This window comes from Benincasa hispida, chromosome 5 (genome assembly GCF_027475165.1).
Source record: "Benincasa hispida cultivar pf3 chromosome 5, pf3_genome.v1.1, whole genome shotgun sequence".
In the NCBI taxonomy this organism is placed as follows: domain Eukaryota; kingdom Viridiplantae; phylum Streptophyta; class Magnoliopsida; order Cucurbitales; family Cucurbitaceae; genus Benincasa; species Benincasa hispida.
In genome coordinates, this window is record NC_143482.1 from 36,355,086 (window position 1) to 36,427,174 (window position 72,089).

General features: G+C 35.1%; 1 protein-coding gene, 1 long non-coding RNA gene and 1 other non-coding gene across 3 annotated transcripts; all 3 read right to left on the minus strand.

Moving 5' to 3' along the window:
• Window positions 1–33,175: 33,175 nt before the first annotated feature.
• LOC120078739 (uncharacterized) lies at window positions 33,176–36,739 on the minus strand. Its single transcript, XR_016529715.1, has 5 exons — window positions 36,622–36,739; window positions 33,933–34,159; window positions 33,634–33,714; window positions 33,454–33,543; window positions 33,176–33,296 (listed from the first exon to the last, which is right to left on the minus strand). It is a non-coding gene; the product is annotated as an uncharacterized LOC120078739 (long non-coding RNA).
• A 5,802-nt stretch (window positions 36,740–42,541) lies between these two features.
• LOC150036080 (small nucleolar RNA R71) lies at window positions 42,542–42,645 on the minus strand. The gene has a single exon (XR_016529908.1). It is a non-coding gene; the product is annotated as a small nucleolar RNA R71 (small nucleolar RNA).
• Window positions 42,646–49,497: 6,852 nt separating this feature from the next.
• Window positions 49,498–52,343, minus strand: LOC120077460 (Haloacid dehalogenase-like hydrolase (HAD) superfamily protein). Its single transcript, XM_039031340.2, has 4 exons — window positions 51,887–52,343; window positions 50,668–50,839; window positions 50,105–50,221; window positions 49,498–49,943 (listed from the first exon to the last, which is right to left on the minus strand). Exons 1-4 carry the CDS (start codon window positions 51,994–51,996, stop codon window positions 49,776–49,778), a joined length of 567 nt encoding a protein of 188 aa, XP_038887268.2. The 5' UTR covers window positions 51,997–52,343; the 3' UTR covers window positions 49,498–49,775.
• Window positions 52,344–72,089: the final 19,746 nt, after the last annotated feature.

The following is a 72,089-nucleotide window of genomic DNA, read 5'->3' on the forward strand; positions in this document are numbered from 1 at the left end:
CTAATGTGCATTAATTTTAACCTATAGTTTAGATTTAATCAATTTAATTAAATTCAAAATTCAAATTAATTAATCATCCAATTAAATATCCCATATTTAATTTAAATTTCCCATTTGAATCATATTCAAATATATTTCTCTCATTTAACCTATAGTTTAATACACATCCAATGCACATTATTTTTAACCTGTAGTTTTCAATATGAATTTTATTCATATTAAATTAATATTGAACTTCTTTCAAATATATCAATTAATATTTGAACTCCTTTCAAATATATCATTCTCTCATTTATTAATTTTGAATCATATCCAAAATTAATAATAAAGTTTAAAATTAAAGTTTATATTAAAATGTATCGACATATATTAAAAAATTCCCAATTTTAAATTTGAACATTTCAAATTCAATTTAATGACAAATTACCTTGATACTCTTTACAAGCTAAGAAGGGGACCTAATGGACCTACAGATCAAAAGCTCCAACGATGTCAGATTAATTGGCTAAACTCATTAACCAAATTAATCAATATTCGTTAACTGTGGGTACATTCCACTAAAGACTCAAAACTACACTCTTCTCACTACATATATGTTTGTGTCCATGGATATAGACCAATAACAGCAAGTTAGTCCTTCACGAGTGTTTGTAACACCAGTTAGGTAAAATTACCGTTCTACTCCTAGATTACCTCTACATCTTTAAGTACCAGTGCTCCTCTAATGAACAATCTGTTTATGGGCCAACCATTAAACAGAAACCCTCTCAGGCTAGTGAGAGGGTGGGAAGGAAAATCCATCTTATATGATTATGTTCCTAGCTATCCACTCGGTCTTATCCTCAAAATGGTAGGCATATTGAGTGGGTGAACTGGCCACTCTCACCCGTACAAATCAAAGGATAGGAGTTCATAATATACTCAGGAGTAATACTAAGTTCCCTAAGTCATCCTATTGAAATAGAAACCTAACTAGTCAATGGAGTTACATCTAGTGGTTACTATTTCGTGTCCGATCTTGTGCAAATTTATTGCCTAGGATACCCCCACTTGTGTGTCTCCTACATGAATGCGTTGAATCACTGCGTTTGTATGAAATACAAAGCAGGTTATATCCATAGTGTTACCAAGATGAGGTACTCAACCTAACCCCTATTCTATGGACCCTTTAAGTTGTATCTTGAACATTGATCCCTATATGTCTCTACATACAGTTCAAGACTCATAAGACAACCTAGGATGTTAGTTTATTGGATTTTAGGTTTAATAAGAAAAAATCAAATAAAACATCAATAACACTTATTGAGAAAAACATTAATAGCTATTTATTAATGACGGTTATTTAATTACATTCACTTTTAACGTGTTTTAGGGCATAAAACCCAACAAGCCTGACAGTTGCACTCTTCATACTATAGATATATTTCTGTGTCCATTGGATATAACCAATCAACAGAGCGATGACCCTTCACAAATTGCTCGTAAATACAATTTGGAAAAAATTACCGTTTTGCCCCTATAGCTACATCTAACTTCTTAAATACCACTGATCCCTCTAATGAATAATAAGTCATAGTTCAACTACAAGCAAACCCCTCTTGGGCCAGGAGAGGGTGTCACGTCATATTGTTCAAGTCCCAGAATTAGCCCTTAAGGGAGCAATTTATCTTCTTTTCCCGACGTTGAGGAAAGAGTGAATTCCTTCTCGTGTAGCTGTGTTCCCAATTCCCCAATCAAACGAATCCCCAAAATAGTAGGCTTGTTGAGTCAGCGATCTGACCACTCTTACCCATACAAATCAAAGGACTGCCCTCAAAGGCAAGAGTTCACAACTCATTCAGAATTCAGGTCATGTTAACTATGGTCTTCCTGGTGAAATGTAAGTCTCTATTATGAACAGTGTTATATAATGAGACTAGTCATTTTATGGTCCAGTCTTATACAAATTCCTTTGTATAGAATACCCCCGCTCACATGTCTCCACTTGAATGATCAGGATCAGATAATTTGGAGCACTTTACAACAATTGTAACATCTACAAAGCGGGTTGTATTCATAGTGTTACTAGGATAAGGTATCGTCGACTCAATAAACCTACCATATTGGGGATTCGTTTGATTGGGAGTTGGGAACACAACTACACAAGACGAAATTTGCTCATTCCCTAATGTTGGGGTAAGTAGATAAATTACTTCCTTAAGGGCTGATTCCAGGACTTGCACAATGTGACGCCACACTCTTTCTTGGCCCGAGAGGGGTTTGGTCATAGTTGGACTATGACTTATTGTTCATTAGAGGGATCAGTGGTACTTAAGGAGTTAGATGTAACTACAGGGGCAAAACAATAATTTCGGTCTAGTTGTACATACGAGCAATTTGTGAAGGGTCATCACTATGTTGACTGGTTATATCCAATGGACACGGAAATATATCTGTAGTGCGAACAATGCAGCTGTCGGTCTTTAGGGGAGTGATCGGCAGTTAATGGTGTTGGGTTTTATACCCTAAAACTCGTAGACAGTGAATGTAATTAAATAACCATCATTAATAAATAGTTATTAATGTTTTTATCAATAAGTGTTATTGATGTTTTATTTATTTTTTTCTTATTAACTGTAGAGTCCTCGAACACAATCGAGTAACACTCAATCCACGACCCTCGAACAACAACTTGACACTTGCATGAGGCTACCTTGGTATTCTTGGTATGAGAATCCAAGAGGTGTGGGCTTTGTATGAATTTGGGAAAGGGAAAGAGGAATTGAACGATCGGATAGACGATCGAGTAAGTGGAGAAGACAGGAGTCTATCGTGTAGACTTGGGCACTCGATCTTTTAGAAGCGAGTGACTATCGTATAGAAAAGCTCAATGCACGATCGTTTACTCTCTCAAACTATCGTATAGCTTTTTCTTTATGAGCTTTTGATTATTAAAAAATGAAAACGATTTTCATTTTATCCATCAGTTACCATAACTGATTATAACTTCCCACTAAGTTGGTTATTAGGAGAAAAAACCGAAACCAATTATCTCATAATTTATTTAGTTATAAATAAATTGTTACGAAATCGACAATTAAAGAACACAAAAAGGAACGTACAGATAGAGAAGATCGACACACAAATATACGTGGTTCACTAATGGTGTGTAAGCTACGTCCACGAGCAGAGGGAGAACTATATTATTAGGGGGAATGTTTTCAGAAAATTATATCAAATGACGCCTCTAGAGTTAGAGAGTTCATATAGCGCACTACTCTAAACCCTAGGGTCATAATCGTAAATAACTACAAATAAATAAATATGCTAAATACGAATTCAAGGCATTCCAACATAAATATTATATCTGTAACCTATAGTTTTAATATCACATATCATGCAATATATAAACCATAGTTCTTTTTCTCCTATATAGCATTTAAATATAAACCATATTTATATTAATTCCTCCAAATAATGTATCTAATACATCAAATCAATTATATCACATATAATTGAATCAATTTAATTTTATCATATATAATCAAATCACTCTTGTTAATTTTAACACTTCAAATTAACCCAAAAACTGATTCTCAACATGAATCCATTGAGCTACCAAAGGGACCTTATGGACCTTTAGCTGTAAGTTCCAATGGTACGTGAATAACTTACTAAACTCTTTAATCACGATATCCACCATCCGTTAACTGTCGGGTACTCCACTAAAGACTGGCAGTTGCACTCTTTGCACTACAGATATATTTCTAATATAACCAATCAACAGTGCGATGACCCTTCACAAATCGTTCGTAAGTACAGTTGGACCAATTTACCGTTTTTCCCCTATAGCTACATCTAACTCCTTAAGTGCTATTGATTCCTCTAATGAACAATTCATCACAGTCCTACTATGAGTAAACCCTTATCAGGCCAAGAAAAAATGTGGTGCCACATTGTTCATGCCCCAGAATCAGCCCTTAAGGGAAAAATTTATCTACTTACCCCTTCGGGAAAGAAGTGAATTCTGTCCTGTGTAGTTGAGTTCCAAACTCTCCAATCAGACGAATCCCCAAAGTGGTAGGCTTGAGTCGGCGATCTGGACACTTGTACCCATGCAAATCAAAGGACTGCCCTCATAGGCAGGAGTTCACAACTCAATCAGGATTAAGGTCATGTTTCCTATGGTCATCCTAGTGAAATGAAAGTCTCTGTCATGAACGGCGTTATATAAAAATACTAAATATTTCGTGGTCTAATCTTATACAAACTCTTTTGTATAGAGCATTCCGGCTTGCATGTTTAATACATGAATGGTTAGGATCATACCATTTATAGCACTTTACAACACTTGTAACATCTACAAAGTGGGCCATACTTGTAGCGTCACCAGGATAAGGTTTCCCTTCTTTATCCATATACCATAGACCATTTAGGTTATCACTTAAAGCACGATCCACTTATATGTCTCCACATACATGCTTAAGTTACAACGACAACCAGGGATCTTAGTTTATTGGTTTGTGGTTAATGCAACTAAAATATCTCATATTTCATAGACTGTAGTGAATAAAATATCTCATATTATTACATCACAAAGAGTTTGTTCATACAAGTGTTTACAAACTATAGAACCCTACGAGATTTAGGGCATCAACCCTAACAAGATTTACAATTTTGATATGATCAATGTAAAGGCCCTCGTAATCTTTTGGGCATTATTGTTGTAAATCGTTCCAAATCGCAATTCTGCCGACATTCTGCATCCCTGCACAATTCTACAGAGAATTAGGGTTAGCAAAGTTGTTGGTCCGGTTCGGTTGGCTTGGCTTGGTTCGTAGGTTGGTGATCCGATTCAGTTTGGTCTGGTCCGATTCTAGAGTGGCAAAAGAAATTTTAGGATAAAATTATCTAAATTAGTGTAATTTACTGCTTTATTTTATCTTAGGGGCCAAAATTGCAGGTTCATTTGCTATTTAAATGGTTTATGGATGTCATTTAAATAAATCCCACCTTAGGTTAAGCATGTTCATACATTTTTGTATATTATAAGTGTTATATTGTATGGTATGAAATGCATGATTTATAATATCAATATTTATTTAATATATATGATATGTTAAATATATGCAATTGGAGAAGCATGTTGCATGACATTAATTAGAAAATATAATTAGTTATATTTATTAATGTATATGAATATGCTTGATTGATTTTCATAATATTATATAAATGTTATATTTAATTGAAAACCAATATGCATTGAGCATGACACATCCATAACTTAATATAATGGTTATATTAAAGTCATGAAATGCTTGTAATACGGTTTAATTTTTTAATTAGAATATGATTGTTAATTAATTAAAATCATAGCGAGCATGTTATAGGACTAATCATTAAAATTTGTAATAGTTATAAAAATGATTAGCAACCATTAACCTATAACAAAGTGTTACATGCAAACATAGGATCTTAGGAAAAATATATTAATTTTAAATTGTTTAAAATTAATTAGACCTAAGATCACATTTCAAATTAGATTAGAAAAATTAGTTAGTTTCTTTTAAAATAGTCTTAAAATTGACTAAGTAGCACAATTAGGATTAAGGTTATAAGGGAACTCAACCGATAGAGTTCTATCTAGACTAGAGATATTTAAGTTGATGGTTTACATAACACCTCCTACCTGGTAATTGGATTGGGACATAAATTGAATTAATCGAGGTCCTATTAACAAGTAATGTCACTAGGTAAATTAAATGATTTAATACACCTAGAACTTTAGTATAAAGATCTTATTATAAGAGTTATAATAGGCATAGACTTAGATAGATTCATTACCTGGAATTTAGCTAAGTATAACAAAATCCTAAAATAATTAGAACATCTTAGTGGGAGAAAAATGGTATATGAGATTTATCATTTTTACGCTTTCACGTCCCTAAGAGTTCACACCGTGAGATCCATGCTCGGCTTCGTGTCACCCTGGACGCGGTCTCCCTTCGAAAAGTGTTTGCATGGGTCAATTTCAAGGTGAATAGGGAAATGTTCAAAGTAAGTGGAAGAAGGTCACGTGTCAACATTTCCTACGGTCTCCTTCATTAGGTTGCATCATGAGATTCTTATGATCCGCCTGTGTGTCATCCTAGAACGACCATCCCTTCGGAGGGCCTGATCATAGGTTTTGAAACAATGCAAACTCCAAAAATGGATAGGATTTATTAGGTTAATTTTCAACAGTTGTCTTTCCTAACGGTAGACTGTTGAAGCGTACCTTTGAAATTCGAAAATGAAAGGGTCAAACTTACAGGATGAATTAAACAAGTTAATGAATCCTTAACCAAATTAACGGTAGCTAAGAACGATAGGAATAAGATTTATTATGCAATTAATTAGCTAAGATAGTCTCAATTTAGAGGTGGATAGTTGATCACCCTTCGATGGCTGTTGTCCTAAACCTCTGAAGTATCGTTGTAAAATCAAATCAATAGTTTATTTAGGTTTCTATGATTGCTTGATTTTGCTAAACTGATTGTATGTACTATGTGATGGGTTAAGGCAAATATAATTAAAACAATCGTTTGTTTGTTTGTTTTTCAGCATGTCTTCCTCAATTATTGCTTTACTTAAAAACGAAAAATTAACTAGCGAAAATTACACAACGTGGAAATCAAACTTGAATACGATTCTTGTTATTGATGATATGCGGTTTGTCTTAACTGAGGAGTGTCCTCAGGCCCCTACTCGAAATGCACCCCTAAATGTTAGGGATGCATATGATCGTTGGACAAAAGGCTAATGAAAAAGCCCGAGTCTATATCTTGGCGAGTCTATCTGATGTACTCAATAAGAAGCATAAGGCCATGCTCAGTGCTTGTGAGGTCATGGAATCCCTCCAGGGTATGTATGGACAACTGTCCATTTAGATCTGACAAGAGGCCCTCAAATACGTTTATAATGAACGTATGAAGCAAGGCCAATTGGTTAGAGGACATGTTCTCGACCTGATGGACCAATTCAATGTGGTTAAAATGAACGGGGCGGTCATTGATGAGCAAAGTCAGATGTCTTTTATTCTGGAATCTCTTCCGAAGAGTTTCCTTCAATTCTGCAACAATGCAATTATGAATAAAATCTAGTACACCATAGTGACTCTTTTGAATGAGTTGCAGACCTACTAGTCTTTTATGAAAGGTAAGGGACCGATAGAAGAAGAGGAAAATGTTTCCCATTTTAGAAAGTTCCATAAGGGTTCATCCTCACAAACTAAGTTTGTACCCTCATCTTCTAGTCTTAAGAAGGTCTAGAAAAAGAAAGGAGGAAAGAGCAAGTGCTTCCATTGCAATGTAGAAAGTCATTGATAGCTCTTAGACTCCTTAATGGATTTTATGTGTTCATTTTCATATTTTGTAGGAACCGAGCAATCAAAAGGTAGAATTGACGATTTGGTGAAGAATAGGGTTAATTTGGAGCAATTTGGAGTTGATTTGAGCATTTGGGCTTCAAAGGAGTCAAAAATACCAAAATGCCCCTGTTTCAGCATCGCAACGCTCATCTTATACGAAGCACCAACACTCGCCTGACGCTGAAAGGCAATAGCCTAGTGTATAGGAGAGCGTTGCAACGCTTTGGGTTGGCAGCAATGCCAATTTGCAACATTTTCCCTGAAACTTGTGGCTTTTCTGTTGACTGTTGCAATGCTGTTTCTATTGTTGCAATGCTGCGAAGTTTTCTATAAATACCTCCCTTCGTCTTTAGGTCAAAATATGCTAACTTTTTGGGGTTGAATTGATGGAAGCCAAATTTAAATGTCAATCTTCTTCCTTTCCCTTCAGATTTTAGTATCTTTAGGTTAGTTTTTCTTTTTCTTTTGGGTTGTAATTGACGGGATTGGATGTGTATCTTGGTTTTGTCTATGAATTAAGAGGTAACTCCTATCTAATTTCTTTTGAGCAAGAACCCTATGTATATTTTCTTGAAGGTTTTCTAATTAATTTAAATGAATTGTTGTGAAATCTTTAGGATGATTTGATTGAATCTTAATGAAATTTTTATAAATTGATCTGACAAATTAGTTTATTGAAATTCTTGTTTGCAAAATTGTCATAGCCTATGCATATATTGATTGATTTAGTTGCGCATATTAGGATCGCATGTGCAAAGTCTAGACTTTTTCTGACCTAATGCACGTATGCCCTAATATAATCTTTTCCAAATGAATCATGCTATTGAACCCTTTCGTAATGCAATTCAATTTTAACTTGTATGTCGCTAAGAAGGAAGAGTTGTAAATTGAATCAGGGGTAATTTGGTTTAATATCGAATTTGGCTAATTGGACTATTAAATTTTCTAATAGGTTAGGGGTTAACAGATTAAGTGTAATTACACTACAAGAATTTTGGGCTTTAATGTCGGTTGAAAAAAGTAAAATCGGATGTATAATGTCGGTTTTTTTTTTTTAAAAAAGCGGATCTTTAATGTCGGTTTTAAACCGATATTGTAGGTATACATTTAATGTCGGTTTAAAACCGACATTAAAGATCCGATTTTCTTTTTTTTCCTTAAAAAAAAAAAACCATTCCCCCCCCCCCCCATTTTTTTTTTCATTTCCCGCTTCTATCCCTATCTATCCTATCTATCCCTTTTTAAACCCTATTTTCCCCATCAAACACCTCGTCCCTAGTCCCCCCCCCCCCCCCCACCCATTTTTGTTTCTTACGAAAATGATATTAGGTTATATTTTGTTTCTTTCCTCTCTCTCTTAGATTTCAGACAAACCTTCGTAGATGGCGAAGAGAACTGAAATCGAAAGCTATCAAAAATGGTGACCAAAAATGCCAAAAAAGCCAATCTCTTGGATCATCACTCCCTCAAACACCTACTCGATGAATCTGTTTCTAAGGTAGAGAACTAAGAAATATGTGGAACCAACAAGAAATGGAAAAACACGTAGATAGGTCTGCCGGTCCATGTAGTACCAATTTGAAATCGATTTTGCATCTTTTCGTACTCCCGATGCCATTGATAAACAAGCAGCGAGAGTCATAGTCGATGCTTTGAGATGATTCCAACGATGATTGAAAAAATAAATTGAAGAAAGAACAGAGAGATTGGTAGAGATATGAAGGATTTAAATCTGTTTCTGAGGTAATTCAATCTGCAATTTCATTCCCCCTTTTTTTAGATCTTTTTCACGTAAATTTTAATCTAGGTTTGAGCTTTTTCCTTGCAGATTATCACCAGCCGTAATGAAGGATTTGAATCTTTTTCTGAGGTAATATGAAGCATTTGAATATGTTTCTGAGGTAATGCTATTTGACTATATTTTAGTGTTTATGAATATAAACCAGCTAAAAAAGCCACAAAGTTCTACGAGTTTTGGTAATGCGATACATTTTTTGTTTCGTCATTCTCTGTACTTCTTAAGGGAGAGAGGAATACTAGAGCATTAGAGATTTGGAGAAAGAATTTATTGATGTTTGATTCGTTGTTAGTTCCACTCTCTCTGGAAAGTGTCAAGCTGAAGAAAAAGAATAAACACAAGAGAACAGAAAGGCCTAGGTTGGTAATTCTTTTGACATTTTTTTCCAGCACCATTTGTTACATAAGTGTGCCATATTCAGATATTCCAATCCTGCAGATGGTAGTAAAACTGCATGGAATACTGAGACCATTTCTACTTCGGAGAATGAAATCTAATGTCGAGCTAATGCTCCCTCGGAAGAAAGAAATCATAATATATTGGTTATGATTGAAGGTAGCACCGTTTTTAATCTAATTGTTATAGATAGATTTTATAACCTATGCATCATTTTCTCTTGTTTTCATAAATATTATTTATATATTTAGATATATATCTCTGCCCAAATCCTTAGCTCATAAAGTTCATCTGCTCTCGCTCATACCTCCACTCTCGCTACTCTCGCTCTCGCTCATACCTCCGCTCTCACCACTCTCGCTCATACCTCCACTCTCGCTCATACCACCATTCTTGCTCATACCTTCACTCTTCTTGAGCACCCTTTTCTCTCTTAAACACTTATACCCATTACTAAGTGTTCAAGAGAGAGCTTGGCATGACACCGGATAAGGTATATTTACTTGGCTAAACCTGTTTCATATAATCAAATTATGCATTCATTCTGTTGAATGGAGATTACTTTTCCAATCTGACAGAAGCTGGTTATCTTGATTGTGTTACTGTTACATATGAGTTGGCACTTTTGTTTTCAGTATTCTGATCACCTTATAGCACGTTTCAATGTGCGTGACAGGTTGAAGTTTCATTAACATTTGGCCTTTCATATGATTATATAAATGTGGTTATGGTTATAATATTAATTTTTCTCCTTGGATCAGAGTCTGCCTGAGGTTAAATTCTTAATCTCAGGCACATTACTTGTTAAGTTGAAGTTAAATTCTAAATCTTTCCAATTCTTCTGTAGTTGCTGGATGAGCTGAAGAAGAAGAATCATGATAATGAAGTCCATCTCAACAACGTATATTACATCTCTTAATCTCTCAAACCTTCCCAAATTTGTAGACAAATAAAATTGTGTTACCCCTAGACGGAAGATTCAATTGCCCTTGTAAAATCATAATCTTTGTATTACTTGTAATTTTTGTTTTCAAGGCTTGAATTACTGTACGCCTTTTAAATTATAATTCTATAGCAGAATTTGTGAATTAAATGTAATAGATTTACAATCCATACATGAATAATGTCATAGCCATAGTGTTTGATGATGATGTGTCATGTTATACTTTTTTACCGAAAAAATGGATTTGGCAGGGGAACTTCAAAAAACGGACAATAATTGATAAAACGGACAGATTCGGGCTTCAATGTCGGTTAAGAATAAAAAAAAAAAGGCTTTAATGTCGGTTGCAACCGACAAGCTTTAATCACTAAAGACCTTTAATGTCGGTTGCAACCGACATTGAAGGCTGTGTTATTAGTGTTATTGAAGCCCTTTAATGTCAGTTTAAAACCGACATTAAAGGCAACTGTCATTAAAGGGCTTTAATACCACTATCTTTAATGTCGTTTAAAATCGACATTAAAGCCCGAATTTCTTCTAGTGTTAATTGATGCCTAATGAAAGAAATTTCATAGGAAACTCTCTCTTGCTCTAGAAATTAGATAGACTCCTATTCTAGATTACATTTACCTTTTTATTTTAATTTCACACATATATCTCTTCCACACAAAATCCCTCATTTACCGCTCTAGTTAGAAAATTAACTTAACGAAACAAATCGCAATTCCCTAAAGAACGACTCAGACTTACCACTATTGCTACATTTTAGTAGTAATAGGAGTAGTTCGGTATATACAAATTTTCTTTTGATCAAGTTTATTAACGATGTAAGTTTCGGGCTTGTAAAAAATAGTGTCGATGTCGGGGAGGCCATTGAAGTTTCGTTAGTTAAATTTCTAGTTAGAGTTCTTTTTCTTTTGATTTCTTTTCCTTTTTTTATGTCAGTATTCTAAGCATGGACAAATATCAGAAACAATGATGGAAACAATCGAGTGGAACATCTCGAATTAGTGACAAGGTTCATGATCTCCGAGATCAACTTGCTAAGTTAACTTCTTTGGTTAGTCATTTGGTTGCAAGTAACCCGCAGGAGGTGCAAACATGTAGGATTGATATCCCTAAGCAAGTATGCACAAGTTTGTAGTGGAGGCTTATGCCACGAGATTACTTCATGGGAGGGTATCCTAGTTATATGGATGACGATTTCCATCGGCCTAGATGGGAGGAGTCCTATGGCTATGAAAACCTAGGATGGGAACAGTTCCCCTATGATTCATACCCTGCTACATTCGACATGACGATGCATGCTCACACCGCCGACTCAGGTATGTCATTAGAAGATGTGATTAAACAACTTGCTATTAACAATATTGTTTTTAGCGGGACATCCGCGATCTCAAGGAGAGCTTTAGTCTTCAGACAGAGGTTGGAATTAATCTTCAGAGTTTGAGAGACTCAGTCACTCAACCTCTTGATTCAGTTGAAAAAGGATGGGAACCCTTGTTACACACATCTTTCGACATCGCCAAGGCGTGCATCGATGAGGTAATCTATGTCGTCATTGAAGGTGAGTTAGAGGATAGCATGCCATGTTTGGAACCAGTTTTTGAGGATTATGGAGAATCTCAGCCTAAACCCGTCGATTTCCAGGTGATAGAGTTAGAGGTTGAAAAATCTCGTCCTGTTCTACCGTCTCGTATATCGTATATTTTTTTAGTTTTTTCTTCTTGTTTTCAAAAGTTAGTTGAGTCAGTTGAGTTAGAGTCTTTATTTTCAGTTGAGTCAATTCTTGAGTCTTTTGATTTTTCTTTTTCCTTTTTTCAAACAAAATAAAAAAATCTAAAATTTGACCTGTCTAGTTCTCTTTAAAAGATGAAGAGCCTGATAGCCTTACCGAGATATATCGACTCAGCCAAGACGGGACCAGAGAAATAAAAGAATTTCTTTATGCCTTGACAGGGATAGGTCACGTCAAGCAATTGGCATTAAAAATTTGCCCTTCATAGAGAGAGTCAGGTGATAAAAATTTGTTGCTTTCTTTATTTGTTTTCTAGATTAGCTTATTTATTTATTTATTTATTTTGTAGGGACGACCTAGAGGAGAGGAGCATCTTTTTTGAGAGGTTGGCCTACTACCACCACCATCCCATGTGCGACTATGTTTTCAGGGGAGATTTTTTGTTTCTTTGAACCTTTTCTTTTTTTCTTTTTTGAGCTATATTTGAGATACATTGGGGATAATGTATTATTTTAAGTTGGGGTGCGGTACCCGTTGGGTAGTTTTATTAGCTTGGGGTCCTTGAGCGTTGTGCTCAGACAATGTTGTGTGCTTTATTGCCTTATTAGCTTGTTTGCTATGTTGTTATCAAGATAGTTTACAACACACTCTTCTTGTGATGAAATTTGCATGAAAGAATGTTAAGAAAGCATGATCATGATTTTAGCCGAATTTAAAAAAAAAATTCTTGTCCCTCATGCATCTTTAAGTCATTGTTATGTGAAATTAAAATATTGCATGCTTAGAATTGGGTTATTTGGTTTTTACTTCTATTGTCACCCCGAAAGATCCACCTTTGACTTAGGATTAACCATACTTGTTGTAAAGAAAAACTAGACAAAGTGGATAAAATAGGGCCTACTGTGAACTAAAAAAAGAAAAAAAAAGAAAGAAAAGCAAATTAATTACAATTCTGAACAAAAAGAAAAAAACATAAAAAGGAGGCATAAACCGGTGTGCCTGCACAAAAAATAGTGTGTGTGTGTGCATGGATAGAGGTGAAAAGAGCTACCTCCACCGTGTATAGTTAGGACCCCACGAGAAACTAATAGATAGGTTCCCAGTGGTGGGGTATGAAAGCTAGCCCTCTAGGTAAAATAAATGACCTCTATGTTTTGTGTGTGCGTTTTGGCATCCTTGTCTTAGTGTTGCCCTCACTTTGCAAGTTTGGTATGTTTGGGGTTGATAATTGAGCTAGTGTAGGGGAAAACAGGATGAGAACCTTTTAAAAATTTTTTAGGTTGTGCAAGCTCAACTAACAAAACTCTAGTCTCACTCATGCATGAATAGATTAAGAACCATTCTTAATTTGTGCTTCATTGATTGATCATAATTGAATTTCGTTCTTGATTACAAATTTAATTCAAATTGTCTGTTGATGTAACACCCCTGGAGTTTTTTTTTTTCAAGAATGAACTTTCGAGGACGAAAGTTCTTTGAGGAGGGAAGAATGTAATACCCCGCACATTTTTTTTAGTAATAATGTAATTTCAGTAACTTTATTATTCGAAATTTCAGTAATTGTTATTAGTTGGAGGGCATTTTTGGAATTTTGGACTTCAAGTATAAGTGCGGGAATTTAATTGTTGGTGTGAAATTATTCAATTTGAAATTCAAATGGAAAATTAATGGCAAAAATTAATTTTCTTTTGAAACGGAAAGGAATTTAATAGTATAAAATGGAAAGGAATTAAATGTAATTATATTTACTTCCTTTTTTGTTTTATTATTATTATTATTGTTATTGTTTTTCTTATAAAAAGTCAAAACCCATCCCTCTTTTCTTCCTCACGTTCGTGAGCCCGTCCGACGCCTCCAAAGCCGTCACGTCAGTTTCTTCTTCATGACCTACGTCCACCACTGCTCAAACGTCATTCGCTTTTGCCGTCACTAGATCTATCGATTTGGGTAAGATTTCTGTCGTTTGGATTTGTTTTCGGTTGATTCTTGAATACTCATTTACTTTTGGCATCAATTGGTTGATACCCATTGTGTTTCAACTTTGGATTCAAGTTTGTGAAGGTATTGAGGTGTTGTTCAGTGAAGTTGGAGTTTGTTTTAGCTAGTTTTGGTAAGTTTTATGCTTTGATTACCCTCTTGTGGATTAATTTTGGTTGTTGAGAAATTTTGGTAAAGTTATTTGGAAGTGATTTTTGACGAAGCTACATATGGATAATGTATTTGAGACATTGATAGTGAAGTATGTATTTGATTCAAGCTTTAGTCATGTAAGTCTAATTTCAAATATGATTAGGGGGTTGATTCAAGAATTTCATTCAAGATGAAGAAGAGTTTAGTTTGTTAATTATTTGGACTTAAAATTGGAGGCTTGGAAGGTGAATTTGAATTGGACCACACCTTAGGTAAGGTTATCTGGGAATATTTTGTAATATTTGGGTGTTTGGAATTTGGCCTTAACTATTAATTTTAAAGCTTGGTTTATGTTTAGGCTTAATTAAGGATTCAAGAATTTCACAAAGATTCAATTGCTCTTTGGTTCGACCTAATATCAAGGTAAGTAATCTTATTACTGGAGCTGCCCACGGGCCATACATTAGATGTATGCTAGCATGTTAAATGAAGGTTATGGCAGAATGACAGCATGAAAGATTGATAGTATAATATGATTAAAGTATGTTCTGTTACGAGATCCGAATTATTTATTTATGCACATAAACACTTGAATGCTAGTATGGGATGGTATGTGCTTCCATAGTTGTATTTGATCTGATGATGTTGAGGTATACTGTATGTTGTAGAACCATGAAGTTGAGGTATATGTGTATGTTGAAGAGCCATGATGTTGAGGTTTATATGTATGTCATAGATTCGTACTGTGATGATTATGATGTTCAGACTGTGCAAATGTCCTTATGATTAGTTAGATGCCCATTAGATTTTGTGTTTCCTTCGGGATTCATCAGTTTGTGTTTCCTTCGGGATTCACTAGTTTGTGCTTCCTTCGGGATTCACCAGTTTGTGCTTCCTTCGGGATTCACCAGTTTGTGTCTCCTTTGGGATTCACTAGTGTGTGTCTCCTTTGGGATTCACCAGTGTGTGTCTCCTTCGGGATTCACCAGCTTGTGTCTCCTTCGGGATTCATCAGAGGTAGTGGGCATACTTAACTACAATAGGATAGGACTCGGTCTCCTTCTTATTTCATGTGCATATATGTCCCATGAGGACTAGAGCAGTTATATGTTTCACCAGAGGTGGGTATCTAGAGGACATAGATGCCCAGCCTGACCCCAGTAGTGGGGTTACTTACTGAGTATTTTATACTCATTCTTTCTCATGTTGTTGTTTCAGGTAAAGGTAGAGATGCACTGGCGATGGACAAGCGGAATTCGTGATCGAGCCACTGGGACTAGTTTTTACGCTTCCGCATCATGAAATTTAGAGTTCTTTTCATGTTTCTCTTAACTTTTAGTTTTGATGTTTAAAACTTACTTTAAGAATTGTTTTTAAGACTCATTTACTATCCTTTATGATTTATGGGTACCCTACTATTGTTTTAGTATTTGAATTTAATGAAAGTCTTTTGAACTTACCTTATTTAATTAGCATTTATTTCGCCATAACCGAGTGTCATTTTGAGTTCCATGCATGCATGTATTTAGTAACAGCCTAACTTAAGTCCTAGGGGGTCGGGTCATTACAGTTGAGACTGGAGTAATAACCTTACGAATTAAGCTAGTATATCTTTAATTATTTTATATTCTATTTGATTTCATGTTTATACCTTGCTCAAGACGAGCAAGAATGAAGTTGGGGGTGTTTGATAGCTCTCAAAAAGAGCTATTATTCTTAACTTAATTCGGGCTTGTTATTGGATTTTATGTGTTTATTTTCCTATTTTGTAGGTATCGAGCAATCAAGAGGTAGAATTGGCGATTTGGTGAAGAACATGGTTAATTTGGAGCAATTTGGAGTTGATTTGAACATCTGGGGATTAAAGGAGTCAAAAAGACCACAATGCCTCTGTTTTAGCATCGCAACACTTACCTTACATGAAGCCCCGACACTCGCCTGACGCTGAAAGGCAATAGCCTGGTGTGTAGGAGAGCGTTGAAACACTCTAAGTTAGCAACAACACCAACGTTGCAACGTTTTTCCTGACGCTTGTGGCCTTTCTATCGAGCATTGCAACGCTGTTTCTAGCGCTGTGATGCGTTATTTTATGAATGGAAATATGGATGATATGCATTGATGGATTGCATTGTGCACTCAAGTTTCCCCAACGAAATTCAAGTGTAAATTCCTCTGAGTTTTCTGGTAAGTCTAAGATCGAACACAGGGACTTGTGAAAATAGTTGTGTTGGTAATGTTTATGAAAACTTTGTGGTAACCAAGTTAATAAATAAAGTGTGGGTGTGTTGTTGCATTGATGAAAAAGAAGTACATAAAGGCGACAGATTTGAGAAAGATAGTTACGTTTATAGATGCAATGAGTATGCAATGAACGGGTTGAGAAGACCTTTAGCTAGCGTTACTCGGGAATACGTCAAACTTTGCGATCATGTTACAACCATGCACAGCAAGTCACTTCCCAATGTAAATGCGATGCTCCTGAGTCTAGGATGCATGTGTTGAATGCAAAATGTCCATAAATCTTATCCCTAAGTCTCTACTCTTGTCCTATGCGTTGATGCAAAATGCGTGAAAGCAAGGTGACCGCATACAATCATACCTTATTGCTAAGATGCATGCGATGCATTAATAACAAATAGTGCTCATTCCTAAGCGCCTATCTCCCGTTTATGCATTCTAATCTGGTTCTTCCAAACCTAGATTCTGACTTGACCTTTCCAAGTCTAGATCCTGTCCTTAGACTACCCTCCCGAGTATTTCTAATAGACGAATGAAGCGTACATAAACAAGATAATCGCAAAGATGAAGATTCCCTCGTTATGCTAGCTAACTACTTCTCAACCCATTCAATTAATTTAGCTACTCATGCATAAATAACAGAGAATGAACAGATATAGAGAAAGACATACCATTCTTATAACTGAGTTGAGTACAAAATGATAATGGAAAGTAAAGGTAGAGAGCCTGGTAGCAATTCCTAGCTGACCGAGGCTTTTTACACTGAATCTCTATTCTGATCTACAAATATTCCATCATCCACAAGCGTCGGCCCTCTCTCTGTCTTAGAGCTTCCGGTACTTTCCCAAGCTTACCAGAACGATCTACCGGCACACCTTCTTCCTCGTGTCCGCCTTAAAATGAAAGGAAACTATGGACAGAGGCGTGAACTTGTAAAGTGATGAAGTAATCGACTGCTTAACCCCTTCTCTGGAGAATGCACTTGGTATTTATAGAGTTTTCATGGTGAAAGGCGGCTTCTCCCTCCCGGTTGTACAGATGGGACAACTTTAATTCCTGACTGATGTGCCGGATAATTGTCACCGATAAAGCTGAATGTACTTCGTGAACATTATCGGCTATCAACTTAATTTGGAAGCGACTGCCGTCAACTTTCTGTCCCATCACTCTTAATTATCCTTTCACCTGGATGCGCCCACCATGTTGTGCTGACCAAGTTGCGGTGATTCTTCTTGGACGAATATTTGCGAGCACGATCAATGCAAAGTCTTGCGGTGAAGTTGTGCTCGACCAATGTATTCCTATGATCGCAATCTCTGCATTACGTTAACGTATATTCTGCACAAAAATGTAAAGATCAATTGTTGTAATGTGTTGGATGCATGCGACCGCAATATTATAGAATTTATGCCTAATGGACGCAATTTAACATATTTCATCAATGCAATCCAATATTGTTTAAGAACCTAGTACTATGATAACGTGCATTTCTGCCAGTTATCACGTTGCAACGCTGCGAAGATTTCCTTAAATATCTTCTTTCTTCTTTAGGTCAAAATATGCTAACTTTTCGGGGCTGAATTAATGGAAGCCGAACTTAAACTTCAATCTTCTTCCTTTCCCTTTATATTTTAGTATCTTTAGGTTAGTTGTTCTTTTTCTTTTGGGTTGTAATCAATGGGATTGGATGTGTATATCGGATTTATCTATGAATTAAGATGTAACTCCTATCTAATTTCTTTTGAGCTAGAGCCCTATGTTTATTTTCTTGAAGGTTTTCTAATTAATTTAAATGAATTGTTGTGAACTCTTTGGGATGATTTGATTGAATCTTAATGGATTTTTTATAAATTGATCTGACAAATTAGTTTATTGAAATTCTTATTTGCAAAATCGTCATAGCCTGTGCATATAGTGATTGATTTAGTTGCGTATTAGGATCACATGTGTAAAGTCTAGACTTTTTTTTTTTTTTTTTTACCAAATGCATGTATGCCCTAATATAATCTTTTTCAAATAAATCATGCTATAACATATGAGTTTTCCGGCTTATAGTATGTCTCAACAATTGAACCTTTTCGTAATGAAATTCAATTTTAACTTGTTTGTCTCTAAGAAGGAAGAATTGTAAATTGAATTAGGAGTAATTTGGTTTAATATCGAATTTGGCTAATTGGACTATTAGATTTTCTAATAGGTTGAGGGGTTGACAGATTCAGTATAATTAATTGATGCCTAATTAAAGAAATTGCATAGGAAATTCTCTCTTGCTCTAGAAATTAGATAGACTCCTATTCTAGATTACATTTACCTTTTTATTTTAATTTCACGTATATATTTCTTCTACACAAAACCCCCCATTTATCGTTCTAGTAAGAAAATTAACTTAATGAAATAAATCGCACTTTCCTGCGGATTGACTCGGACTTACTACTGTTGCTATGTTTCAGTAGTAATAGGAGTATTTCGGTATATACAAATTTTCTTTTGATCAAGTTTGTAATTATCAACAATGTAAGTTTCGGGTCTGTAAAAAACGGCGCCGTTGCCGGGGAAGCCATTGACGTTTCGTTAGTTAAATTTCTAGTTAGAGTATTATTTTTCTTTTGATTTGTTTTCCTTTTTTTGTGTTAGTATTCAAAGCATGGACAAATATCATCAACAAGGATGAGAACAATGGAGTGGAGCATCTCGAATTAGTGACGAGGTTCGTGACCTCTGAGATCAACGTGCTAAGTTAACTTCTTTGGTTAGTCAATTGGTTACAAATAACCTGCAGTAGGTGCAAGCATGTAGGATTGATCACCCTGAGCAAGCATGCCTAAGTTTTTCGTGGAGCCCTATGCGACGAGATTACTCCATGGGAGGTATCCTAGTTATATGGATGACGATTTCCATCGGCCTAGATGGGAGGAGTCCTATGTCTATGGAAACCTAGGATGGGACCAGTTCCACTATGATTCACACCCTGCCACATCTGACAAGATGATGCATGCTCATACCGTCGACTCATGTGAAGGAACTCTAACAGGGAGAACCTTGAGCGGAAGCAGATCGACCAAATTCCATTTTTATTGAATACAAAGTCTATAGTAAACAAACAACAAGATATGCATTTAATTCTAAATTACAACATGCTTTAGAAAGAAAGGGTTTCAAGAAACCTCACCTTTGAAGATCTTTTCTTCACGTTTTTCCCTCGAACAAATCATGAACTTCTTGAAGACCTTCTTCAAGATAAACCTCGAACAGAACTGGACACTACCACAAACATTACCTTGGTATTCTCAGGATGAGAACCCAGGAGTGGTGGGCTCTGACTATTTTGGTTTAGAGGGAAAACTTAATGTGTAGGAGGAAAGATTGAGAACTTTGAAAACTCAAGGTAAAACATAGAACTCTTATGTATTTTTCTCCACTATCTCACAACAGCCTCACGAAGAAGAAAAAACATTTTTCTTTTTATTCTCCTTGCCATAAATAACCACCACCCACTAATGTGGGTGGAGAGAAAAGATGGGGAAGAAAGTTGTAACTTTCTTCCTTATTATTAAAATAATAATAATAATAATATAAATATAAATATGATAACTAATTTATCATATTATATATATTAAATTATATGTTATATCAAATATAACATATAACCTATAGTTTTAATATTGTATCACATACAATATAAACTATAGTTTCTTTTCTCTTTTATATGGCATTTAATATAAATCTTATTTATATTAAATTAAACAACTATGAATCTAATTCATAGAAATTATATTTGAATCTCATTCAAATATTTTTTCCTTCCATTAAAGCTATAATGTATCAAATACATTATAACAATTATATCACATATAATTGAAGCAACTTAATTATATCATACATAATTAAATCTCTCTATTAATTTGAACAATTCAAGTTAATCCAAAAACTAATTCTCAAGTAAATCCTATTGAGCTACCAAGGGGATCTCATGGATCTGTAGCTTGAAACTCCAACGGTACATGAATAATCAATTAAACTCTTTAATTACATTATTCACCATCCATTATTTGTCGGGCACTCCACTAAAGACTGACAACTGCACTCTTTGCACTATAGATATATTTCTGTGTCCATTGAATACAACTAATCAACAGTACGATGACCCTTCATAAATTGCTCATTAGTATAGCTAGGCCAAATTACCATTTTGCCCATGTAGTTACATCTAACTCCTTAACTACCATTGATCCCTCTAATGAACAATAGATCATAGTCCAACTATAACTAAACCCCTCTCGGGCTAGGATAAGGCGTGACGCCACATTGTTCAAGACCTGGAATTAGCCTTTAAGGGAGAAATTTATCTACTTACCGCTACCTCGGGGAAGCAGTGAATTCCATCTTGTATAGCTGTGTTCCCAGCTCCCCAATCAGACGAATCCCCAAAATGGTAGGCTTGTTGAGTGGTTGATTTGGCCACTCTCACCCATACAAATCAAAGAACCGCCCTCATAGACAGAAGTTCACAACTCACTCATGATTAAGGTCATGTTACCTATGGTCATTCTGAAAGTCTCTATTATGAACGATGTTTTATAATGAGACTAAACATTTCGTGGTCCGATTTTATACAAACTCCTTTGTATAGAATATCCCCGCTAGCATGTCTAATACATGAATGATCAGGATCAGATCATTTGTAGCACTTTACAATATTTGTAACACCAACAAAGTGGGTCATACTCGTAGTGTCACCAGGATAAGGTATCCAACCTTATCCACATACAATGTTTACAAACTATAGGACCCTACGAGATTTAGGGCATCAACCCCAACATCAGGTATGTCATTAGAAGATGTGATTAGACAACTTGCTATTAACAATATTGTTTTTGAGTAGAAGATCCGCAACCTCAAGAAGAGCTTTAGTCTTCAGTATGAGGTCGAAACTGATCTTTAGAGTTTGAGAGACTCAGTCGCTCAACCTTCTGATTCAGTTGAAAGAGGATGGGACCCCTGTTACACACATCCTTGGTAAGCTACCAGATTCACCGTCGTCCATGAACTCGTGCTACACAAATAATATTTATATGCACCGAACTAACTACTTATACTAACTAGTAGTACAAGCGACAAGTCCGGGGTCGAACCACAGAGAGCCGATTTGGATTCCTAAAAAATTGATACTTGTAGAAAGTAACCGGGGGGGTTTGTAAAAATTGTGAATAAAAATTGCAAGAAAATGGAAAGTGCACGATGTGAAAGAATGCGGAAATTTATCAATTGAACAAAATACTTAGCTTGGGTAATTCTAGTTTAATTCATTCTTTTTCAATTCTATCATGGACTATTCAAAAGATGCGTGAGAAATCGAATTGTAACTTAGCCTACTCGATTAGAAGCCTAACCAACAGTCCTCAACTAATCTATCAATCAACAGGCATTAAGAGTCAAGAAAAAGCTAAGCCAAATAATTGATTTCCATTGTCTAACCAATTAATTGAGCGAGAATTATCCATTGCTTCCTAACCGGCAGTCCTCAACTAAGTTAGAAAGTAAATGCTTACTAAATCGAATCCCAATTTAACACAACAAACTTACTTATCCATTGCTTCTAGGTGGCAACTACCTAAAGACTACAAATTAGGGCCAATCAAAGCAATCAATTATACATGCATAGCTAATTTGTCAAACTATCCTATACAAGACAATTGAAGAATAAGTACAAGATAAATTCTCATAAATTTAGAATAAATTCACAGAATTACACAAAAAAGTCTCAAGAATCGAATTGGAACTAAATTAAACTACAAAACCCAAGCTAAGTTCTTTACCCTTTAGCCACGAAACATCTTCAAAGTCGATACATTGTTCAAAGGGGAAGAAATTATTACAAAATTATGGCAAAAAGGTAGGCTAAAATCGAGCTAGAATAGGATGGCGGCACTCAAAATCGAGTGTAAAAATCATGATGTCATCGGTTGAACCCCTAACGATCCTTTTATAGATTTGTCGTAGCGTCGCAACGTTGCAGCGTAATTATGCTAAGCGTCAGGTGAGCATCACAGCACTGCCTTGACGCTCGGTTGCGCGCACGCTGAGGCTGATCGTTTGTCAAACTACGTAGCATCACAATGCTGCCTATTCTGTCCAAGAGCGTTGAAGTGTAGCGTTGAGTGAGCGGTGCGATGGTGGCATTATGACATTTCCCGAGCGTTGCAATGCTTGAAGCAGTGTTGCAACGCTCCCTACATCCGAGCATTCTTCCTTCTAGCGTTGAGCTAACATTGGAAGTAAGCATATGAAGAGCGTTGTGATGCTCGATAGGGCAAAATTCTTCATTCCTTTTTAATTTGTTCAATTTGGCTCTTAACTTCATAATTTTAACGCCTTTTGGTCCCAAACGCTTAATTCGACTGCTATACGCTCAAATCCTACAAAATAATCAATTTAACTAAATTAAGTAGCTAAAAAACCCCGAGTTAAGTCGAAGAAGATAACATATTTTCGGTGCTATCAAACACCTTCAACTTAATTCTTGATCATCCTCGAGCAAGTTAAAACAAGCAATCATGCAAAAATAATCAGTTTGTTAAACTAGAATGTTCCTTACTCAAGCCTTAACAGTCAACTAGAATCAAATTTACAATCGATTAGTTAATAAAAAAAACATTCCATCATTTCAAGAACGGTTTGAAAATTCATTTTAAGATTTGTTATGCATGTTCAAGCTCAAAGTCATTTATCTTGAACAAGAGTGAGCCCAGAATGGCCTTATGAATCTTCCATTTATTTTCCCCTACACTACCTCGAAGGATCCGGAATTAGCTTTCCTAAATTCAAAGTGGTAATGACATCAAATTGGATCGGAAAAAATCTAATCATCCATCGCCTTTACTGCACGCTTTTCCTTCTCCTTTTTTTTTTCTTTCTTTTGGTTTTTTTTTCCAAACAAAGGGGAAACTTAATCTAGGAAACTGACTTTCGTTTTGGCTTGCTCACACGGGTGTCATGTGAGTCATCCAACTACGCGCCAATTTCCCTTCAAAAGTGCCTAAGTTTATTCATTCCTCTTGGATACTTTAGCTCAGAGGGAAACCACGGGTCTCATGGCCGCCCCAGGTTAATCATACCTTTGAAAAAGAGAAGTAGACCCCGATACATGCATATATGAAAATTCTCCTCTTTTTTTTAGGCAGCAGTGATATCAATTGACTACATCTCAATGCATGCATTACTAAATTAAACTGTGGAAAGACTAATATCTATCACCAAGGCCTATCGGAGCGACAACAAACTTATGGTCTCATAATTCAATTCTAAGTAAGCATACAGGGTTAAGATAAATATGCAAAGGGCTTGGAAATGTAATAAAAAATATTAAGCAGAATTTTAAAAACACTCATGAAAATTATGAATCCTTTTATCCAACCTATTCTAATGCAAAAACAATTTATACGAGTGTGTCATAGACTAGTCATCGCAAGGAACAAAATAGTAAGATAAACTACAATCAAGCAAACACATATGAAAACAAATCAACCTAAAAATCGCCTAAAAATTAAAACACCCCACTGCAAACTTTTAAAGCATACGTTGTTTTCAATGTGATTAAAATAAAGCACGAGGGATAAGAATACTTCCCTGAACAATGGAGTGAAGGAAGGATGTCAGACACTTGAATCAACTCCTTTTCACCAAAAATCCTAGCAAAACAAGAATGATAGAAAGAATTAGGTTCAACACAAATAAAAAATTACTAAATTGAAATCTAAACTAAGAAAGCAAGTAAATTTAAAGTCTGGCTGCCTCCAGGAAGCAAATATTTATGGTTGGTTGCTCAACCATGATGGCTCGTTTTCATATGTAGATCGATGAGTCCAACCGATAAACGATGTCAAAACAATCCAAAGATTCGCCATCATGGAAGACCTTCAACCTATGCTCATTTACTTTCAGAACTTTTCCTGTCTCAAGATTAACAATGTCTACTGCACCATAAGGATAAATGTGAGAACACCAAATGGGCCAAACCATTTGGATCAGAGTTTACCAGGCATAAACTTCAATCGAGAGTTGTATAGGAGTACCTTTTTCCCTACTTGAAACTCCTTGGGTGCAATCATTCTGTCATGAAAATCTTTCGCCCTTTTTTTTATAAATTAGAGAATTGTCAAAACATTCTAACCTGAGCTCCTCCAACTTCTGAAGCTGTAAAAGTCTAGCCTCTCTAGTTTCCTTTAAATCCCAGTTTCACTTCTTAACTGCACAATATGTCTTATGCTAGATCTAAACTGGAAGATGGCAAGCTTTTTCATAGACTATCCTATAGGGAGACATCCCAATAGAAATCTTGAAGGTCATCCTGTAAGCCCATAAAGCGTCGTCAAGTCCAAGGCTCCAATCCTTCCTTCCTGGGTTGACCACCTTTTCCAAAATAGTTTTCACTTCCCTATTGGACACCTCTGTCTACCCATTAGTCCGAGGGTGATATGGGGTGGCAATATGATGTTGTACACCGTACTTCTTCAACAACGAAGCAATTACTCGATTGTAAAAGTGTGATTCTGGGTCACTGATTATCATCATCAGTAATAGTGGCCTTTGCTTCCACCCATTTGGAAACATAGTCCACTACCAATAAAATGTACTTGAACCCACAAAAAGAAGAAAAAGGTCCCATAAAGTCAATCCCCCATACATCAAATATCTCATAGAAAAGAATAGGGACTTGTGGCATTTCGTTCCTATGGAATAAACCTCTTGACTTTTGACAACGTTCGTAAGTCTTACAAACAAAGTATGCATCCCTAAATAAAATGTCCCAATATAAACCTAAATCTAAAACTTTTCTTACCAGTTCTCTTGGGACTGAAGTGTCCACCACATGCATGCTTAAGACAGAATTCTAAAACAGAAAAGAATTCTTCATTAGGAAACATCTTCTAACTACTTGATCAACATAAAATTTTAAAAGAAAAGGGTCCTCCAAGACATAATACTTTCACTCACTTTTTATTTTATCTTGTTTATTCCTATTCATTCCATAAGGGAACTCACAAGTGGTCAAGTAATTAACAATGTCAGCATACCAGGGAGTCAAAAAAATACAGTCTACCTGTATCAGTGCGTGGCCAGGGAAGTCACAATCAGAACTGAGACAACCTCCATCAGCTGCAATCCTGCTCAGGTGATCGGCATCAACATTCTCACATCCCTTCCTATCCTGAATTTTCGAGTTAAACTTTTGGAGGAGAAGAACCCACCTCAGCAATCTGGGCATGGACTTCTTCTTGGACATCAAATAGTGCAAAGCTGCATGATCATAAACAACAACTACTTCAAATCCAATAATATAAGAGCGCAATTTCTCAAGAGCAAAAAAAACAGCTAAAAACTCCTTTTCTATCGTGGTGTAGCTACATTGATTTGGGTTGAGGGTCTTCAAAGCATAGTAGATCACGTGATGTTTCTTATTAATCTTCTGCCCCAATACCGCTTCTACAGCATGGTCGCTCGCGTCGCACATGATCTTGAAGAGAAGATTCCAACGAGGAGCCTAAATGACCAGAGCACACGATAGGGTGCTTTTTAGCACACCAAAACTTTTCCTGTATTCATCATTAAAATCAAAGGCCACGTCCTTTGAAGAAGAGAGGTCATCGGCTGAGCAATCTTACTAAAGTCTCTGATAAACCTGCGATAGAAACCTGCATGACCAAGAAACGAATGAACCTCCCTCACATTTGTGGGGTAAGGGAGCTTAGCAATAACATGAATCTTGGTAGGATCTACCTCTATGCCATGCTCAGATACAATATACACTAATGCAATGCCACATGAGGCCATGAAATGACACTTTTCAAAATTCAGTACTAGGTTAGACTCAATTCATCTGTCTAGCACCCTAGATAAATTAGACAAGCAATCAACAAATGAGTCTCCATACACAGTAAAGTCATCCATGAATACCTCCATGCATTTCTCAATAAATTCAGAAAATATGCTCCCCATGCATCACTGAAAGGTGTCAGGGGCATTACATAGTCCAAGTGGCATTCTTCTGAAAGTGAAGGTGCCATAGGGACATGTAAAGGTCATTTTCTATTGATCCTCCTGGTTAATCGGGATTTAATAGAAACTCGAAAAACCATCAAGGAAATAGAAGAAAGGCTTACCGGCCAATCTTTCAAGCATCTGGTCAATAAAGGGAAGAAAGGCTTACCTCGTTGGGGGACTTAACACTGACTGCAACTCTAGTTCTAAATTGTTGAGAATTTACTGCCATAGTAGCTATCAGGTTCATTGCCTCAGACGAGGTTTTATTGACTAAGGCTCTTCCTACAGCTGCATCTATGCTGCTTTTATCGGTCTACACCAGACCCTCATAAAAGTACTAGATCAACAACTGGTCTGAGATCTAATGGTGAGGAAACTTGGCATAAGTCTTTTTGAACCATTCCCAATACTCTTGAAGTGTCTCCCCATCAAACTGCTTAATGTTGTATATCTTTTTTCTGATACTGGCAGCTCAAGATGCTGGGAAGAACATTTCCATGAATTGCCTCTGCAACTCATCCCAAGATGTGATGCTACCAAGCAGAAGAATGTAGAGCCACTCCTTGGCATCTCCCTTCAACTAAAAGGGGAATGCTCACATGTTTATCTACTCCTGGTTCACCCTGTTTGGTCTCATCCCATTACACACCACATAGAATTCCTTCAAGTGTTTGTGCGATTCCTCACCCTGTTAACCAGAAAATGCAGGAAGTAAGTGAATTAAGCCAGATTTAAGCTCGAAATTACCTATTGTTTCAGGATAGGCAATGCACAGTGGCCGCTGAGTGAAATTTGGTGTTGTGAGCTCCTTGAGAGTCTTTTCTCGTTCAACCATTACTGGTAAATTCTCAAGAACGCTCTCTTCTCCGGATGTGTCTTCAACACTAATATCTCTATCAATCGTAGCTTGTTGTCTCATCTCTCTTCTAATTCTTCACTCCTTCATGGAAAGTTCTACAAAATACAACTGTTTATAGCCTTTGGGAGTGTGGGTCATGCACCAAAAGAGAAAATCGATTAGCATGAAATGATTTTGTATTTTGGCTTCCGCTATGCCTTAGGGTTTTCATCCCTTCAAATGAATGTTGGATACTTTAATTAAAGGAGTTTAAGTAATTATTCAAGTATCATTGGAGCTTCAATCTATATGTTCATAAGGTCTCCTTTGTAGCTCAACTAGGATTATTGAGAATTAATTTTGGATTAATTTGAATTGTTCAAATTAATTGAGTGAATTAATTATATGTGATATAATTAATATAATGTATTTGGTATATTATAATATAAAGTTTATTCAGAGAAGAATTAAATATTTGTATATGATTCAAATATTAATTATATAGATTTGATTCATATAATTAAATTTAGTATAAATGTGACTTATATTAAATACCACAAATGATTGAGAGAATTAAATACTATAGGTTATATTGTATTTGATATAAAATAAAAATTATAGGCTATGTGTTATATTTGATATAGCATATAGTTATATATATACCTATAATAAGTTAATTATTATATCTATCCATCTATCTATCTATATCTATATCCATCTATCTATCTATATCTATATCTATCTATCTATATCTATATCTATATATATATATATATATAATTATTATTATTATTTAAATTTAATTTTATTTATTTTAATTTAATTTTGAATTTAAAGGGAGGGAACTTCCCTCCCATTAATTCTCTCTCAGTTTTTACGTGATGAGTGGGAAGTTAGTTCTATTATCCAATTCATCTTCTTCATACAGAGGGTCTCTGTGATTTCTAGGTTTTGATTTCCCTGAAAAATTACCTTCTCAATACTTTCCCTCTCCCAAAAGAACACAGAGCTCACACCTCTTGTGATTCTCATCCCCTACAGAGAATACAGAGGTCTCACTTGGGTGGTGTCTTGGTTTTGGTTTGTTTTTCGAAGAAGGTTTGTGATTGGATCTAGGAGGGAATTTGAGAAGAAGATTTTGGTTCTTCAAGGGTATGTAACCTTCTCCCCTTTTCCTCTTTTTTGCATGCTGCAATTTATGTTGATGCATAATTTTTTTTTTATTTTGTAAAATTTGCATTTATGTGAAAATTGTGAATTGGGAACGATCCCTGCTTCTACTGTGGACCTTGGGGTTCCTTCAGAAGTGTACTAATTGTATGCGTAATGGTCATAATAAAAGAACATGTAAAAATCCACCTATTTGAATGATCATATTATGGGCATCAAAGGTAGCTTTATTATTTGTTTTCATTTGAGTATATTTTTTCTCATTTAAGTAAGAATAGTGTGTTGTTTTAATAGGTTCAGTATAACAGTGTATTGTTTTAGTGGTTTTTTAGTATATTAGTATATTGATTTTGCATCTTGTTTTAGTATATGAACGATGTTGCTATTATCCTTTGAATGAAACTCAAATTCTCTACACCATATTAAAGTTATATATATGCAAGTCAGGTACTCTTGAATACATTTATATCAAAGGTAATCATATGACAATATGACAAAGATTAAAAAGCAATTATATGACAATCAGAATGCAATCAAAATGAAATCATATAACTATCAGAAACTATTAACTGGTTGAAAAAAAATTAGAGACAATCAGAACGCAATCAGATAACTATCAGAAATTAACTAATTGACAAAGAATAAAAGGCAATCATATGACAATCTGCTGCTAAGCATTGCTAATAAGTGGCAAATTAAAGCGAAAGACTAACATCAAAATCTAATATTTTTCCTTTCTGAAGGCTTTACAATTCATGTCATTATCAATCAAAACATATGTCCTAACATCGAAGACTAGCATTAAATTCTAAATTAGGTGACAACATTGTTTAACTAGGTATCAACAAAAGACATAACATGTATCAACAAAAGAAACTGTAACATCAAAGTCTACAAATGTAACGATCGGATCCTTACATATTATGGTCCGACCACTACGACATGCATGCTTAGACTTTTCTATTATGAGATGAAATTTTGGTAAAAATCTCCAAATATCATATCTAAGATTTTATTAATTAGGTAGTAAACTACATAAAAAGTTTATTTTACAAAACACCAGAACCCATAAAACACTAGCGTGGTGATACAAAAATGCATATGCCTATAATAGTGAGTTTGATAGTTGGCCATTTGAGCGACGTCCAGTTTTGCCACCTACGCTGTGTCCTTACCTACAAAGTCTGTAAAAATAGGATGAGCATATAATATACCCAATAAGTAGTTCTCACATAGAGTAGTGACCAAATGCACAATCACATGCAACATGTTCTGAAAACATATGATTGAGACCGAAAACATATAATAACATGTGGTGGTCGGTTATGCTTCTAACGTAAATTTCTCCTCCCTGATAGGAAAATGAGAACTTAGGCGGAAACTAACCCATCTGATGATTAGTGGGTCATGCAGTCAGTAGGGCCAGAGTCGCATCCAACATCACTAATGTAAATTTCCCCGCCCTGATAGAAAGATGAGGACTTAGGCGAAAACTAGCTCATCTGATGATTAGCAGGTTATGCAGTCAGTAGGGCCAGCGTCGCATCCAACATCAACCATTAACATAAACGTAAGATTGGACTAGAGGGGTGCAACCATACGTACCATGTTAGTCCCTAGCATAATCTTGATATAGAATTGGGTCTAGAGGGGTGCAATCATACATGCCCTGCTAGCCCTAGAAGCATAACCTTTATCTAATTAAAATTTAATCTTATGAACAAACATAATGCATGAGGTCCCTTGTCGATAAACATATTTTAAACGTGTAATGCAACATAACAATAACATAATTATGCAACATATTAAAGGTACACTACCATGAAACTAACTAATTGACAAACAATTAACTAATTGACAAAAAATAAAAGGCAATCATATGACAACCTGCTGCTAAGCATTGCTAATAAGTGGCAAATTAAAGCGAAAGACTAACATCAAAATCTAATATTTTTTCTTTTCTGAAGGCTTTACAATTCATGTCACTATCAATCAAAACATATTCCTAACATCGAAGACTAACATTAAATTCTAAATTAGGTGACAACATTGTTTAACTAGGTATCAACAAAAGACATAACATGTATCAACAAAAGACAAACTGTAACATCAAAGTCTACAAATGTAACGACCGGGTCCTTACATATTATGGTCCGACCACTACGACATGCATGCTTAGACTTTTCTATTATGAGATGAAATTTTGGTAAAAATCTCAAAAGATCATATCTAAGATTTTATTAATTAGGTAGTAAACTATATAAAAAGTTTATTTTACAAAACACCATGACCCATAAAACACTAGTGTGGTGATACAAAAATGCATATGCCTATAATAGTGAGTTTGATGGTTGGCCATTTGAGCGACGTCCAGTTTTGCCACCTACGCTGTGTCCTTACCTACAAAGTCTGTAAAAATAGGATGAGTATATAATATACCCAGTAAGTAGTTCTCACATAGGGTAGTGACCAAATGCACAATCACATGCAACATGTTCTGAAAACATATGATTGGGACCGAAAACATATAATAACATGTGGTGGTCAGTTATGCTTCTAACGTAAATTTCTCCGCCCTGATAGGAAAATGAAGACTTAGGCGGAAACTAACCCATCTGATGATTAGCGGGTCATGCAGTCAGTAGGGCCAGAGTCGCATCCAACATCACTAACGTAAATTTCCCCACCCTGATAGGAAGATGAGAACTTAGGCGAAAACTAGCTCATCTGATGATTAGCGGGTTATGCAGTCAGTAGGGCCAGCGTCGCATCCAACATCAACCATTAACATAAACGTAAGATTGGACTAGAGGGGTGCAACCATAAGTACCATGTTAGTCCCTAGCATAATCTTGATATAGAATTTGGTCTAGAAGGGTGCAATCATACATGCCCTGCTAGCCCTAGAAGCATAACCTTTATCTAATTAAAATTTAATCTTATGAACAAATATAATGCATGAGGTCCCTTGTCGATAAACGTATTTTAAACATATAATGCAACATAACAATAACATAATTATGCAACATATTAAAGGTACACTACCATGAAACATTGGTGAGATAACTACTTACCTTGACTGCGATCCTAATTATTCCTTATTATTGCTTATGATTTGATCAGTAGAGCTTTTCCTCTTAAACTAGAAGGAAATTTGGGCAGCACCTCACCCGAGCTTTATCTCTTCTAACCTCACAGAACTTCCTCACTCACACATACTCTTTCATACGATTCTTTGTTACTGAGATTTGTTTGAGAATTGGTTAAATCTTCAGGCAAAGGGTCCTATTTATAGTGGTTTTTCAGCTCTTCTCAGTGTGACAACTCATCCTACAAATGTCTTCTTTAAAATTACTTAGGTTTAAGAATTTCTCTTAATAATACACCTAATTTTGGCTAACATTTGCCCTTACGTCTTCAACCTTTGTTTGTATTCAATTTTAGGGTTCTCCATGTATAATCTATAAGATCGTGGCCAAATTCAACGTATAATCCACGCTTCTGTCCAAATCTCGCTCTCTTTGTTCTTAGAATCTCGCTCTCTCGAGCTTTCTCGTTGGTTTGGCTCTCGTGACTCTCGCTCTCGCTGCTCTCTCTCTCGCTCCTGCTCTCGCTCTCGCTCCCACTCCCGCTCCTGCTCTCTCCCATTGTCTCGCTGAGAATCTCGCTCTCTTTACTCTTGCTCTTTCCAATTTTCTCTTCAATCTCGCTCTCTCCACTCTCGCTCTCTCTAATTTTCTCTCCAATCTCGTTAGTTTCACGCGTGGTTGCCTTCATTGCTTGTGGATTCCACTTCCCCTTTTTAACTCTTTCAAATTTTAAGTATATGGGCAATTAATTCACCTCTAATTCTTCCAATGAGCAGTGTCCAAACAAAAAGTTATCTACTACCCTTTGTCTCCTGAATTAGCTAGCGTCCAACTTCTAACTAATCCTTCCTGATTCTGCCCCTTTATTCATTCTTTTTGGATAATTAATAAATTTCTTATTTTTTTTCCAATTCTAAATTTTCACCCAATTTTCCTATTAAATTTATATATTTTTAATTCTTAATTATATATTTTATTTGTTTTTCCTGCTTTCTAAATTAGGGTTAGGGTGTTACATTTATCACCCCTTTAAATAAAATTTCGTCCTGAACATTTGACATTAATTTCCTGTAGTGTATGCGTACAAATTTGGGTTGTTACAACAAAGTTCCTAAAGGAGAAAAAAGTCTCATTTTGGTTGTGAAATATTCAGTTCAAAGCTAGGCACTTCAATAATAGTGTATGTATTTTGTTTCTTTTTTGGAGATTTGTGTTTCTTTGCCATTTCCAAATCGGCAGTCCTGAAAGAGTTTCAATTTTCTTTTTGGTCGTTCATTCTCTACTTTAGGATTATCTTGGGAATATTTTCTCGTTTGCACTCTATTCTTAACAACTAAAGAAAGAATTAATTTGAAATAAGTATATGAATAGTAATCGAATAGCAATCTGATAGCAATCACATGATAATCAATGACAATTATATTGAAAATAATGTTACCAGTTTTTTGCCTGTCATGTTTTTCTTTGTCCTTTTGTCTTCATTTCCTTCTTTTGTTGTTTCTAATTCTTGGGTTTCATGTTCTCCAATCTATTATCAAAACACACACAAAAAAAAAATGTATAACTATGTGCCAAAAAAATAAAGAAAATCATATGGTTATCATATCAAAACCAAATCTAACTATGTGACAAAAAATAGATGATGAGACAGCTAATGAAAATGATCATGAAGAAAATAGTGTTACCGGGTTTTTGCCTTTGTCATGATTTTTCTTTGTCCTTTTCTCGCTATCTTCTTCTCTTCTTTCTTCTTCTTGGGTTTTATGTCTTTAAGCCTATTATCAAAACACACACACATCATTTTTATTCCAAAAAAACCAAAAAACCAAAATTTCATACAAACATGTTAATTATTACTATACAACCCCAGTCTTCTTCTCTTCTATCTTCCTTTTCATTAATTTTATCTTCTTGTTCATTTATTGTTCTTCAAAGGCTTCGTCAAACTATTATATACAAACCAAAGTTTATCAAGTGACAATCAAAAAACTCATATGACTATTTAGTAACAATTAACAATTAGATGACTATCAAAAGAGAAATAGATGGTAACTACATATAAAATAATAGAAGTAATCAGATGTCAATTAAAGTCAATCGGATCAAAATCATATATCAATTAGAAGATAGTCAGAAACAACTTAATTTGGAAAAACAATATCACCTAGTTAATTTTGATAAGTTTGATTTCAAAAGTTCTTTCAATTCTTCTCATTTTCCTTTCTTTTTTCATTCTTCTTGTTCTTTTTTATTTTGTCCTTCATTTTCTTCTTGTTCTTCTCTTTATTGTATTCCCATTTCTTCTTCTTGCTCATTCTCTTCTTGTTCGTGTCCATGTTCTCTTTCTTCTTCTTGGTGTTCTTCTCCCTTTTATCCTTCTTCTTCAGGAATCTAAACATAATTGAAATGTATAAATAAGTTAATAAACTTAGTTTCAAAATGTATTAGCAAGAAAAATTACCTCTTTATCTTCTAAGCGATGTACATTCATCTCATTTTAAATTATTTCAAGACTTTTTGTAGGAGGATTATTTGGATAGATTGAATCTTGAGACTGCTTGTCCAAGTTTTTCTTTGGAAGTAATCTTTCATTGATAATTTGTACGATGGAGGTTGGCAATCCCAACACTTCATTTATAACTTTTGTCAATCTAGTAGCTTCCTCCTTTAAAAAGGCAAAATCCTCTTTTACTTGCCTCATTTTGACTCTAAGAGAGACTTCTTTTCTTGAACTCTCCCTTGATGTTCATTCAAGCCTTCTTCATCATCATCCAGGTTTATTGTCCTTTTATATGTCCATCTTTCTTCAATTACGTCCAATGGTTCCTTCTTAAAATATTGGTAGTAATTTGAATGTAATCCAAAATCATATGGATTTAGAGGAACAATGGTAAACTGTACAAAATGAATAATTTATAATCAGATGGTAATCTATAGTTGATAAACATATAATCAGATGGTAATCTATAACTAATATACTTACATCTCTTGATTTGAAGATGCACTCCTGAAGATAGATCCAATCGAGCTTTTTTGTTAGTTTCCATCTCAACAACTTTGGATATTTTTTATAATTTGTGTTACAATCCCAACATTTTGTTCAGAGAGCTTTAGGATGATTTCATATGTCCAACACATCAAAACTTGTGGGAAACATTGTAATATAAAGTTTAAGCTTTCACATCGTGTAAGCTTTCAAAAGAATTTCGCTTTCAAATTGAAAACTAACCTATCCCAAGAAAAGTTATTAAAAGTTTCCTCATCCTTTAACATCTAACCTTCTTTCCATTCAACTTTATTATGCATTTCTTACAATATAGATAACATTTTAAAATGAATAAGTTTGCAAGCTTAATCCTTAACTCATCATCTAAATAACCTACTTGAAAAAAAGCTCCTATGCTACTTCTATTTACTGAATTTGTGTTCTTGAAAATAGAATTTCTCATAAAATGTGGTTTATCTTCTTCATTGGACATTTCTAAGGATTTTAGAAATGGACTACAATTAAGACCAGTTATCAAATAAAATTCTTTCATCGAAAATCTAACTTTGAATCCTTCTAAATGAAATGCCAATTATTCATTTATGCTATCTTTTTCAGATGATCTTGATATGAGATGAACCAATAATTGCCCTTGGAACTTCCCGAGTCCAAAGTCTACAAAGAATCGAAATGGGCTTCTTTTAAATATTTCCATTTTTGTTGGTGTTTGGTTCTTAATCAGAGTTTCAATAATTTCAATTTTAGAATAATACTAAACTTGGAGTCCATGTGATTGAATTTCCTATTAAAGCATATCAAACGGGTGAATGCAATCAAAGAGTAATCAACATGCAACCAAATACAATATACTACTTAAGCTCATTTTTCCTTTATTTTTTTTGTATCGAACATTCTCCCTTCTCAAAAAAATTGGGTCATTTTTTCTCTTTTTTTCATCTTTCTTGTTCTTCCTATTATTTGAGGAAAAAAAATATATGACTATTAGTAGACAATCAGATGGTAATCAACAGATAATCAAATGACTTCTAGAAACTATTAAATAATTGATCAAAAAAATATAAGGCAATCAGATGGTAATTAGTACACAATCAAATGACTTCCAGAAGCTACTAAATAACTAAGAAATATATAAGCAAATTAAACTAAATTAGAGACTATTATTTGTAGTTTTCTGCAAATCATAGAGACAAAATTTGTAATTTAAACCAAAAAATATATATAAGAGAGTCTATATAACATTGATTCCACCACGTACAAGGAAAACCAAAACAATATCGGTTCACTATATTGCAAACTCAACCCCAATTTGTTCAAAATAAACAACAATTAACTCAGGCATCAATTTATTTCAATCAAACCATACAATGGAGTACCGATTCTCCTTCTTCCTTCTTTTCATCAATTCATTTCAATTAGTTGACAAAGAAGAGAAGGAAATCTATGCTCGATTGTAGCAGTTCCAAGCTTCCAAATTGGTTATAGAAATTCGAAGAACTATTTAGGAAAAAACATATATCTAAACTTAATTTAACTTCCAGCTAATGCAGTCAAAGAATCACTTAGTAAGAACAAATTTAAATTCATGCAAGAAATAAACAACTGTCAAGTAACCGACTAAGAAAAGAAGGAAATATTTGCCCGATTGTAGCAGTTCCAAGCTTCCAAATTGGTTCTAGAAAATGGAAGAACTATTTGGAGAAAAACATATATCCTAACTTAATCTAACTTCCCGCAAATGTAATAAAAAAAATTACGAAGAATCTTACGAACAAATTTAAATGCATGCTGGAAATGAGAAGAATGAAGTTTCTAATAGAAATTTAAAAAAAAAATGTAAAAATCGCACCTCATTCTTCTTTGTAACTTCAAGCAAGAAGAAATTGAAGAAGAATCCGATGAAGAAGAAAGAGCCAGTTGAGGAAACCCAAATGTTTTGTGAAGGCGAAGAAATCAGACGCGAAGATTTTCAATGGGGGTATTTTAGACTTTTTCTTAATAATCTATTAGTGAAATTGGGCTATGTATTTTACCATTTTTGAGAAGTCCATATAATTGAGACTATGAGTCTAATTTTAATAATTTTTTTGAATAATCAGATATATAGCAATGATTACACTATCATTTGGAAAAATAGAAAAATGTGGAGTACTTTTGAATTATAGCAAAACGTATGGATATCATATGAGTCCAACTTTTTGAAATCCTAAAATGCCAATGAGATTATAATTAATTGGTCAACTATATATCCAATGCCAACTAACACAATTATTTCAAGCGGAATTAAATCTCGTGATTTAACTGTTGTTTTGAATTTATATATCAAATTTAATATTTAGTTTGAATATTCAATCTTCTACAACAACTAATTTTAAATCTTGGTTTGAATTTAAAATATCATATTATCTTATTTTTAAATTATTTTTATGATTATCTTATTTTAGATTTTTAAATCTTATATTAAATTTGTTTTCCTAACTAACTTTTTATATTTATAGTATATTTTCTCTTAATCATAATTAAATCATACGTTTTTAAATTGTTTTTATGATTATCTTTATTATAAATTTGTTTTAAAACGTGGAATATAAAAAAAAAAATACTCATTTTTATTAATTACTCTTTTTTATTTTGAATCATATTAATTTTTGTTTTAAAGATTCCATTTGGAAGAATAGCATAGCAGAAATTTATCAAATTTATAGCAAATTCGTATCACATGTGTTCCCATTTTTTTTAACCCTAAAATGTCTTCATCTAGATTTATAGTTACACTGCAACTAATTATGTTATTTGCAGATTTTTTAACATAAATCTTGATTTTCTCCTACATTATCTCCCTACACTTTTCGAATTTTAAAAATCGAATGTAATCTTTTTAAAAATCAAATGTATTTTTAATTATCATATTTGATCTTATCTTCAATTTCAAATTTTATTTTATCTAATTTTTCAATTTTCATCTTTTTCTTACTAATTTTATTTTTTGTTCTCAATCGACGACAAGTCTACTTTTGAGGCTTGACTTAACTGATCAAATCCATTGGTGAAGGTAGGTCAAGCATATAGACGGTGTTGGTATTAACCTATATAATTTTTATCAATCCAGCCCTCACTTTCTAAACTTATATTTTGGTCTAGAACAAAAAAAAGTATTGTTACAGAATTTTGGGTAAGTTCAAAAACTTATTTATTTTTAAGTTTATTGTATTTGTTGGCCGTAGATTGGAAACTAATTACATGTAGGTCACATAAATATCTGATCATATTTGTAGGTCGCGTAAATATCTTAAAAATTCATTCTTCTTCATTCTAATCAAAATCAAAATCCATTCTTCTTCATTCTAACATATAACCTAATCAAAATCTTAAGTATCGCCAAAAACTTTTAGAAGATATTTGATGACTACAAAATCCTCATCAAGATTATAGTGTAATTAATTTTTAAGTTACGCTGCAACTAATTTTGCCATTTGTAGATTTTTAACATAAATCTTAATTTTCTCCTAAATTATCTCTCTACACTTTCGAATTTTAAAAATTGAATGTAATATTTTTTAAAAAAATGAAGATAATTTTTTTTTTCAAATATATGTTTGATCTTATCTTCAGTTTTAAATTTTGTATTTTATCTAATTTTTCAATTTTCATTTATTTCTTACTAATTTTATTTTTTGTTCTCAATCAACAACAAGTCTAATTTAGAGGTTTGACTTAACCAATCAAATCCATTGGCTCAATCATGGGCAAGAGTTCAAGTCCCAAAGTATCTTTCTTTCCAGAGTGATTCCTATCGAGCCATTATGAAAAGATATGCCAAAGTTGTTGGTCCATGACCACACCATTATTGGTGGAGGAGTCGATTTCGGGGAGGAAAATGACGGCAACTTGGTTGGAAAAGAGGTCGGTGTAGTGCTGGAATTTACAATTTCATTTGTATGACGGGGGTAGTTTCGACTTTTATAAATTCGTTTATATTTTATTTTAAATTTTTTTTCCTATTTTTATGAATGAAATGTTGATTTGCTATTTTTACAAATGAAAAGTTAAAATCTGCTATTCTTCTCATTGGCCCTAATTTTTTTTTTTTTTTTTTGACCGGACTCAACTGGCCATAAAATCTTGGTGGTAAAAAACCAATATTTGATGTGAATGTTTTTTTTTCAAGTGTGAACAATAGTCTCATTTTTTTCAAAAAAAAATGTTGAGCAATGGTCATTTGTTTAATTATCTTGCATTGCACATGGTCTATTAAACAATGGTCTATCCGTGAATTATTATTAGTAGCAGTAGGAGGAGGTTAAAAATCATTTTTAGTCCCTAAACTTTCATAGAAGTAAGGACTTGGTTCCTAAACTTTGATTTGTAACAATTTAATCTCTATACTCTAAGTTTTGTAACAATTTAGTTCATGAACTAACAATTTAGTCCAATTGCTTTAAAGTTTGTAACAATTTAGTCCCTATCATAGAAATTAATGAACAATTCAATGATATTTCATGCATAAATAAACCGTTAAACTAATTAGAGATTCAATATTTTTGCAAAATATAAAGTCTACATCATTAAATATTAAAATTTGACATCTAATTTTGATGAAATTTTTTACGTGAGGGACTAAATTGTTACAATTTTGAAAGTACAAGGACTAGATTGTTATTTACTAAAGTTCAGGGATCAAATTGTTATAAAATTGAAAGTACAAAGACTAAATCGTTACAAACCAAAGTTCATAAAATAAAGTTCCCTCTGATGGCTTCGGTTTTGATTCCTTCGACCAATTAGTTACCATTTCTTTAGAGTTCTCCCATTCTTAGATAGGTGGGAGACATTAGAGGTAATTTAAGGTCCGTTTAAATTGACTTGAGAAAAAAATGTTTTTCAAAAAATTCATTTTTATTTAAACACTTTTGATAAAGACTTATTAAAGGGCACCTGAAAAGATGTTTTGAGTGCTTGACAAATACTCCAATTTCTTAAAAAATGACTTGTTTTTTAAATTAAATACTTGAAAATGTATTCCAAACATACACTTATTCTAATTGACCAATGATGACATGCAAAAATGCATGTCATCTTAGGCCTTTTACTTAGAATTATGAAGTTTGTTAAGCAGAATATGCGGCAATTGTGCTAGGAATTCATGAGAAAATGAGCTTGCGTGGATTATCATGTTGAATCTCAGCTAACCCGTTATTTTGCGTTATTATGCGTTCAATGTTTTATTTTTGTAGCTAAAATAGGAAATGAACGCAAACGCGAAAACTGGACCACCACATAGACGACCGCATGCGGAGAAACACTCCATCGCAAGGTCGAACACATGGATGTTGCGGTAATCAGCCGTATGCGTCCATCACATAGGAGTTGCGCTCGCCTAGTGATTGTGGTCATCATGTAGAGTTGCGGTATTAAGCGAATGCGGTCATTAAATGATTGCGGCTACACGACAATGCATACTAATGGGATCAACGCAAGGTTGGTGGAATGAACGCATCAACGTATATACCTCGAGAAAAACCAAAAGATGATGCTGACATTTCACCTACCATGCCATTAATGGCAAAGGTTCAGAAAGGACTAATGCGTCGAATGTCAGACTCAGAGTAGTCCAATTAATGTTGTCGACGACCCAAACTCTATAAATAGAAGCCAATGAGTAGAAATTCAAGTTATCCGGGGATGATCCTTATGATTCAGGGATTTTCCCCGTGATCCAGACAAACTGCGTGAGAAGATGTTTGAGAGTTCTTCACCTCCTTCATTCATTCCGAGTGACGAATGGAGCCCTCGACCGGAGCTAGATCTCGAGAGAGTCAGCTCCTCCGCCCATCCATGGCACAACCGGCAGTCTTGACGCACATCTGCTGGAAGCAAGTCTTTGCTTCCAGCCGGTCACTTCATTTTCCTTTCTTTTCTTATATTGTATTGTATGACATTTTGTGATTAAGGAATAAACAAATTTGTTTTCAATGCATTTCTCTGTTTCCTTCGACTCCATCTCCATCTTCTTTGCTTAGTATTTTTACTTTCATTGCAATACTTAGTGGGATTGCTAGGGTATCGCATACTTAGTCATGTGAATTAGGGATATGAAGCATGTAGCAACCCACTGAGAGGTGTGTGTTGCACGAGTGTATGAGTAATCTTATTTGCTTAGTGTAAAACTACTGCAATGCCTGTCTATAGGCTAACGCATTACTTGTCTATGAATAAAGTCAGCAACAATCAACTGCTCGGGAGGGTAAGTGATTGGTCGCATTAAGCAATGTATGCATTGTTCACTAGGGATAGTAACAATCTTAGATCAGCAAAGTTCATACGGTTACCTTGTCCTATGAGCGCTTCATTCATCATTTAGGTATACTTGGGAGAGTAGTCTAAAACACAAATTTAAGACTCGGGAGAGCGGATTGGAATGCATAGGCAAGAATGGGGATCTTAGAGATAAGCTCTATTTGCTTCACACAGCGTATGCACCCTACAGAATGGATTTGCATGCGTCCAGGAAGTAGGATAAGGGGTTATGTGGCAGCCATGCTCATGCAGCGGGAGCTAGTGAGCTAGTTATGGAGGTCTAGGCAGGCATAGGCTTCTCGGCAATATCGCAGATACACCGCATACGTCCTAAAGTTAGGTTCACGTGTGTGTAGCATGATTGCATGGTTTGCGTTGACTAAGGTTGCGCTTGCGGTCACTCTTAAGAGTTACAATGAAAACATCTCCGCATTTTATCTATTTTCCCATTCATTTATTTCATGTCAAATGTTGTCTATCTCTACCTCTCATGCACATTCTCATTGCGTTGTCTGTTAGATAGGAGTAGGAGTAGGAGTAGGATTGACTTAGCAACCCCTCCAACATTCTTTTATTTAACCGCCGCATGCACATCACCGCATTCATATAGCTACAAGTCCCTGTGTTCGACCTCGGATTACCCGAGAAACTTGCGTTCGCGTTATACTTGGCGTGAGCGCAAGAAAACTTGTGACAGGACGCATGGTCATCGCATACATTTATCAACGCATATTCATTCCAACGCATGACCATCGATTCATGACTATCAACGCATATCTTAAGAACATGCATCGCATACCGCATCGAAGGGATTTTAGTTGTCGAGTAAAATTGACTTCTAATTTTCCATCATCAAGTTTTTGGTGCCGTTTCCGGGGACTTCGGCAAAATAGAGTGCTAACGGTAATTTTTTTTTTTTCTTTGCAGACTCTCAATCTCTGGCGAATTACGACCCGGAGATTGATAGAACGTTTAGACGGAGATCAAGAGACCGCCAACAAAAACAAGAGAGAACACCAAGAATGGCAAAGCAACCGGACGCAAGGGCCGCTAACGCGAATAATATAATGGCCAACCCCATCCTTCTAGCGAATGACCGCAATAGACCCATATAGAACTATGCGTCGCCTAACCTCTATGATTTCTCTCCAGGAATCATGAGGCTGGCGTTAGATGGATTGAGGTTTGAAATGAAGCCGGTAATGTTGTAGATGATCCAAGCTGCTGGGCAGTTTGGAAGAAGGCGTGACGAAGACCTGCATGCCTACCTTCGGAGCTTTATAGAAATCTGCAATACTTTTGTGTTCCCGAATATCTCAACCGAGGAAGTTCGACTAACTCTGTTTCCATTCTCTTTATGTGATCAGGTGAGGAAATGGGCCTATTCTCTCGAACCGGGAGAGATAACTTCGTGGGAACAGGTGGTGGAAAAGTTTATGAAGAAGTATTTCCCACCAACCGAGAATGCCATGAGACAAAAATTAATAACAAATTTTGAACAAGAAGATGACGAATCGCTCAATGATGCCTGGGCGAGGTTCAAGCGGCTGGTAAGAGACTGTCCACATAATGGCTTACCAGACTGCCTATAAATGGAGATTTTTTACCAAGGACTGAATCCCTCTTCGCAGACCGCTGCCAATGCGGCAGCCGCTAGTGGTCTACTTGACAAAACATATGAGGAGGCAAAGAGTATACTTGATCGCATTTCCAAAAATCACGAGGATTGGCGGGAAAACGATCAAAGATTAAGAATAAAAGATAATGACGCAAACAATGGGGTCATCGCATCCTTGCAAAATCAAATGACTGCGATGATGAGTTTGATACAAGGCATCGCAATTAATAACACGGGAGCGAAGAAAGGGCGGTCAGCGCAATTACTCAAATGACCGCAAGTTGTGTCATTTGCGGAGATGCTCACCCGATGCAAGAATGCCCAACAAACCCGCAGTCGATATGCTTCATGAGAAATAATCCCTATTCCAACACATATAACCCCGGGTGGCAAAACCACCCAAATTTTGCGTGGAAAAATCAACAACAAAGCTTTCAACCTATGGCACAAAAAGGAGGGCCACCCGGGTTTTTTCTGCAAAACAACGATCCAGCGCATAGCCAAGCTAGCAGCTCACAATCACCGCAATCTTCGTCCTTAGAGAGCTTGTTGAAGCAGTACATTGAGAAAAATGAAACAGTGCTTCAGAATCAAGTTACATCCATTAGAAATCTCGAAATTCAAATGGGACAAATTACGGGCGAGCTGAAAAATAGACTGCAAGGAGCGTTGCCGAGCTCAACTGAGCTCCCTCGCAATGCTGGGGGTAACAGGGAAGGAACAATGCTTAGCAATCTCCTTGCTGAGCAACAACATGATTGCAGAAGTGGGGGAGAAGCCCATTGCGACCAACTTAAATGCAGTGACAACCGAGGACCCATTGACCTATGGTTTAGAGAAGCCCGAGAAAATAGACCCTGGAGTTGCATCCTCCTTAAGCCTCTAGATTTTAAGACAGAAGAAGTCCAACCACCAGTAGCTTCGCAAAGATTGAAAGAGGGAAAAAATGAGGAAGAAAAGATCGCAATAATGGCTGCAGCGCAAAATGCTATGATCCCACCTAAAATAGGCGACCCAGGAATCTTCACAATACCATGCTCTATCGGAGGGACCTACAGTGGCCAAGCACTATGCGATCTTGGGGCAAGTATAAACATAATGTTGCTATCAATCTTCAAACAATTGAATGCCGGCACACTTATGCCCACAAAGGAAACTCTCCTGCTCGCGGACAGATCTTGAATACATCCTGAAGGAGAGTAGAAAAATGTCGCAATCTCAATTGATAAATTCATCTTGCTGGTAGAATTCCTCGTTTTGGACTACAAGGCAGACAAAGATGCACCCATCATATTGGGACGACCTATCCTTTCAACCGGTCGCGCTCAAATTGATGTGCGCAAGGGGGAAATTGTAATGAGCATTCATGGGGAAAAACTCCAGATTAAGGCAGTAAAGATCCCAAAGGACAAAGAAAAGAGAGAAAAGCCACCATGGACGTGAACAAACCAGCCTGGAATAAGTGGTCCCTGAGTATTATATTATTCAACCTCATCAGGGATGCAATCCTTTTGAATATCCTTTTCCTGCATCAATTACTTCATGAACTTTTATCTTACTCGTTATTATCTATTATCGCAATTACTTTGTTATACTGACTATCTATTTACACTATTCTATTTCTAAAAAAAAAAAAAAAGTGAAGCGAGCTTTTGAGAATAATAACTCCACTGTCAACGCAATGGGGAAACCCTTGTTAATAAGAGTTAAATTGTGAAAGGCAACACTTGCTCGTAGTTGGATGTCCGCATGACACACGTGGGACAAGCCAAAACGAAGGCAAGTCATCAGAATCAACGCATTAGCGCAACTCCTCTGTCCGACGCAAGCCAAATCAAACGAGACAAGAGTTGAGTTGAAGATGGAACGCAACCGAAGTTGGATGCCTGCATGACACACGTGGAGGTAAACCAAAACGAAGGGCGTAACCAGGTTCAACACCGCATTTGAATAAGTCATCGCAAATTTTTGAACTTTGAACGTACGCATTCTCAAAAGCTAAACACAAAATTGCGGTGGATGAATAAAAAGTTTTTGAGCAAAGGCTTGCCGGATTTAAACTTAGAAAAGATCCTTTTGAAGAAGCAGCCAAAATGGAGGAGAGCATTGCAATGATGGTCAAAGGCATGTGTAAATTATATTCTGAGAAGCTGGTTATCGCAAAGGAAAGCATGAAGGTGAGTTAGAATTTCTTAAGTATAACGCATGCTTAAGGACAATCGTGATTTTAAGTTTGGGGGTGTGATGACATACAGAAATGCATGTCATCTTAGGCCTTTTACTTAGAATTATGAAGGATGTTAAGCAGCATATGCGGCAATTGTGCTAGAAATTCACGAGAAAATGAGCTTGCGTCGATTAGTATGTTGAATCTCAGCTAACTCGTTATTTTGCGTTATTATGCATTCAATGTTTTATTTTTGTAGCTAAAAAAGGAAATGGACGCAAACGCGGAAACCGGACCACTGCATAGACGACCGCATGCGGAGAAACACTCCATCGCAAGGGCGAACGCATCGATCAACGCATGGATGTTGCGGTAATCAGCCGTATGCGTCCATCGCATGGGAGTTGCGCTCGCCTAGTGATTGCGGTCATCGTGTAGAGTTGTGGTATTAAGCGAATGCGGTCATTAAATGGTTGTGGCTACGCGACAACGCATACTAATGGAATCAACACAAGGTTGGTGGAATGAACGCATCAACGCATCTACCTTGACAAAAACAAAAAGATGATGCTTACATTTCACCTACCACGCCGTTAGTGGCAGAGGTTCAGAAAGGACTAACACGCCGAATGTCAGACTTAGAGCAGTCCAATTAATGCTATCGGCGACCCAAGCTTTATAAATAGAAGCCGATAAGCAGAAATTCAAGTTATCCGGGGATGATCCTTGTGATTCGGGGATTTTCCCCGTGATCTAGACAAATTGCGTGAGAAGATGTTTGAGAGTTCTTCACCTCCTTCATCCATTCCGAGTGACGACCGGAGCTAGATCTCGAGAGGGTCAGCTCCTCCGCCCATCCATGGCACCACCGGAAGCCTTGACGCACATCCGCTGGAAGCAAGTCTTTGCTTCCAACCGGTCACTTCATTTTTCTTTCTTTTCTTATATTGTATTATATGACATTAAGGAATTAATACAATTTGTTTTCAATGCATTTCTCTGTTTCCTTCGACTCCATCTCCATCTTCTTTGCTTAGCATCTTTACTTTCATTGCAACACTTAGTGGGATTGCTTGGGTATCGCATACTTAGTCATGTGGATTAGGGATATGAAGCATGTAGCAACCCACCGAAAGGTATGCGTTGCGCGAGTGTGTGAGTAATCTTATTTGCTTAGTGTGAAGCTGCTGCAACGTCTGTCTATAGGCTAACACATTACTTGTCTATGAGTAAAGTCAACAACAATCAACTGCCCGGGAGGGTAAGTGGTTGGTCGCATTAAGCAATGTATGCATTGTTCACTAGGGATAGTAACAATCTTAGATCAGCAAAGTTCATGCGGTTACCTTGTCCTATGAGCGCTTCATTCATCATTTAGGTATACTTGGGAGAGTAGTCTAAAACACAAATTTAAGACTCGGGAGAGCGGATTGGAACGCATAGGCAAGAATGGGGATCTTAGAGATAAGCTCTATTTGCTTCACACAGCGTATGCACCCTACAGAATGGATTTGCATGCATCTAGGAAGTAGGATAAGGGGTCATGTGGCAGCCATGCTCATGCGGCGGGAGCTAGTGAGCTAGTTATGGAGGTCTAGGCAGGCATAGGCTTCTCAGCAATATCGCAGATACATCGTATACGTCCTAAAGTTAGGTTCACGTGTGTGTAGCATGATTGCATGGTTTGCGTTGACTAAGGTTGCCCTTGCTGTCACTCTTAAGGGTTGGAATGAAAACATCTCCGCATTTTATCTATTTTCCCATTCATTTATTTCATGTCAAGTGTTGTCATATCTCTACCTCTCATGCACATTCTCATTGCGTTGTCTGTTAGATAGGAGTAGGAGTAGGAGTAGGATTAACTTAGCAACCCTTCCAACATTCTTTTATTTAATCGCCGCATGCACATCACCGCATTCATATAGCTACAAGTCCCTGTGTTCGACCTCGGATTACCAGAGAAACTTGCGTTCGCGTTATACTTGGCGTGAGCTCAAGAAAACTTGTGACAGGACGCATGGTCATCGCATACATTTATCAACGCATATTCATTCCAACACATGACCATCGACGCATGACTATCAACGCATATCTTAGGAACATGCATCGCATACCGCGTCCAAGGGATTTTAGTTGTCGAGTAAAATTGACTTCTAATTTCTCATCATCAAGTTTTTTATTTTATTGAGTGGAAATGTGGATGATATGCGATGGTGAAATTGCATTGTGCACTCAAGTTTCCTCAGTGGAATCCAAATGTAAATTCCACAAAGTTTCCTGGTAAGTCCAGGGTCGAACTCAGGGACTTGTGAAAACAGGTTGCGTTGGTAATTTTTATGGAAACTTTGCGGTAACCGAATAAATAAATTGTTGGTTTGTTGTTGATTGCGTTAATGAGAAAATAAACAAATGCGGCAGATTTGAGAAAAGTCAATTGTGTGAGAGATGCACTGAGTATGCGATGAACGAGTTGAGAAGATCTTTAGCGAGCGTTACTTGGGAATGCGTCAGATTAGGCGATCATGCTACAACCATGCATAGCAAGTCATTTTCCAATGCAAATGCGATGCTCCTAAGTCTAGGACGCATGTGTTGAATGCAAAAGTGTCCATAGAGCTTATCCCTAAGTCTTTACTCTTGTCCTATGCGATGATGCAAAATGCATAAAAGCAAGGTGACCGCATACAATCATATCCTATTTCTAGGATGCATGCGATGCGTTAATAGCAAACAGTGCTTATTCCTAAGCTCCTATCTCTTGCTTATGCGTTCTAATCTGACTCTCTCGAGCCTAGATTCTAACCTGACCTTCCGAAGCCTAGATCCTGTCCTTAGACTACCCTCCCGAGTATCCCTAATGGACGAATGAAGCACTCATAATACAAGATAATCACATAGAGTGAAGATTCCCTAGTTGTGCTAGCTAAATGCTTCTCAACCCATTCAACTAATTTAGCTACTCATGCGTAAATAACAGAGAGTGAACAGATATAGAGAAGTAGATTCTATTTCAATAAATGAGCGGAGTACAAAATAACAATGGAAGTTAAAGGTAGAGACCCTAGTAGCAATTCCTTGCTAACCGAGGCTTTTACACTGTAATCTCTATTCGGTTCTAAAGATGTTCTCGCTTCCGCAGGCGTTAGCCCTCTCTCTATCCTTGAAGCTTCTGGCGCTCTCCCAAGCTTACCGGAACGATCTATCGGCACAACCTCCTCTCTCGCGTCCACCTTAAAATGAAAGAAAACTATGAATAAGGATGTGCGAACTTATTAACTCGTTGGAACTGCTCAACCCTTTTCTGAATGTTGCTCTTGGTATTTATAGAACATCCAAGGTGAACGGCGACTTCCCTCTCATGATTGCACGGATGGGATGGCTTTAATTCTTCTGACTAATGCGCCAAATAATTGTCACCAAAATGTTGAATGTACTTGTGATCGTTATCGGCTTGTCAACTTAATTCGGATTCGACTGTCATCAGTTTTCTGTCCCATCGCGATTAATTAGCCTTTCTCCCAGATGCGCCCACTATGTTGCACTGACCAAGTTGCGGCGATCCTTCTCGGGCGAATGTTTGCGAACACAATCATTACAAAGCCTTGCGGTAAAGTTGCACTCGACCAATGATTTCCTATGATCGCAATTCTTGCATTACGTCAACGCATATTCTGCATAAAAACACTAAAATCAACTGTTCCTATGCAATAAACGCATGCGACCGCAATATTATGAAATTGATGCTTGATGGACGCAATTTAACATGTTTTATCAACACAATCCAACATTGTTTAAGAACTTAGCACTATGATAACGTGCATTTCTGCCCGTTATCAACCAAGAAAAAAGAGATTCTCAATTTTTGCTCCCCAATCGTTTAGGAGACAGCCCCCAACTTTGCCTTGAGTGGAGTGAGCTATTATAGACCACTCAATGTTTAGGTCTTTCATTATAATAGTTGAAGTTTACAATTATTATAACTCACTCAATGTTTAGGTCTCTCATTATAATAATTGAAGTTTACAACTATTATAACTCACTCAATGTTTGGGTTTCTCATTTTCAAATAGTTTCACTGTAACTTTTATAGTAAAACTATTTGAAAATCTCCACTGTCTATAGTATTTATTAAATAGTAAACACTATTTTGTAACTATACTCTCTTCTCATTTATAATCCAACTAAAATAGTTTACACCTCGATAAACTATTATAATACTCAGACTATAATTATATTGACTATAATAATTATCTCAATGCCCCATGTAGCCCCAAAGTTCTTTCTTCTAGTCTTTATTTCTTCCCCCTTTATTAGAAGCCCCTTTGTTCTCCTCTCTCACTTTTAGAAGTCTCTTTTGTCCTCCAGGTTGAATTTCCAAAAATGTCATAGTTTTCATTTGACAGCTTTTGCATGGACAAGTCTTTAACACTTTGGATAATAAGCAAGCATATTATTTTACTTCCTCCTTCAAAAGTTCGCTATAGGAAGTTGGAATGTGATAAAGAAAGCTTCCAATTTTAGGATTTCAACAAGTCCAGACTTGAGAAAATTTTACCAATACCCACCCAACTTAAAAGAACAAGACATGCAAATAGGCACACACAATTTCTTTCAAAGAAAAAAAAATGCATAAACCAGTCTGATTTCAATAATTTGTTGTTAGATATAACCAACAAACACCATTACTGTTTTTCTCCTATCACAGGTTCTAGATATACTGTTGACCTCGATAGATACGAATCCGAGTCAACGAGGTTACAAACGGTATGAATGAGTTGAACAACCAAAATGCTACTTCAACTATGTTCTTTTGAGCATCAAACTCATAAATATAGGGTAAATGTTCTTAAGGCAGTTGACAAAGTGCATCTGAAAGTATATAATATTCCCTCTCGCAGTTTATAATCACTTTCCTGTTTTTTTACTCACTTTTCTCTGATGAAGTTGAGTTCTGACTGTACTTTGTCCATCTTTTCTTGTTCTTCTCGATTTTATTCACATTCTGGGAGTAATTTGTGAGTCCCTGCCTCAGTGCCCCAAGATTAACTCCATTGCCAACCAGAATACTAGTTACTCCCATTTTGGAAACCTGTATTTGCCATACAAAAAAAAAAAAAACTTTGTTAAGATGGCAATACATAGATATGGCATCCTAAGAATGTTTTCTCATGCCAGTCAATTCAACCTCAAAGCACTATCTTAGAATACAAAGAAAAAACACAGAAAAGTTATGAGAAAAATGAGTTTTACAGTTTCAATGTTCCGATCCTCGTCATCAAAGAATAACATAGACTTGAATGGTACACCAGTCCTTGAATGAATTCTCTGAAAATGATCTGTTTTGTGTGTCCAACTGGAAAATATCTCCTGTAAATGATCATCGAGCATGAAAAACCGGATAGAGCTAACAAGCAAAAATTTCTCACTATAAGCTGATTATTTAAAATAACAAGGGCAAGATATACTCGTAAGACCCTTGCTAGAATATTGGAAGATTTTTAGAAGTAAAGTGCATTTCTAGTGCTATTAGGGAAGTAATTTTCTTGCCCTAAGATCCTTGTTAGAATATAGGAAGATTGTTAGAAGTGCATTTCTAGTGCTTTTAGGGAAGTAATTACAATTCTCCTGATTGAAGTATTCTTTTAGCTACAATATTTCAAGGTATATCCGTGGCAGGAACATTGAGAATACCACATAATTTCTCTAGGAGAAATGGAGATTTCTCATTCCACAAAGTAACAGAAGATAGGCCAAAACTTCAAAGCTGATAAATAAACAAGAAATGTAAAATGAGAAATCATTCGTATTCTCACCTGAGCTACGAACATTGACCCAATTCCCAATTTATCAATAAACGTCTTGGCAATATCAGGTGTGGGTGATCTAGAAGCAATGGCAAGGTCAATTCCCTTGTCTTTAAGTGCATATAATATGCCTTTGGCATGAGGATACAGAGATGGCATTTCACGTTTGGAGCGACATTCACTGTCATAAAAGGAAGATGGGGAAGGTCAACCTGGATGCATGACTTAACAATTGCAATAACAACCATATTAAGCATGACTAACAAATCATTCTCAACTAACCCCAAGATGTAAGAGATAGTTAAGAGATATTCTAAGTCTTGGGTTTAACGGCAGGTTAAAAACTTAAGTCTCATTCGATAACTATTTGACTTTTAGTTTTTAGTTTTTGAAAGTTAAGCTTATAATCACTGCTTCCAAATTTCACCTATAAGTTATTTTGTTTTGTTTTTGATGTTCGACCAAGAATTCAATGTTCTTTGTTAGAAATGTGAAAACCATAATGAAGAAATTGGAAGAAAACGATCCTAAATTCCAAAAAGAGAAAACTAAAAACAAAATCGTTATGAAATGGGGCCTTATAACTTAGAGCCTGTGTTTTCTCTTGCAGCGGGTAATGGGATGGTTGAAACCTCCTCGAGGATTAGTGTCTGTACTCGTGTATAATTTGGATGAAATTCTAATAAACACTTCAAAATAACTACAGATTTAGAAGCGACAGACACCATAAGCTTGCATATTGACAAAGGAGATAACTACAGATTGATCTTAATAACTATAAAGACCGTCTTTCTTATGAACTGATCTATAAGTCAATTGCTGCAAGCTAGAAAATCTGAATATCATACACAACTCCATTCTACTTCTAATTCTCTCAAGTCGCACGAACATCAGTTCAGATACAAAAAAACCTAATAATCTCGTTGACAAATAACGGAAGAAGGCACGGAGCTTAGGGAATGAGTTTCATCAATAACATGTTGTACTTCAATTTCATTTCTTAGAAAAGATCATCTCGTTCGAATCAACAAATTATAAGACGAACAAGGTGAAACCGAACAGTTTCATGAAAATTGCCCCAACTACAAAAGGAAGTATAGCAGCACTGAATCGGCTCAGAAATGAAACCGATAAAACAGTTATAGAACAGAATCAATCGACATGCGCTTTTCTGAGTCAACAAACGGGAAAGAGAAATAGAAGATGAAAAAAGAGAGCGAGAAATTACCAATAGAATGGCCAGAGAGTGTAATCGAGGTCGAAGACTACCAATTTGGGAAGAACTTGAAACATTCCAATAATCTGCAGAGCCTCCGTCTTGACGCTCTCGTCGGCCATCTCTGTTCCTCCACTCCGACGATGAGGAACGCTTTGGATTCACGCTACGTCGAGAAATTGATTGGTTGATGGCGTTCAACGGTTGAAAAGTTGGATTGTTTGTTTTTGAAAACTTTCACGAGAGGTTTTGGAAGTATCTTGGAAATTACAAATGTGAATAAAAAGAGAGGTCAAAGAAAATTATTAATGGTAAATTTAGTTCATACCTCGGGACAAAGTTAGAATGGGTGATGATAGGCTGCATCCTGGTTTATTTAGATTTGGGGGAGAGTTTTGAAAGTTAATTAAGACGGGGTTTCAAACTTATTTAGGGAAAATGGATATTTTTTTTTTTTGTCCCCATCGTCTCTTCGGGAATATTTTATAATTTTTTTTTTAATTTTATAGATTGTATTAAAAAATAATAATAAAATAAAATGATCAAAATGCGTCGGTTGAACAGCCGCATTCTGACCGCGTAGCGCGTGTCAGAGTGACGCGCGCGGTCAACAGACACATTTGACTTATTTTGTCGTCTTCCCCCTCGTTTTACCATAAAAAATCTACTTTCCTTCATTCCTTCCACCGTTTTCATTTCTCTTTCACAGATTTCATACTCCTTCACCAATTTCATCTTCTCCTTCACTGAAACCCTCATTTCATCTTCCCCTTCATCACCAAAGCCCTCATTTCATCTTCATCCAAAACAAAATTTCCTTCATTTCTTCCACCTTCTTCATTTATTTTCAAATACCGATCATTTTCAACCTTCATTCCCACCTTCATTTCATTAATTTGTTTCAGTGTAGTATTTTATTTGGTAAATTGATATATTTTTGTTATTTAACTCTAAATTAAGTTTTTAATAATTTTTACTGAATTTTTTTTAATGTTTATTTTGTTTACCGTGGATATTATTCAAAGTTTTTTTGGTAAGTTGCAATATTTGGTAAGGTGCAAAGTTTTTTTTTTTTTTTTGTAATGTGCAATATTTTTCTTTTAATAAATTGATATATTTTTTTTATAATGGATTATCATAAGGGAGAATTAAATGTAATTAACATTATGTTATATATGTAGTCCACTTTATGTGGTATTTAGTTGGTACTCTGTCGATGCTTGTCTGATTGGTATTTGGTTGATTTTTAACTATCAAAATGAGTATGTCTTCTTTGGTTAAATATAATAAATGGTAAGTATGTCTTCTTTGGTTTTTATCTATTTCTTTAAAAATAATTACCTTGCAATTTTATTGCTACTTTGGTAGTTTTTTTTTAAGATGAACAATTTTATTTAGATGATTTTAAATGGAATCAAACAACTCACACTTTGTTCAAAAAGAAGTATAAATTTTCTAATCTATTTCTTATGCATATTTCTAAACAACTCACACTTTGTTCTAAAACACCCCACACTTTGTTCAAAATAAACCTAACTATTTCTTATGCATACCATATTATGATAATTATTTTTAAAATATAGTTTAGAATGTTCAATGATTTTTAAAATATCATAGTGTCTAATTATTTATGTTTAAACATATAAAAAAGTCATTAATAAAAAAAATATTGCATAGTAAAAATAATGTTTTTTTCATACTTTTAGTAAAAATAATGTAACTCAAAATTTTAAAAATAAAAAATTATCTTTAATTCACGTTGAAAGAAAATTTTAACGAAATCTAAAAATAGATATTTAAATATGTTCTTAATGGGAAAAAATCTTTTTAAATGAAATTTATATTTAAATCTTTTTTCATTTTGCCAAAATTTTAAAATTTATTAGTAGTTTTAATATAAAATTAAGAATATGTTCCTAATGGAAAAAAATAGTGATATTACTTTATTTGGTGGAGAAAAGAAAAAAAAAAAACTAAAACGAATTAAAGAAAGAATTTAAGGTTAATTGTGGTATTGGATTTAAACTAAAACGTTCAATTATTTAGGTTTAAACATATAAAAAAGTCATTAATAAAAAAATATTACATAGTAAAAATAATTTTTTTTTCATACTTTTAGTAAAAATAATCTAACAGAAATTTTTAAAAATAAAAAATTGTCCTTAATTCATGTTAAAAGAAAATTTTAACGAAATCAAATAGGTATTTAAATATGTTTTTAATGGAAAAAATAAATCTTTTTAAATGTAAAAGTTATATTTAAATCTTTTTTCATTTTGCCAAAATTTTAAAATTTAATAGTAGATTTTAATGTAAAATTAAGATTATGTTCCTAATGGAAAAAAATAGTGATATTACTTTATTTTGTGGAGAAAAGAAAAAAAAAACTAAAACGAATTAAAGAAAAATCTAAAGTTAATAGTGGTATTGGATTTAAATTAAAACGTTCAATTATTTATATTTAAACATATAAAAAATTCATTAATAAAAAAAATATTACATAGTAAAAATAATGTTTTTTTTTCATACTTTTAGTAAAAATAACGTAACTCAAAATTTTAAAAATAAAGAATTATCTTTGATTCACGTTGAAAGAAAATTTTAACGAAATCTAAAAATAGGTATTTAAATATGTTCTTAATGAAAAAAAAAATAAATCTTTTTAAATGTAAAATTTATATTTTTTTTTTCATTTGCCAAAATTTCAAAATTTATTAGTAGTTTTTAATGTAAAATTAAGAATATGTTCCTAATGGAAAAAAATAGTGATATTACTAAAACGTTGTATTTTATAATGGATTAATTGGAGAAACAAAAATGTAAAATATCAATAATTTTGTAATGACTTTTTTTTTTTTTTTTTTACGGTGGCTATTATTTCCGAGAAAACTTTATAATCAAGTCATTCAAAGGGTATGTATATAGTTATTTACTATTATTTGGAATGATGTATTGATTATTGAATATTTAATGTTTGAATGTTAATGTTAATGCTATTGTTAGTAATATTGTGTTGTTGTTGTTGTTGTTGTTATGTTTATTGTTTATCTAGTCAATTTATTTTGGATTATTCACCTTAATATTGTAAATTTTATGATGATTAAAGAACAAAGATTCATGTCAATATAAAATAATATTTATCATTGATTTATGGTAAAATGATGATGCATGTCATTAGTAACAATATTTATCGTGATTTTGTACCTATTTTTTTATTATTATTTTGTTTGATGGTAGATATTATTTTAAAAAAACATTCCTTTATTTTTACATACTTTAAAAAAATAGTAATAACACATTAATATAGTTGGCCTAATATATACTTACAAATATTATGATAAATATCAAATTGCATTTGTCAAACTATGATGGACGTTGTGGAATTTTTATGTTATATGCATGGAAACATTGTTAATGGGCCAAACGAGATAGAATATGATAGGCAACCATCATTCGACATTCTCAAGAACTACAGTATTGATGACTATTAAGAATAAAGTTGTAGGGAACTACAGTATCCATTTCCCAGGATTGATGACTTGTTCAACCAGGCAGGAGACTACAGTATTCTCCAAGATTGACCTTCGGTCAAGTTATCATCAGTTGAGGATAAAGAAAAGTGATATACCCAAAACAACTTTTCATTCGAGGTATGGGCACTACGAGTTCATTGTAATGTCTTTTGGTTTGACGAATGCTTCGGCAATATTTATGGACCTAATTAATAGGGTGTTCAAAGAATTCCTTGACACTTTTGTGATAGTTTTTATAGACGATATCTTGGTTTACTCCAAGGCAGAGGCAGGACATGAAGAGCATTTACGAAAAGTTTTAGAGACTTATGTGAGTTTTGGTTCAGGTAGGTGTCCTTTCTAAGACATGTGGTGTCGAAGGAAAGAGTATCCATTGATCTCGCAAAGATTGAGGCATTTACAAGTTGGCCTCGTGATAGGCCTTGTAAAAGACTATCTTTTCTATGATAAAACCCTAAATTCTATCATAATTGTTTGCTTAAAATGGCTATTTTTGTAGGAAAACTCCAATCCCGACTCAAAAAAGATATTTCAGAAGATTTGGAGCTAATTCGAGCCAAATGACACCAAAAGATCACTTAACAAGAAGATCCTTGATCAACTACCACTTTGCTCCTCAAGAGGAACAATTCAAACTCTTTAACAATGGTTGCAATGTCGCGACGCTCCTTACAACACTGAGCCTGATGCTAGCTCGACGCTTGAAGACAGAATGCATCAATTTGATACAAAACAGGGCAACATCGCAACGTTTGACCCAAGGTCGCAACGGTCCGAATATTCAAGGAATAGTCCTCGCACACATGCGTGCCTTTCTCAACCAAGTGTCAGTGCAGTTTGCAACGTTAGCCCAACGCTTCTTAGCTTTTTTACGATTTAGTGTTGCAACGCTGGCTCTAGCGTCGCGACGCTATGCTTGTTGATATAAATTTTTTCATTTCATTTTCAGCGAGGGAGGGAAGAAGAACTTAAACTTTTAAAGAGAGACTTCGACTTTACAGAGCTATTATTGTAAATTTTGGAGAGATTCAATCAATTTGTATTCAATCCTTGTACCAAATATGCATCTATCAATGGATTTCTTGGAGAATTTCATCATCCATGAGTAGGTAATCCTTTTTCTTGGAGAATTATGTAGATTGGCACCTTCTTGAGACTTTTCCTTGAATTTCCTTCATGTAATTACTTTCTTTTGAATGTTCTTGCTGAGATTTAGAATAAAATTGATTAAGATTGAATTGATAACTCAAGATTAATCAATTAATAGAGGTTTTCTTGGGATCGACCTCTTATTCCACTATTGCTACGAGCTAGTTCTAGTTGTAGTTAGAGTATTATAAATTTCATTTGTTTTGGGTAAATAGAATTTATGACACCTATTTTAGTCCAAACAAATTAGCACCGTTGCCAGGGAACCGTGTAATTGGCCTTTAAAAATCTTTGAATTTCTTTCTTTTAGAAAAATAAATTAAAAAAAAAAACAACACAAAAAAATAGTTAGTTTCATTGAACTATCCTTTTGTGCATGACCTGCTCCTCCCGGAGTATACTTTGTGATTTTGTTCTAGATATCGACCGTGAGGAGAGGAGACTACAAAAGGAAAGAATAAGAAGAGAAGAAGGAGAATTTGAAGAATCGAGTCAAGAAGAGGAACTAATACAAACAAACACTATGGGTGAAGCAAGGGAACAAACGTTAAGAGAGCTTATCGAACTAGATTACACTCAACAACCATTATGTATAGTGTACCCGAATACTATGATACCATTTGAATTGAAACCCAATTTAGTTCATCTTTTACCCACTTTTCGAGGTAATCCAGGTGAGGACCCATACAAACATATGAAAGAATTCCATTTGGTATGTGACGGTATGCACCCACATGAGGTAACACAATAACAACTTAATCTTAGGGCCTTCCCCTTCTCCTTGAAGGATGTGGCTAAGGATTGGTTATACTACTTGTCGACCAGATCAATCACCACGTGGAATGGTCTTAAGAAAAAGTTTTTAGAAAAAATTTTTCCCAGCATGTAAAGCTAATAATATTAGAAAAGAAACATATGTTATAAAGCAATTGGTAGGAGAGTCCTTATATAAGTATTGGGAAAGGTATAAGCAACTTTGTGCTTCCTTTCCCCATCATCAAATTTCTGACCAATATCTTATTCAATATTTCTATTCATGATTGCTTCCATCTGACAGGAGCAATATTGATGCAGTCGCCGGTAGAGCTTTAGCTAACAAAACGTCCATTGAAGCTAGTTAGCTAATATCAACCATGGCAGAGAATTCACAAAACTTTGGATCAAGGACTCTAGAATATGATGTTGTTCAAGCTAAAGAGGTTAGTAAGTTGAGAACTCAAGTATTTAATCTAGTTTCCCATTTCATTCAGGTTGCTCAAGGAGAACTTCCTCAAATTAAAACATGTGGAGCATGTGGAGTGGTTGGACATGCTTCCGAAGCTTGCCCTCAAGGTTAACCTCAAGTTAATGCAATAGAAGGTTTCCAAAGGAAGTACGACCCCCATGGGCAAACTTATAACCAAGATATTGGGTTTTATGTCCTAACTCGTGGTTTGTAAACAATAAACTATTTCTGTAAATCGATAAAGTTGTTATTAAATATACGAATTGCTTATTTCGTTTTAGAAATAAATCCAATAACTAAAAGATCCATGACTATTACATGAGTACTTGAACTTTATGTTGAGACAAGAGTGGATCAGGTTCGAGTAAATAGTCAAAATGATCTATAATATATGAATGAGTTTGCATAAGATCGGACCAAGAAATAAGTCACTCTTACTTTTATAACGCTTTTTACTATTTAAGACTGACTATTACATAGCGATGACTTAGGTAACTTAACCTTAATCCTGAGCTAACTATGAACTTCTATTTATTAGGGATTATCCTTAGATCTACATAGGTGGGGATTGGCTCAACAACAACAACTCAATAAGCCTGACCCACTGGATCGTTTACCTTTCTCTTTCCTCCCGATGGGTTCTTTCTAACCTCCGGGCCTCTAGCGGTAGGGTCAGTATTCCTGTCTCTTGTCTGCTTACTTTGTCTGCCACTTTGCCTCGGCAATCCACCTATTGCAATGTACACATGTTAGGGACTCACACTTTAAGGACTTAAACTTATGCATGGACTTTCCCTCTCATTCCCAAAACTTTATGCTCTGATACCAACTTGTCACACCCCCTCCCAGATTACCCTTTTAATCTGGAAGAAGATGTGACAGTAGTAGTTACTAGCCCTATTGGCAGCACTTACCACCTTAGCCCTCTAACTTGAATACCAACCTGTTAAACATTATTAATGTACACATATTGCATGCCTCCATAAGGCTCTACATAAGTTTATATAATCACATGCAAACAGTCAAGACATAACATCTACAGGTAAAATATTTACAGTTGGGCCCAAACTTCACTAGCAAATCCCTAATACCTCTCAAAACATGTGTACATAGATAAACCATCAACCTAAATTCTTCTTAACAAGCCGGGCCTTTCAGTGGCAAGCAGCAGCAGAGTCAACCTTGTGGAATCTGACCACTACTTGGAAAAGGAAAACATAGAAAATCTGTGAGCTGGTAGCCCAGTGAGTGACTATAAAATCATATTACACCATACCTTATATTATTATAAACATGTAAATATATAGAAGAGCATCTCAAGCAACTTACTCTAAACATAAACATTGATAAACATTCTTAAACATCATTAAACATCATTACTCCTTAGTTAAGAATGAGCATACATCGCTCTAGCTCCCAACATCTGTCACCGACCAAGAGACCCATACTTCGGCCTTTCTTTGCTGGTATATGGCCTAGGAGACCCATATTTTGGCCTCTCATTCAGAACTAGCTACGTGCACGTGGAGTTTTCTAAGTACCGTCAACACCTTAGGTACTATTACCCAGATACATTCTCCATGTCCTTCAGTGCCGGGTTATTTCCTAGCATTAAATCAAGCTCAATTGCTTACCATTTACACAAAGACTTATACTATCATAGCCTTCCTCCAAAAACGCATGCTTCATCATAGGAACTTAACTTTTGTAATGAATTCACAATATACCTTGGCATGCGTTTAAACATATACAAGCTGGAGAAGAAACGCTATGCAATTCATTAAATATTTGTCGCTTGAGAAAGTATAAATTCATCATCAACTTCACTGTAACTTACATGGGGCTCTTAACGGGTTATATGCCTCTCCTAGCTCCTCTTGGCCTAAAAGGACATAATTCCTGGTTATATTCCTTAGAATTCTCATCAAAATGCTTCAAATAGTTTGCTTACTAATGAAACTTTCATCAACAAAATCAGCATTACTAGGGAGATGGTCATCATGAGTGAGATCATCCTCATGAGCGAGATCCTCATGAGTGAGATCCTTATGAGCGAGATCATTCATTTCGCTAGCAAGACTTCATCATAGCAAGATTTACCACTTCTAGCGAGATTTTTCATTTCTAGCGAGACTTAGTCCAACATTTCCAGCGAGATTCTCTTCTTGAGCGAAATTCAACACAAAACTAGCAAGATTTTCATCCTTAGCGAGATCCACCTCTTCCTTATCTCACTCTCGCTCTCGCTCACTTCCTTATCTCGCTCCCGCTCACTATGGTAAACTGCTTGCTTAATCTTCCCAAACAGCTGCCTGTTTACGCACTAATTTCTTGTTTCAACTTCAAAAATTCATAACTCAAAATCTAGAACTCTTTTCAAGAAACTTTCTTCTACAAACTTGTTTAGAATTTAAATTTCTTACCTTAAAATCTCAGCCCCAAATTCCTTGTAATTTGGCTTGAAGCTTCCAATCTTCACCTTGAGCCTTGATTAATCCGAGAATATGCCCTTTCTGCAAATTCTTCACTTTTTGTTCTTCTCCTTGTGAGATCTTTCTCCGGCAAAACAACCTCAAAAACTAGATTATCCTAATTTTCAAATGGCACCGATCTCACTTATTTTCTCGAGTCATTTGCCAAAATCGAGCTTTTGAAGTTCCTCTTTCCTTTGTACTTCCTATCGCCTCCCATGTTCAAAGGTCAAATTGTCACCTCATCTAGCACTAACTTAATGCTTCTGGCCAAACTCAGCTACTTCCTCTTTAGTCTTTTCTTTCTTCTTCTTTCTTTTTTTCCCTTCACTTGTAATTCTCTATAACTACATCGCAAGTTTTCCACTTATTAAATAATTAATATAACATTATCATGGCTAAACATGCTTATATAGTAAACGTAGAATTCGGGGTTTACAGGTGGGGACATAGGGTGCAAGATGGAAATCACTCCTACCCGCTTTTAGGGATAGTAGAAAGGTTGTTTCCTTAAGTGCTGATTCCGGATCTTAAACAAGGGGCCCCACCCTCTCATCGGCTTGAGAAGGACTCGGTTTGATGATCATATCACAAACCAGTTGTTCATTAGAGGACTAGTGGGACTTAAGAAACAAGAGGTAATCTCGAGGGTAAAACAGCCTTTTGACCCAATCGTTATTACGAACAACCTACAAAGAGTTAACTTACTAATTATGGTTATATCGAGTGGATACAATATATCTACAGTGAGGGGAGTGCAACTACTGGACTTTAGTATAGTGACCCGATAGTTAATGAATGAAGGTTAGTTCAGTGTAAAGAGTTTAGCTAATTAATCTCGAATCGTTGGAGCCCATGATCTGTAGGTCCATTAGGTACCCAACTAGCTCACAAATGGATTAGCCTTAGAATAGCGTGATAATCTGATTTGAAACGTTCAAATTATAAGGGAATTAGTAATTATATATGATATAGTTACACGTTAAATTTTGGAATTAAATGTAATTGGAGAATCGATTAATATATAAATATGATTTAAATATTAATTTCATATATAGGGGATTCATGGTGATGGATTTGGTGACAAATTAATTTAATATTTGATATTAAATTAATAGAATTAATTAAATTATACAATTAATTAATAATTATTCATTTTATTAAAAAATTTATTATTGAATTAATTTTTGTAAAATTAATAAAGTTTCGATTTTAATCAAAGAATTAAAATTGAAAAATGTTTTGTTTTTGAAAATCAATTGTAAAACCAAAAGGGAAATTAAAAACTAGGAAAATCCAAACCCATTTTCAAGTAAGAAGGTTAGTCACCTTCTTACACATAATTCCACCACTAAATTCAAGGTGTAGCTAGAATCACTTGAAGTGATCAGTTTTACATGAGAGTCATGTAATAAAACCACTCTTGATTGAGTAGAAAAGGATATGCAATTGCTAAATTGCTGAGTTTTTTTAAGGTTGAAGAAGTTGTTCTTCAACAAGCTGAAAAACTAGAAAACCCTCATTCAATTCCCTAAGTTCAAGCTTGTGAGTCCCACAACTCAATCTAAGGCTCCTAAAGAATAGTAGGGAAGCTCTAATGGTAGTCCACAACAAGAATTGGAGAAGATTGCAGCTAAATTTTGCGTTTGAAGAGGATCTTCAAAGTTATATAATGAAACCCTCTTAATATCCTATGAACATGCTTAATTTGATGTCAAAATTGAGGAATTAGAATGCTTAAAGTTCTTGTTTTCTTCTGTTGCATGTTTCTGTAAACCAACACAAGCGTGGCGAGATCACCCAAATTTCAAGTGGGGATCCCAAGGGAAATTTGAGAATCGAAATCAATCATCTTCAAGCTCCTCAAGTATGTCTCTCGAGGATGTAGTTAAATCTCTTGCTGACCATTCGTTAAAATTTGAACAGGAACTACATAATTTGCAAAAGGACAATATACAATTTCAACAAGAAACAAAACAACTTCAACAAGACAAAATTTTTCAACAAGAAACTAGACAAGACTTTTTGAACTTAAGTACACAAAGCACGCAACTAGCAACTGTGATAAGCAAGCTTGAGAATAAGCCATCAGGAAAGCTCCCCGCCCAACCGGAGCATGCAAATATAAGCGTAATCACTCTAAGAAGCAGTAAAGAAATTTCTTCTTCTTCCCAAGTAGCTAGCCCAGTTCAACCAACTCCCAATAAGCTTGGAAAGGTAATTGATCATGATAATAAGATAAATGGATTTGAGGAATTTTCCATCTTCCCTGAGGTACGTAACTACTCTCCCCCTAATGTTGAGTTGTATGTACTCAAGGCACCATTCCCTAGCGGATTAGCAAAACCTAAGGTAGAAGATATTGACCATGAGCTAATTGAAATGTTTAAAAAGGTACAAATTAATATTCCTTTGCTTAATGCCATTCAACAAATACCTAGTTATGCTAAATTCTTAAAAGAATTATGTACTAAGAAAAGAAAAGGGAAAGAAGATGAAAAAGTAATTGTTAGCCAAAACGTGTCTGCTTTTGTTAAAAAAGGACATGCCTCAGAAATGTAGAGACCCTGGAATGTTTACTCTACCTTGTAAGATAGGAGATAGAATTATCACTCATGCCATGTTAGACCTAGGCGCATCAATAAATGTCATGCCTTTTCATGTCTATGAAGATCTTAAACTGAATGGCCTACAAAAACAAATGTTTGCATACAACTAGTGGATAGGTCATATATTCAACCCCTAGGCATTGTAGAAGATATTTTGTTGAGAGTTGGAGAATTAATCTTTCCCGTTGATTGTTACATTTTAAAAATGGATGAACCATACTCTACCTCTTCCTCTAATATTTTATTTGGTAGACCCTTCATGAAAACTGCAAAAATTATAATTGATGTAGATAAAGGGTCTTTATTAGTAGAATTTGATGGAGAGGTAAAATCCTTCAACATTTATGACGCCATGAGATTTCCAGAGGAATATTATTCTCTTTGCTCCATAGACACATATGATGAAACTGATCACATTATTGATTCCATGTTATACAAAAGTTCTCATTGTTTGGTAGCCCCTTCCATTCATTATGGTTTGGATTGGATTACTCATGATTCTTCTCATGTATCTTTTAACTTTTATGACCATGATAGTTCAAATAAAAAGCATGTTTCTAATTCTTCACTTCAAATTTTTTAAAAGAGTGAATCTTCTTCAAAAGATGATAATTTGAATTCTTTCAACAACGGATTTTGCCAAAATGTAAATACTTCAAAAGTATATTCAAATTTTCTAAACAAAATTTGTATAAATGAAAAACCTTTAACTAATAATTCAAATTCAAAATTTGTTTGTAATAACAAAAATAAAAACAAAGCTTCTAAACTTTGCTCTGTTTTTAATGAAAGTAAAAGGGATTGAGCCCAAGACTTTTCCATCTCCAAAGAAGAGCAAAAACTTAGGAAGTTGTTTCAAAAACCCCAACAAGCAAAAACCTAGAAAAACAAAAAATTTTGGTGTTCCCTGAAAAACAGGAAAAACCTTCAAGGTGAATGGGCACAGACTCAAAATCTACAATGAAGGACATGTAAACCAAATCAAATTGGGCTTGCGTTTAGCTAATCCCTCATATACTTAACACCTCTCTTCACCAACATCGAGCAAATGATGCAAAAAATTTGCAATAGGACAAAATTTTCTCTTTCTTTCTTTCTTTTCATTTTGATTTGTTTTTCTTTTCTAATTTTTCATTTTTTTCCTTTCTTATTTTAGCATTTCAAATAAATAGAATAATTTATTCTTCTCTTTTTCTTTGTAGGTAATTTGCTAAATAAAAAGAAGAAAAATGAGCTCTAAAAGAAAAAAAAAACAAAAGCAAGGAAATTCTCTCTCAAGCAAATAAATGATCAACAACAAAACCAAAAAAGTTTCTCTCTACATCCCTTCTCTTTTGTTTCTTGAATTCATTTTCTTATTCTAAACATTGAGGATAATGTTCCATTTTTAAGTTGGGGTGGGTAAACATTGCATGTTTTTTGTATTCTTTTGAGTATCCTTTGATTAGCTTTAAAAATGAGCCTAACTGAAAATTTTTGCATGTCTAGAACTGTAATGACCCAACCTTTTGAGTACTCTCACAAGGGCCGTTACGACTAAATACACATTTAATTCAAAACATTTTAACCATTAAAGCAAAAATTTATTATGGATGACTATTTCAATTCATTATATTAAATAAATATAAAATAAATAAAAACATTTAATCGGGGCTCCTAAAACCATTTACAAAGCAAAAAAAAAAAAAAAAAAATTCAAAACTTTAAATTTTTCTATCTGACATTAAATTCTTGTTTCAAAACATTCAAATGACTAAAAAAAACATAGACTGAGTGAAAGTGATTTCTCTTGTCTCTATATGGCTCTGTCATGGATCCCATCTGTCACTTGCCAATCTATTCAAGTCATTGCCTGAAAAACATAAAGAGGAAAGGGTAAGTATGAAATACTCAGTAAGTGATCGGCTACTGGGCCCTCTAGGTTACCTGTTAGCTAGTTTATCTAGGCATCAGTGTACACCGTCATATCAGTCGTTGTGATCCCAAAGGAGTCATATATCAGTCATAAATGTGATCCCAAAGGAACACGTATCAGTCATAGTGTGTAACCCAAAGGTCCACCAATCAATCATTGACATGAACCCGAAGGAACATGAATCAGTCATAGACATGAACCAGAAGGATCATGAATCAGTCATAGACATGAACCCAAAGAAACATGAATCAGTCGTACTCTGTAACCCGAAGATCCACAAATCAGTCATAGACATAAACCCGAAGGTACTTGAATCAATCATAGACATGAACCTGAAGGAACATGAATCAGTTGTAGTGTGTAACTCGAAGGTCCACAAATCAGTCATAGACATGAACCCAAAGGTACATGAATCAGTCATAGACATGAACTCGAAGGAACATAAATCAGTTATAGACATGAACCCGAAGGAACATGAATCAGTCATATGTGTACACCTGCCCAGATAAGAAAAGCTAACAAAAACCCTATAACTTAGCATGCATCAGTTTTCATATAACTCATGTGTTATATTTTACAAACGTTTACCTTAGGAGTAAAATTTTTAGTATATCCTCAGTCAATAGTACATTCATCATGGTCCAAAACAGTCCAATCTAATCAATAAATGCCATTAAATCATGCAGTTCAATCAGTCATAATTTATAGTCCAAAGAGTCTAGAATAATCACTCAAATCAGTCTTAACAGTCTCAATAAACAGTCCAAGTAGTCTTAAGTAAACAGTCCAAGTGGTAGGGATGATTGGTTCGAAGGCGAATTAGTAGAAAGTCACTTACCTCAAGTTTTAGTCAATACAAGCTCAAATAACCTTAACTTTTATTTGCCCAAAAGATCACAAACCAAGTTTAAGTGATAAACCAAAAATTAGGATTTCCAAAATAAGGCCAAAATTCTCAATCAACCAATTTACATCATCCATTAATGCCAAATATTTACAATTCCAAGGTCTAATTACTTACCCAAATTGTCTTGAAATTGATCTCAAATTTGGTGAACAACACTTCAAAATCCTTTGATTCTTGAATCAAACTCTATACCAACAATCAAAATTAATTCCATTATTTTGGACATAATTCCAATCACAACTTAACACGAATGTCTTCAAACAACTTACCCAACACGTGGTTTGATCCCAAAACCACTTCGAAGCTTCAAAATCAACATAATCCAATAATTATATCATCAAAATCGACATTTAACTTTAATGGACAGCAGCTTTAAACCTTTTAGTCCAACCTCCAAATATCACAATTAAAATAAAAGTTAAGCCGACACTTAGTAGGTATCCAAAAATTCTCAACAAAAACCCCAAACTTGACAAAAAAAAAAGTACACCTAACAATTTTAATCTTATCAAAAAGCACCTTGAGTGTCTGTAAAATCTAATTTTGACCTCAAAACAATATGAGTGAGCTAAAACTTAAACCAAAATTTGATGGGTATTCAAGATCTTCCAAGAAAACCCATAAAATGCCAACTAACTTACAAAAGATTTCAATTCTGATGACAATGGCACCAGCGATGGTGGCAACCATAGATAGGCGGCGGGTGTTGTTGTTGGACGGTATTAATTGTTTAGGCTAGCGGCTGGTAGTGAGAGTCTTGCATAAGTAGGTTTTGCGTGAGTGAGAGAGAAGAGAATTTTCAGTTTTACAGATTTTCTTCAGCAGAAATTATGAACAAACTAGAGCTTTGAACAATGATCCAACCGTTCAAAATGAAACTCTATATGTTCCAACCAGACTGACCAAATTTGAGCACGATCCAACGGTTCAAACTCTGAAATTGACAATTTTGTGGAAGCTGTCATTGAAAAACCAAATTGCTTTCTTCTCGATTTTATGCTTCTTTCCACTCTCCTTTAATTTCGAAAAATTCCAATTCTTTCAATTTTTTTTCAAATTTTAAAAAGATAAATAAATATTTTATCACAATATCTCTAATATCTCTAAAGATTCTATTAAATTAATAAATCAATTAACTTCTTAAATTACCTTAATTTAGACTTCAAAAACAAAAATTAAATGACATAAAATCCATCAAGTTGATACAAATTAAATTCTTTCAAATATTTAAATCAATTTAAAACCACAAAAATTAATTATCTCCTTAATTGTTTTAAGTTGGCTCCAAAATCCAAAATCAAAAGGAGGAAAAATTCAATATTTTCAAGATAATTAGTTCGAATATTCAATCAATTACATATATTTAACCAATAAAAGCTTTTCAATTATTTCAATTTAATTCCAATTTCCAAAACTGAAAGGAAAATCAAAACTCAATAATTTTAGATAACTAACTTAAATTTTCCTAAAATTCGAGATGTTACAATCACTCCTTAAGAAACTTTCGCCCTCGAAAGTTCAAGTCCTTAAAAGCTCGTGATACTTAGTTCTTGTCTCATCCTCATGTTTCCAAATTACTTCTTCAGACCGATAATTTTGACAAAGAACTTCTAACTAGCATTATCTCCAAGTTTCAGAAAGTTTTGACCACTCTAGCAAGAATTTTTCCTAGATTACTCCTCGTAACTCATGTTCTCATTAAAATGCAAGCATTCATAGTCCAACACATGAGACCGATTTTTCATATACCTCCTTAACGTACAAAACTTTTACCTAAGACAAACATTAGACATATGAAAATTGTCTTTTTGTATCTGTGACATGGCTACTTCAACTCTCGTATCACTTGTATTTTTCTTGGAGCCAAAATACTTTCACCTTTAAAGTCAAATTAATGGCATCATTTGTTTCTCATTCTAATTTTGTGCCCAAAATCTCGATCACCTGAACTTTTATAATACTAGCAACGACGTACCTTTTAACTAATGAAGCCTCATTAATTCATGTCAATAGTTCTCAAACAACTATTGCTATTTATATCTCTACTTACAATATTTTCTCCAACTCCACTATAATCTAAAGAAGCTTGACAAGCACTCTTCCAACACGTGATTGTCTAGCTTAATCAAATTCTCATGCTAAAACTGAGTTCTAGGAACAATAGCTTAGGTAGGGTAACCATTCAACCAACAAATACTAAGATCTAAAGTTCCAACTAAGTTCTAGGAACAATAGCTTAGGCAAGGTAACCTTTCCGCTACCTCTCTTTTTCTTTTATAGGTCCATTTACACCCTATGGGTTTAACCCCTTCAAGTAGATCTATAAGTTCCCATACTATGTTGAAATACATGGACTTCATTTCAAGGTCCATGGCTTTAACCCATTGGTTCTTGTCTATGTTATTTATTGCCTGCTTATAGGACAATGTATCCTCAACGCCATCTTCTGATATGACAACCTGAGTTTTAGTTAAACCCAAGTAACGACCAGGTTGTGATATAATCTTCCCACTGTGTTGAGGCACTCTAACCGATTGAGAAGGACGAGACTGACCTGAAGTGTTGGCTTCTTCATTAACTCTTAATGAAGGAAACCGCATCAACAATTCTTGTTGATTGTTTAGTAGCTTTATTTAATACTAATTTACTCCGTGATTTATGATCTCTCATGTGGTCTTGCTAAAAGAATGTAGTATTTGTCGATACAAACACCTCATGTTCTTTAGGATCGTAGAATAGACCACATCTTATTTCCTTAGGGTAACCAAAAAATTGGCATAACCTTGAACGAGGTTACAAATTTTTAGGATTTTTCACTAACACATGTGCAGGACAACCTCATATTCTAAAATAACGTAAACTAGGTTTACGCCCCTTCTATAACTCGAAAGGTGTTTCATAAACACTCTTTGAGGAAATATTATTCAAGATGTGAATTGCAGTCTCTGCTGTATACCCCCAAAACGAGCTAGGCAATTGAGCATAGCTCATCATAGAATGAATCATGTCCAACAAGGTTATATTTCTCCTTTTTTATACACCATTTTGTTGAGGTGTATCAAGTGCTAAAAGTTGGTATTGGATTTTATGTTCTATCATATAGTCTTTCAATGCTAAATCCATATACTCTCCACCCCAATCAGATCGAAGTGTTTTAATCATTTTACTTAACAAATTTTCAACTTCAGCCTTATACTCCTTGAACTTTTCAAGGGCTTCAAATTTATGTTCCATTAGCTATAAGTAACCATACCTCGAGTAATCATTTATGAAAGAGATGAAGTATTCGTACCCTCTTCGAGTTTTTAAATTCATTGGGCGACAAAAATCTGAATATATGAGCTCCAAGGGCTCTTTGGCTCTATAACATGTTCCATTAAAAGGACTTTTAGTCATTTTTCCTTCAAGACAGGATTCATATAGAGGTAATGAATTATCTTCTTACTTGCTTAGAAGTCAATTCTTTACCAATCTCTCGATCCTATCGAGATTTATGTGACCTAATCTTAAATGTTAAAGATGTCACACGCCTCCCCAAATTACCCTCTTAATCTGAGAAGGGATGTGAAGACAACAATTACCAACCCTCTTATGACAACTATTATCCAACATACTCTTGAAAACCTATATCTTTAGCACCTGTTACACCTGATTAGTAGTTTATAATCCTCTAGAACCTAACACACAGTTTCAGTAACAACTTTAAGCATATACTTTACTACTAATTAGAAATATCGGCAACAACATACATAACAGTTTTCATAAACCATGCCCGAACACAACATCTGTTTAACACAACTCTACCCTTTTCCCCTAAAATGGACATAAAACTAAATAACAAATCATGATGAGCCACCTAATTTTTTCGCTCTCTGTGGGTCCGAGAAGTGACTGATTGGCAGAACTGCTATGCCTTAGGACGTCGACCGCTACTTGGGGAGAAAAACATTTTTAAAGAGTGAGTTGGGAAGCCCAGTGAGCGACTATCTTAATAAAACATACTTTAAATCATAAATAACGTGAACTTACTTATCAAGGAAACGGTAATAAAATCATAATCAGGGTTTTAAAAGTGGAACTAAATGTTGGGGTTGATGCCCTAAATCTCATAGGTCCTGTAGTTTGTAATTGTAATGTACAAATAATTTTATTTATTTAATAAAATATGAGATATTTTATTTTATATTTAATAGCATTAATCCACAAACTAATAAACTAACATCCAAGGTTATCTTCTGTAGCTTAAACATGTATGTCAAGACGTACAGGTGGATCATATTTAAGTGATCTAGTATTGGAAACTTGTTTAGTGTAGAATGATGATTCTGCTTGAATTATTGACTCTGGGGTCACTAACCATGTTTGTTCTTCATTTCAGAGAATTAGTTCCTGGCGGCAGCTTGGTATTGGTGAGATGACGATGCGAGTTGGAACTGGGCACTCGTCTCAATTTTGGCAATGAGAGGTCTTCGGTTGACTTTACAGAATAGGTTTATCATTTTAAATGATGTGTATGTAATTCCAAGTTAAAGAAGAACTTAATTTCTGTAAAGTCTTTGCTCGAATGTAATTATCAACTTAAATTTTGTGTAAATAAAATGTTTATTTCTGTGAACCCCGAATCCTAATTTCTCTACGTGAGTATGTTCCCTACTGAGACTAGTGTGGTGAGTAGGTTGATGTGGAAACTAGTGTGGAATGGTAGAGAAAAGGGTGAAAAATTAGAAGAAAAGAGGAAATTTGTGAAGCTTGACTTTTGGGGAAAAACTTAGAAATTTGGCTAAGTACAAAATTGTGTGATGGATGCGTTGGAAGGGTGGTGATGGATGCGTTGGTGGTGGTGTACGGTTGAAGGAAGGAAAATGGAAGTGATGCGTTGGAAGGATGGATGGCACAAGAGTAGGCGAGGACGCGGGCAAGGCATGCATTCGAAGGGTGGCATGCGTCGATGCACAGCACCCCTGCCAAGCGCTAGGCGCCCAGCCCATGCGTCGAGCGCCTCTGCCAAGCGTCCAGCCTATGCATCGAGCGGCCATGCGTCGAGCACCCTACCAAGCACCCATGTGGTCGAGCAAGCCCTGTGAATGGTGCCCAGTGCCCATGCATCACGCTCATGCGTCGGTGACTAGCGCCTATGCGAAGCACCATGCTCCCATGCCGAGCGAGCCTTGCGGTGATACCTAGTGAGCCATGCGTCGAGGACGAGTGGCCATCCTAAGCATTGATGGTGGCTGGCTCTTGCGATGGTTAGGACTTGTGGTGACTAAGTGAGTTGGCTTGCTATGCGTTGATGGCACTATGCATTGAACATCCAAGGATTTGTGGACACATAAAAAGATGAGCTCGCCTAGAGGACATCATCAAACATGTGTCTTCTTGGGAGGAAACCTTAAGCCTTAAGCATTTGAGGTGGTTGCATAAGAGGACATGCAAATTAGCCCCATTGCGTTGGCTATGTAGGAGAAGGACACTTAGATTTCGTTGATCAAAAGTTGTGTTGGTAGTGTGAGGAAGAAACACTTGGACATGCAGCCAAGTAAAAGGTGTCGATCTTGGAGAATGTTTGGACACCTATAAATAGGGCCAAAGACTTCTTTTTCATATCATAATTAAAAAAGACATTAAAAAGAGTGGGAAAGCTGAGTAAACATTGTGTCAAGAGCAAAATCCATGCGTTGATCATAGAGCTTCAAAGAGGACACAGTAGACAATAAAGTCTGGAAAACAGCACCAAATTGGGACGAGGAGTTCTCCCAATATACTCTGCGTTTGGAGTGATTCTAAAGCCACATGAAAGCTCTAAAAGTCTAGTTTTCAAGGTAGGTCTACGGAGAAAAAGATCTAAAGGATTGGGTTGGAAACTGAGAAGAAAGACAGAAGGGTCAGGCTGTCGGATAACCTTGGGCCAGTCTTGAAGATTTTGTGATTACGGCCAAACCATAAGAAGTTTTGACTCAGATTTTAGGGTAAGCTTCCTGAGATATTTTAGAATATGTTTGTAGAAGGAAGTATCTCAAAATAAGGCTTAGAACTATGAGTAATCTGAGTGTTAAATTGAATCTGGATTCTAGGGGTGTAAAAGGGAGCCCGAGGTAAACAAGGAACTTCTAGAGTGAAAAGTTCCTAAGCGATCGAGGTGAGTGACTAAAATATTTACAATGTTTTAAAGAAGATTATTCTCATGCCAGCTAGTTTTACAAAGTGATTTCCAAGCAAACCATGAGTTATGTTTTAAACGCATGCATGTGTGGGAAAATTGTTGAAAATCTATTTATATGTGTTAAATATACCCAGCATGCGTTAGTATCTTTAAAGCCATGTTTTATATGTGTTATACTTTACATGCTTTAAAGAGAAAGTCATTTATAACTAGTTTTACAAACACGATACCGAAGGACATTCGAGA

Excerpts from the sequence above, each read along its gene's own strand:
- LOC120077460 (XM_039031340.2), bottom strand. The coding sequence starts at position 51,996 with ATGGCCGACGAGAGCGTCAAGACGGAGGCTCTGCAGATTATTGGAATG. Across the intron at positions 50,222-50,667 it reads GGTCAATGTTCGTAGCTCAG|GAGATATTTTCCAGTTGGAC; the intron begins GTGAGAATACGA and ends GATCATTTACAG. Across the intron at positions 49,944-50,104 it reads AGGATCGGAACATTGAAACT|GTTTCCAAAATGGGAGTAAC; the intron begins GTAAAACTCATT and ends TGGCAAATACAG.